This window comes from Camellia sinensis, chromosome 1, assembly GCF_055761805.1.
Source record: "Camellia sinensis isolate YWXY chromosome 1, ASM5576180v1, whole genome shotgun sequence".
Classification (NCBI taxonomy): Eukaryota; Viridiplantae; Streptophyta; class Magnoliopsida; order Ericales; family Theaceae; genus Camellia; species Camellia sinensis.
This window is the reverse complement of record NC_138961.1, coordinates 230687061-230759149: the sequence shown is the minus strand read 5'-3', so window position 1 is coordinate 230759149 and position 72089 is coordinate 230687061. Positions and strand designations below refer to the sequence as shown.

The window sequence follows — 72089 nt, the reverse complement described above, 5'->3', positions numbered from 1 at the left end:
TATTGTACAATTTTCCATCATATGTATTAAATTCCTGCATCAAAAACCTAAGTTTTGCAATGAACATATGTAACTAAAATGCTTCCGCTTTTGCTTTTCATAGTCTTTGCCATTACTTTTTTTCCTCTGTGGCAGCTCAGCTCAAAGCTTCTATTCCCTACACCGATAGAAACACATCATAAAAGCCAGAATGCCCTGTAAACAAATCACATAATGAAATTAAAAGCAGCATCTAAGAGACAAGAACTTGCTCAGTAGATGAAGTTATTATCCCCAGATACAATAATTGATTATAAGGATGGACTGGTAAATATATACCTTCTTTGCAAATTACAGATCACAGGCCCAAGCATATCGAGAGGAAAAAAAACTATCACCATTAAAATGCAATGCAATGAATAATTTAAGAACTCAATTGCCCTTTTCTTCATCAAATCTTTGAGAGAAAATTTTATATCCAGAGCAATTTTGGGCACCAACTGCCACAATTCAACTCCAAAACATTGAATACAGAGGAGAAAGAGATCAATCAAGGTGTTACACTGGGAGCAAATTCTTCATTATCACCCACACTAGCCTAAAATATTATACAGTCAGAGTGTTTTGATTGAACGCCTCACCCCCTTTCAAAAGAAAAAAAAAAATCATGCTCTCGTGACAAGTGTTTCATCATCGCATGGCTGGAAATATTCATGCATTCAATAGAACAACCTGAATAAAAGGCTGAAGGGCAACCCCCCATCAAGTGTGATTAACTTTATCCCATTGCTTTGGTGATTTCACCGAATTTCCTCTAAGAGTGTAATTTCAACTGCTGGATATATATTAAAATACTTTTCGAAATAAGGCCTCTTTCAACCACATGATCCCAAAAGACATCTAAGATGCTCTTGTCATCAGCATAAGAAGCACTGAAACTTCGGTAGAGCTTGAGAGTTATCATCAACCTCCTCCTATACATTTCATCTAACAGATCCGAAGCAACAGTTGGCTTCCCCAATTTCAAGTAAGCATATGCCAGACTAGTGAATACAACACTATCTCCTAATATTCCATTTCCTTGCATAAGAGTGAATATTCGTTGAGCACAATCAACCTTCTCTCTCTTGCATAGCCTTCGTATTAGTGCCCTATACAGTGAGATGTCGATGCAAACACCTTTTCTCACAAACTCATCCAGCAGTCTTATGATTGCCTCTTCGTTGTCTTGGTCACAATATCCATCCACAAGCCACGAATATGTGCAATAACTCGGAGAAAATCCAGCATCAAGCATGTCAAATAACAACTCTTTAGCACTGTCCATTTCCCGTGCTTTGCAGAACCCATGAATCAATGCCTTGTAAGTAAACGGATCAGGTTTCAATCCTGCCTCCAACATCTTATTTCTTACTCTCAAGGCAGACTTCAAATCTCCTATCTTGCAGTAAGCATTAATTAATGTGTTGCACGTTATATTGTCGGGTTCAATCTTCTTCTCATTCATCTCATTCAAGAGTTTATTTGCATCCTTTATCCTTCCTTCTTCACACAATTTGCGTAGAATTGAATTATAGGTGACAACACTAGGATATAACCCTTTAGCCTCCATTTCCTTACGCAATTGTAAAGCTTCATCAAGATCATTCACTCTGCAATACCCATCAATCAGAGTAGTGTATGTCACATGATTAGGAACAGCACCTTTAACTTCCTTAAAAAGCCTTAAAGCCTCTCTCATTCGACCTTCTCGACAATGCCCATAAATAAGTGAATTATATGTTACAATATCAGGACACACTCCCCCTTGTTCCATTCTATCTTGAATAGACAAAGCTTGATAGTGCATACCCTTCTTGCAATACAAAGACATCAATGTATTATAAGTGAAAAGATCCGGATAAATACACTTAAGCTCCATCTCACTCAACAACTGTTCAGCCTTTTCAGCATCTCCAGACTTGCAACAAGCATGCATCAACACATTGAATATGTGTACATTTGGAACAACCCCAACTTTTATCATTTTCTTATAAATTTTCCACACCATATCGGTCAACCTATCCTTCACCAACGAATTCAAAAGCACAGTACAAGCGTGCAAATGAGGTTTGAACCCATTAACTCTCATGTGCTCAAATACTTGAATCGCATCTTGGGTCATCTTCGAATTAGCATAAAATATCACCAACCAGCTCAAAACCTGCGAATTTGAATCCGGATCATCGTGGTTTCTCATGACGGCATTCAAAACCGTGGGAGACGACAGAAAATCCTTTAAAGCAATTTTTTCAAGCATGTTCTGTGCAGTTTTGTACTGTTTTTGCTTAGTGAGGATGTGAATCATAGTCCAAGAAGACTGTAAAGAATGCTTGTAATTGGGGATTGATTCAACCCATTTGAAAAAATACCAAGAAAGACAAGACCCATGTACTGAGAGGTATGGAAGTACCTGGTTGATGGTTGTTGAGGTGAGACAAGAATCAATCTTGGGCTTCAAAAGATTGTCCCAATGTCCCTTCACTACAATTGCACATACAGTTTTGACAAATTGGATTTCATTGCTTGAAGAAACTAAGCTAGCCATCAAGAATTAACAGTTCTAACACTAGTCAAAATGACTCAAATTTATATGTGGTTTGAAGGGTTTCTCACATGTGCTGTGTTGTATCATCTTTACCCGGTTTTAGAGTACTCTTTGTCTCTGGAAATCTCGAGTAATTCAATGGTGTACAGGGACGTAGATTCGTCAAATTCGAGCCAGAATCACCGATGCTAAAACCCTAATTCCTAAAATCAACCACTGAAAAATCTGGGTGGTTTTTGCTGGTATAGACATAATTACAAGTCGGGTCCATGGGCTGTGGCATGTTGGCCCGGTTCAAATTGATACTTGGTAGTACCCCAACCCGACCCTTACTACAATATTTATAAGAAAATGTTAAAAACAGCATTTAACGCTGTTATTAGTATTGAAAAAAAATATTCAAATGTGTTTTAAAATGCATTAAAATTATAAATATTTTAACATTTTATGATGTTTATTGACAATCCTAAAGACTGTCATTAGTAAGACTCATATTTATATACATTATAATAACAATACTTGGTGCATTATACATGTAGAAAAATGATGCAGACCACTAATTAGTGGTTGCACTAGGGATCCACTCCCACATGTGTTTTGTGTCTTAATTTTTTGTTTTTTTTTTTTTGGCTTGCCACATCATTAGTGGTGATGTTAATGGTGATGTTTTAGTGGTCTGTATCATTATTGTATACATGTATTAGAAATTCATAATAAATCAAAGATAAAACAAAATCTAATACAACTTAAAATGAGTTTGAAGCAACTCATAATATGGCTTAATTCACTTGCCTTGAGTTATTACTATTCTAAGCAACTCTTACAATTATTTTCTAATATATTAGTTAGAGGATATTAATAAGTATCTTGAAAATGTTAGAAGAAAATAAAAATAAAATACAAGACAGTCTTGCTAAATTTAGGCCAAGTTTGGCATATTACAAAAAAGTCAAAAAGTCAAAAAATTACTCAAAAAGTTAAAAAGTTAACACTATTCACCAAAAGTCAACAATTACGGCTGCACAATTCTCAATCCTAATTTTTCCCTACAAATCAATTTTTATAATTTTTTATTACACATTTTTTCATAAAAAGTCAAAAAGTTAACCCAAACATCCATATTTTCTTCCTCAAATTTTTAGTCTAAAAAGATAAAAAGTGCACTTATTTAGAACACCCCAAACAACCCCTTAATGTATTTTTTTTTTATAAAAATGAATATATTTTTTTATTTCAATTCTAATATTGACCAATGTTCTAGTTAAATATTGGGAACTTCACTAAACCAAATTAAATTTTATTTTAAAAAATAATTTTGAAGTTCTTTCCTATATCTAAGCCCTATCGGGCCAAAAATAAAACCAGAATCACCCATATATTAATACGGGTTGGAGTGGACTCATCAATCAGTTGTTTGACAATGAATCCAACCAATCTGATTAAAATGGCGTCCTAGGCTTAAACCTCTCTATTTCATCTACTCGCTCTCTTTCTCTTTAGGCATTCTTGATCGTATCACTCAATCATAAGAGAGAGAGAGAGAGAGAGAGAGAGAGAGAGAGAGAGAGAGAGAGAGAGAAACAGAGAAAGAGAGATGGGAACAGAGGACTCGCAGAAAAGCTTGAAGATAACAACTAGTGATGGATTAGCAAATGCACCACTCTTAAAGAAAAAAAACAAGAACAAGACCAAAAAATCCAAGATTGTCGAAACAGGTAGATGGATTTTATTCATGTTTTCCTGTTTAATTTTTTCTAATAAATACCCTATTGGCGGCTACTGGGTTTGTCTCAAATTTGTAAATTTTTACACCTTTTATTCAGAATTTGATTCTCTTTATCTTTATATGGAGGAACAGTTAATATGTATTGCAATTAATTTGCGTTTACATTTGGTATGCTATATGATAGAATGGGTTGGAGTGGAATGCTCATTATAGCTTTACATTCCCTTTTTCTTGTTTGATTCAAATCATGTATGATGGAATGGGTTGGAGTGGAATACCCATTATAGTTTTACATTCATTTTTCTTGTTTGATTCAACTCATGTATATATAAATCACCATTCAACAAAAAATGGGATTACTTTTTCTATCATACAAGCTAAGAAAATTAGAAATAAACAATTTCATTCTGATACTAATGGGCACCCGTGAGGGCCCAACCCACAGATCAGGGCCCAGTTCATTGCCCAGAGATTAAAGCCTAATAACTCTAAGAAATCAATGCTAGGCCAGGACCAATAATATTCAAACACTTGTCAAGCAGAGGCCTAGCCACGTAAGCAAATAAAGATCCTGCAAAGTTATTGCACCCACATATCAGCCATTAATGAGGCTCTCGTAGCATTAAATGCGACAACCCCTTCACGTCGGCGGACACAGACACACCATGAACGATGCGAGCTAGAATATAGACTTTCGGCCAACACGACAGTCTGGAATGGACAAAGAAATGATAAGCAAAGGATATAAGGAAGCTTCCAAGATACGTTAAAGGTTAAGTTCTTCGTCCCTCGCTTTTCTCTCTACACAATCAATCTACTCTATCCTAACTCGATCGTCGGGGATTACCTCATCCTTTGGACTTTTTTGCAAGCACACTCCGTAGACTTGAAGGCCAACAAACCCGTTAGAAGTGTGGATTAGCCCGACCCATCCTCCATTGGAACTGTTGTATTATCAGTTGGCGCCGTCTATGAGAATTCCATTTCTGAAAGACAATTGTGTTCATTGTCGCCGGAAGGAACCCCGTTATCACCCACCTCCTACGTCAGGGTAGATGGTCACGACTAGATCCATGTCTTTCCAACACAATGCTGGTAACCCTGAAGCTGAGCCCTCCAACCCAAATAATCCACTTCTGTATTTCGCAGAACTTACTAACAGTATCAACCCTTGGCCGAGCAAAACCAAACCTTGATCAATGCCTTGCTCTAACGAGATCTCCTTGTTACTCCTCCTCCACCACTTGACATCCCTCCAAACTGGGAACAAACCCCAAGCCACCCACTCCAACCACATGCTCCTCGGGGGCCTATTCTCCCGCCTCAGGACCTGCACCCCCCACCGCAAGGTTCGCATCCATCACGTCACATTCTCATCCCCGAAAGTGAGGCCAGCAGCGTTAAACCTCGTTTCCCTCCGATGGTGACAATGTTCCTATTTGGGACGCGGAACTGTGAGCTATGAAGCTCTAACTTCAGGGGGTCATGCAGAACATGAAGAACGAACCTTTCACAACAACCAACTCCTCAGGGGCCTCTTCCTCCGCCTCAGGACCTGTACCTCCCACCTCAGGGTTCGTATCCATCACGTCACACTCTCATTCCCGAAAGTGAGGCTAGCAGCGTTAAACCTCGTTTCCCTCCGATGGTGACAATGTTCCTATGTGGGACGCGGAACTGTGAGCTATGAGCTCCAACTTCAGGGGGTCATGCAAAACATGAAGAACGAACCTTTCACAACAACCAACTCCCCATTTGCCGTATCCATCAGGGACAAACCCTTACCCTCCAAGTTCAAGATGCCTTCAATTGACACCTTCGACGGCACAACCGATCCGGTCGACCATTTGAAAGCTTACAGGACCCTCATGATCCTACATGCTTTCCTTGACGAAATCATGTGTCGTGCTTTCCCCGTAACCCTCAAGGGGTTGGCGCGGCTATGGTTCGATCACTTACTGTCGGACTCTGTCACCACTTTCTAGTAGTTAAATGACTCCTTCCTGAGCCATTTCATTGGTGTTTAGCGTCAGCGACAACCGGCGAGCCAGTTGTTGAATATTCAGCAGACTGAAGAGGAATCGTTGAGCAGTTTTGTCACTCGCTTCAATGCAGAAGCTCTCCAGGTTGAGGAGAATGATGACAAGGTCATCTTAACAGTATTCATGACCAGTCTACGCCCGTCGGACTTCTTCTTTTCCCTCTCCAAAAATCCTCTGACGACCATGGCCACCCTCCTTACTAAAGCCCAGAAATACATGAATGTCAAAGACTCCTTGGCAGCTCGCCAAGACTCTACACCTAAACTCTCACAACCCAAAGACAAGAGAAAAGAGTCGGAGCCAAGACATCCCCAATATACTCATCCTGACCGACCTCTCCGCTCCGACCAAGCGGCACCTCCCCGACCGCCCGGCCGTTTCGAGCGGTATACCCCTCTCAACACGTCCATAGAGCACGTCCTAAACCAAATCCAGCAAGATTATAACTTGAAATGGCCCCAACCTTCTAAGTTTTCTTCCAACCGACGGGATCAGTCTAAATACTGTTACTTCTACTGCGACCATGGCCATAACACAGACGAATGTGTCAATCTTAAGGATCAGGTCGAGGACCTGGTCCGTCAGGACGCTTAACTCGGTTCATCGCGCCCCAACCTCACCAGAGGGCCAGGACCGATCCTCCGAAGGGGAACAATAGACGTACCTCCAGGCGTCTCTGACCATATTTCCAGGCATATTCAATTGTGGTCCTCACTAATCTTCCATTTAAGGAGAATTATACAACAACCAGAGTCATCAGGCAGACTCATGCAATGGTCTGTCGAATTGAGTCAATACGAGATCTCTTACCGACCTTGGACAACTATCAAAGGACAAGCCGTCACCGACTTCATCCTGGAATTCACCAACCTTACCCCGCACATACCCCCACTACAGCCACAAGCCATTCATGCGACAGTCGACCTCATTCTTGAAACCTTAACGTTGACGGTTCCTTATGCAAAGATGGTAGCGGAGCCGGTTTAATACTCACCATCCCAGAAAACGAATCCTTCAAGTATGCCCTCCGTTTTCTATTTCACGCAAGCAATAACGAGGCTGAACATAAAGCCCTCATAGCAAGTCTTCGACTAGACAAGGACATTGGGGTAGACCACATCTAAGTATTCAACGATTCTTAATTGGTTGTCAGATAGATAACTAGGGAGTTTAATGCAAAGGACGAAACAATACGTACATACAGGGACATCACTCTTCCCCTCACTAGCCTTTTTAGCAGTTTCCAGATCCAATACATCCCCAAGGAAGACAATTCTCAGGCCAATGAAATGGCTCAATTAGCTTCGGCCAACAGTCGAATCTCAGTCGCGACGTTCGAGTCAAATACTTAATCACTCTAGCCATTTCGCCAGATCCGCAAGAAGTCCACTTCCTCCAGAACAAGCCTATCCCTTAGGCCCAAGACATCATCCCATTCTTAGAACACGGGGTGTTACCAAATACTAAACAGGAGGTCAATAAAGTTAGGGCTCGGTCGTCTAATTATGTCATCATCAGCGATCTACTGTACAAACGTGGATTCTCACGTCTATACCTCTGGTGTCTCAGTCTTACTCAAGCGAACTATGTGATGAGAGAAATACATGAGGGCATTTGTGGCAACCATTCAGGCGGACAGTCTCTGGCCCATAAAGTTCTCCACACAGGCTACTTCTAGCCCACGATCAATCAAGACGCTAGTGACTTTGTGCTTAAGTGTGATAAATGTCAACACTTCGCTAACATCCCTCATGCACCGCCAACGGAACTAATCACACTCAGCAGCCCCTACTCTTATGCCAAGTGGGGCATTGACTTAATCAGTCCCTTACCCACTAGCAGGGGCCAAGTCAAGTTTGTTGTGGTCGCTATTGATTACTTCACCAAATGGGTGGAAGCAGAACCTCTTGCTATAATCACTGAACGAAACACCACCAAGTTCATCTGGCAATCAATCGTATGCCGATTTGGAATTCCCCATGCCATCGTTTCAGATAATGGCAAGCAATTCGACAATGCCAAATTCAGGAAATTCTACGAAGAGCTCTGCATCAGACTATGTTTTTCCTCTCCAGGCCATCCCCAAGCTAACGGGCAAGTCGAAGTCACTAATCGCTCCCTTTTGTAGATCATCAAGACTAAATTGAAAGCCACAAAAAGACTCTGGGCTGAGGAATTACCGAACATACTCTGGGCTTATTGAACAACAGCTCGCACCCCCATTGGAGAGACCCTTTTTCGCCTAACATACAACGCCGAGGCGATCATCCCAATGGAAAATGGTCTGCCGACCCCTCGAGTGCTACACCTGAACCCAGAACTAAACGAAGGGCTACAACAGGCCGATCTAGACCTAATCGAAGAACTCCAAGAGTCGGCTGCTGTCAGGTTGGCATCATATCAGTAGAAAATGACAACACATTATAACCGTAGAGTCAGATCCTGAGAATTCGCAGTAGACAACCTAGTCTTACGCGAAGCTACTCTTGTCACCAAAAACCCGACCGAGGGCAAGCTAGCGGCTAAGTGGAAGGGACCTTACATTGTCACAGCTAGACCCCGTCCAGGCACTTACCATCCAAGACATGACGGGTAGAGACCTCCCCCATCTGTGGAATGCAGAGCACGTAAAGCGATATTTTCAATAAAATGGCTTCTGTTGCTTTTTGTATGATTCAACCTGTTGTATGGTTCACTTTGTTATTCAGAATACTTGTTCATTTTTACTTTTGCCATACAATGTGTAGATCTATGATTGCAGAACTATGCTTTAATGTCAAAGATTTTCAATCTGCATTTTTCGGTGTTGTACCATTTTCCCTAAAGTATAAGCCTCAGCCAGATTGAGTTACACAAGCCTCGGCCAGACTGAGCACCATAAGCCTTAGCCAGACTGAGCCCGAAGAACTCAGCTAGACTGAGTTATAGCCAGACTGAGCATCATAAGCCTCAACCAGACCGAGCCTAAAGAGCTCAGCTGGACTGAGTTACACAAGCCTCAGCCAAACTAAGCCTGAAGAGCTCAGCCAGATTGAGTTATAGCCAAACTGAGCATCATAAGTCTCAGCTAGACTGAGCCTGTAACAACCCTCATACTGTTTACCGACTTATAACTGATTGATTACCGATAACCATCGATTACCGTTAAACTGAATTGATTACGACTGATAATCGAACTGATTAAAGTACTGAACTGACTGACTGAAATTGGAAACCGAATTGATTGAGTATATGTTAGTTAAATTGCATTCTATCTGTTTGACTGTATGATTATCTGTTCATGCTTATATGTTTAAACTGCTAATTGAAGGCCATATCGGCGGCCGAATTAGAAACCGATTGATGTTCCATGATCCTCAGAATTAATGTGATTTTATGGTATAATTATCTGAAAATTGATTAGGTATGATTAAATTAGATTAATATTGATCAATTGCATAGTTTGATTTATTTACCATTTTGCCACATGAGTGGTCCACTCAATACAATATACTTGAGCCTCAATATACACCTAGATCAAACATTGCATCAGCTCATTTCTTGTGCTTAACCGACCAAGAGAGGGAGAGGGAGAGAAATTGAGTTCTACCTTGTAAATTGCTTGGAAATTGAAGTGTATTTGCATATTTGAGCTCCCTCACTCCTAATTCTACAAGACTAAGGTAGGACATCCATCTTCTTGTTGTTGTCTTAGAATTAATTCTTGCATGATTCATGTTTCAATTATAGAGTTAAGTCTTGTTTTAGTTCATACATGAAGGATAGAACATAATTCATGCATGCATGTTTGAATTGATGAGTTTTGAGTTGAATTCATGGTAAAATTGTACATGCATGTTCATAATTAGGCTTGAGTCCACGAATTCATCATGTTCTTGAAAAAATGAGTCCAGCTAAACAAGCTTTGAAGGTTGAATTTGGTTTGAATTCATGCATGTTTGCATGTTCTTCATATTCTTGAAAATGGGTTTGAATATGGTTTTAATTGACTCACCTTTGGGGCTTGAATTCATAAATTGAGCTTTGAAACTTGTTATACATTGAATTTAGTTATGTTTTCCAGAATTTGGGCCCACGAGGTCGAGTTTGGAGTGGTAGAATGCTTGGTTTGAGCTTGGGAGGCAGATCTGGAAATTCCAGATTTGGCTTCCTCGCTCGAGCGAAGGATTCCCCGCTCGAGCGAGCACCTTTGTCCAGGGCTCCGCTCGAGCGACCATCGAGCGACCATCGCGCGCAAAATCGCAGCATCCAGTATTTTTACTGTTTTGCAGACCGCTCGAGCGAAGGATTCCTCGCTCGAGCGAAGCCTTTGATTTTGGACTTACGCTCGAGCGTAGAAAGTCCCGCTCGAGCGAGGCTCCTAGTTTCAGCAAACTTTGCGAAATGTTTTCTAAGTGTATTTTTGCATCCTCATCCCATCCTAGGCATTCTTAGGCCTAGTTTAAGACATTTAGATGAGGATATCGTTGTAGAACACACCAAGGCAAATTAGGGATTAAGTTATGATATTTCCCAACTGTGTAGCTTAGTGTGTGTTCAACCTGTGAACTGTGTAGGGTTGGCAACTGGGGAGACACGCTCTAGCATACTGTAGCCCGAACTCTGTGAGTAACAATTGTGTAAAGATATGTTCAACTGATATCTTTTGAATACTGAACTGAACTGTTTACTGAACTGGTATTACTGAATGAATGTATGTCCTTTATTTCTGAACTGTACTGTGGCATCCTTAGTACCTACTGTTTACTGTTACTGTTACAGAGATCTCTGCCGGTTCCCTCGTGGAGCCACCACTGTTTACTGACTGATGGCCATCATTACTGTTCGGTCTTTTAAGACCTACTGTTACTGTTATGCTAATAGATGTACCACATATGACTGTTTACTGTACTGAACAACTGAAATACTGATTGAATTGAACTGTTTTCATTACCGTAAGGACATTCATTCTAAACCTCTTTACGCATTATGTTATTCACTGGGCTTTAGCTCACTGTTTATATATATATGCAGGTGCTCAGCCACCAGATCGGAGCTAGGAGCGTGGGTTAGACTCCAGTTTTGTCAAGCCAGCCTTTGTGCCTCACTGCGAGGTTCCGAGTTGCCATGCTATGGCTTGGGGGTGTTTTGTTTGTTTTCCCCCGCCTGTCTTCTTACTGTCTAACTGTTCTGTATAGACTGAATGTTTACCGTACTGTTATCAAGGGATTAGGTCCCTGTACTGTGTGACTGTAAATTCTGTATAGACTGTACTGTTTGTGTATGTATGAATGCATGAAAAATCTTTTTGGCATACAGACTGTCACAGCTCATTGGACATTGTTTAATTACTGTATTGGCTTCCGCCAGGCCCTGTACTCTGTTTTACTGTATTACTGTTAAGCAGGCCTTCGGTAATCTCGGATTACTGGCCGGTTACGGTGCTAAACCCATAGGGCCGGGTTTGGGTCGTGACAGAGCCTAAAGAGCTCAGTCAGACTGAGTTACACAAGCCTCAGCCAGACTGAGCATCATAAGCCTCAGCTAGACTGAGACTAAAGAGCTCAGCCAGACTGAGTTACACAAGCCTTAGCTAGATTGAGCCTGAAGAGCTCAGCCAAACTGAGTTACACACGCCTCAGCCAAACTGAGTATCATAAGCCTCAACCAGACTGAACATCATAAGCCTTAACCAGACTAAGTCTAAAGAGCTCAGCCAGACTGAGTTACACAAGCCTCAGCCAAACTGAGCATCATAAACCTCAACCAGACTGAGTTTGAAGAGCTCAACTAGACTGAGTTACACAAGTCTAAGCCAGACTAAGCACCATAAGCCTCAGCTAGACTAAGCCTGAAGAGCACAGCCAGACTAAGTTACATAAGCCCCAGCCAGGCTAAGCACCATAAGCCTCAGCCAGATTGAGCCCTGAAGAGCTCATCCAGACTGACGTTTAACCAAACCAAGTCCAGTATCCTCCTCTCTAGTTACAAATTACTCACTTTGATTTTTATATAACCCCACATTTCCATCACATGATTGTGTTCAAGTTATCTACTTCATCTTTATGTTCCCTTACAAATGATATTCCTTCTCTCAAGCGTGGCATCCAACGCAAAAACATGCATTCAAACTCAACATCATTACAAGTCTTGAAAGACAAAATAAGGCCAAACAAATAAGCAGTTTTATAACTTAGCTTTCTTACAAACTATAAAATTCTTCACAAGCAGTTTCACACTTCCCATAAAAACTTCTTCCAAACTCCAACAATCTTTACACAAACCTAAGTTAAATCTTTACCACCACACACAAAAAATATCAATCAATAAATAAAAACAACAATACACCAATATATATATATATATATATATACACAAGTTTGTAATCCTGATGGTAGCGTAGCAACATCTTCAATCTTCTCCACCCCCGTCTCCTTCCTCCTCACTGGACGCCAGATCTTCTTCCTCAATACCTTCATCCAGGGGAGTCTACGCGACGTCTCCCTCTCCCGACCTTAGAAGCTTAGCATCGATTTCTGAGAAAAGCTTTGCCGCCCTCTGTTGGCTGCACATCCATCCGCTATCCCAATACAGGCACAACTGATGCTTGTAAAGGTCAGACTGTTGAAAGTTTTTTATTATCTCTACTTTTGTCTACCCCTCCACTCGCTCAGTCGTCGTCGCGTACGAAGGACCCGCTTCCTATCCTTTACCTCTAGCCAGACTAGCAGCTACCGCCGTATCTATGGCTATTTGGAATTCTGGCGTCTGTTTATACTGATCCAAAGCCGCTACATAGAAGTCCTGGTAGGCAGCTCTCTCCGACACTAACGCCTTATTCAACTCGGCTCACTTCCCTTTCTCTTCTTCCAAAGCTCTTTTTGTGGCTGCGAGGTCCCTCTCCAACTCCGCAATTCGGGCATCTACGTCCTCTTTCTCCTTCATAGTCTGTTCGCTCAGTTCTTTATTGTTGGCCAAGGCCTCCTCCAACCTCTCTTTGGCAATAGTGCATGCTTCTTGGACCTCACTAGTCCTCTTGTGCTCCGTTGCCAAGTTAAATTCAAGCATTACTACTTCACGGCACGTTGTCTCTAATTCGGACATGGCATGGTTCATATCAGCAGTCACGGTCAACAACGTTACGGCCGTCTCCGTTTCCCCCGCTGCAGCTCTCTTTGCCATGAAACGCTGCACCACTGCCAATACTTCCATATTTTTAGCCTATCTCGCGTATATCAGGCCTTTGGCACACGCACTTCATGCCATCTTTTGCCACCGCCCTATCTCTGCCTTCGCCACCTCCAACTGCGCTTTGAGGGCTCCAGATCGAGCCTTGCACTCACTTCTTTGCCAAGGAGAGCGGTTGCCAACATTAGAGACTCCATTTGTGATGAGTAGAAAGCCCTCATCAGCTCAGCCTCCACAAACCTAGACACACCCCTTACAGCCGCATTTTCTATGGCGCCCAAAAAATGCTCAGCAGCCGCTCGCGCTGTCAGTGGCACCTCTGACGACTCATCTCCTTTAGCCGACAGCCAACTGGTTACCGCACTCAAGTGGCGAAAAACGTTACCCTTGCCCCCCCACGCTTGGGCCTGCCTAAACACTACCTCCTTGCGTAACGGCGGGTGTCTCCCTTCCACATCGTACCTTTTCAGCCCCTCTCCTTCGGCTAAAAAAACGCCCACTGCTGGCTCAACACCATCTACTTTCTGCTCTAAGGGGTGATCCTCCTTCTCTAAGTCAACCATCTCCGCCACAAGGGGATCACCCTTCCCTCCCTTAGTCTCCGTTCTAAGCCTTGGCCCTACAATCTCCTCTACTAGTTGTTCTGCATCCTCCTTCCTCTTCTTTGCCTTCTTCACCTCCCCCTTCTCTTGGTGCCCTTCTTTTTTTCAACACTCGGCCCACTTCCGCTTCGCTCTTTGCCTTGGTCGGATCTACAGGTGCCTTCAGTAGCACGAATGTTTCCCAATCTCGCTCTTCTACACCCTTGGGACGCAGCAAGATAAACCTCCTTACGATCAGCTTCGGAGCGGGCCCTAACTCCTTCTCCTTATACCTTTAACCGCCACCAACACCGCCGTTCCTCCGCCTCTTGAGCTTTTCTCCTAGCCTCTACCTCCTTAGGCGCGAGATCTCCCTCGACGGGCTCTGGACCTAAGTTCCACGCGAACAATAATGACGGCTTCTCCAAATCATCCCACTTCAAGCCCTCCTTCTCTTTCCATGCCCTCACCTACTTCACCCTACTCTCCGCCACCACGTCCAGCTTCGGCTTCAGCGACTTTGTAGGAACTTTCCACATCCTCTGTATCCCTCTTCCACCATTCTCGACATAAAAAATCACTTCGTTCGCCAGCCCTTCACGAATGAGGGCAATTCGATGACCAACCTCCTACCTGTCACCGCTTGCAAGGTCACCCAGGTCTCTTGCAGACTTGAGGCTTTGTAACACGAGAAAAATTCCTCTACCGTCATTGCATTCCCATCGGTCAACCGTGGCCAAGAGACTGCGTATGCCAAGAAGATCTTCTATGCATTTGGCATCAACTAGCCAAGCACCACCTCTAGCTGGTTTAGCACTTTCACCACAATTTGAGGCATAGGCAATCCCAATCCCCTTCAGAACGCTTCTTCATAGACCGTAAACTCTAAAGCGCTCATATCCGATGCCCTCTCTTTCCCTGACGGCAGCCTCAACTCCACCTCTGCTAGAATTTAGTATTTCACCTGCAGCTCTTTCAGGTCCTGCAGCGTCAGCGTCGATTTATCTGTCTTCGTGTGCCAATGGTTGGGGGCCATCTGACTCACAGGTTGCGCGGCTAATATCATTGTCATAGACGTAAATGATGGTCGTCTCTCCCCTCTTGTCTCTCCCATCATTTTCTTTTTATATTCCTCCGCCAGGGCAATCTCATCATTATCCCCTAAAGCGTCAAGCGTCAATACCGGAGCCCTCTCTTATGCCATTCTGTTCACATTCCTATAAATCGCTTCGGTCACGGGGGTAAGAAACCTCGCAACGTGCAACAATGGTGAATCAAAAAAAACGAATGAAGTTAGCTCTGGGATCTCTCAGTTCCTTACGATTAGAGACGTAAATCACACCAGCCCAAACGTCCAAGGTTTGCCTATGTTCCATGGATCGTGATTGAACTTTGCCAGTTTAAACCCCACCACCCAAATAAATTTCCACTTTTTGAAATCCCCAGCTATAAACCACCTTTTCACTTTCTTTCAATAATATTGTATTTTGATCCAATGGTGTTGATGACCTCACACGCCCCCACGCACAGCGCCACTACTATTAACTATCATTTATTTTCCCAACTTTTCCACTACACATCGTCACATGCTGTCCTGGCCCTCAAGTCCCGTGCCCATCACTACCCTCTTGTCAGTCTGTATTCCTTACGTTTGGCCACCTTCGTGGTCGGCTAGCGAGACGGTCTTCTCTCATGCTCAACCCACCCCGCCATAGGCCAGCCTGACGATCTTCCCTCACGCTCGACCCACCTCATGGTCAACCAACCAGACGATTTTCTCTCACGCTTGGCTCACCTCACGCTCGGCCAGCCTAACGTTCTTCTCTCATGCTTAGCCCACTATGCGATCGGCCAGACTAACGGTCTTCTCTCATGGTCGGCCACCTTTACAGCCTGCCAGCCTGACAGTCAGCTGGCCTAATGGTCTTCTCTCACGCTCGACCCACCTCACGGTCAACCAAACCAATGTTCTTTCCTCACGCTTGGCCCACATCGTGATCAGCCAGCCTGATAGTCTTCCCTCACGCTTGACCACCTTCGCGGTTGGCTAGCTTGATGATCTTCCCTCCTGATCAGTCACCCTCGCAATCGGCTAACCTGACGATCGACCACTCTAACCCACACACCCTTGCCCCTACCAAGCCTTGGGGGACTCCCTCCCGTACTGTTATTCCTTTCGTTGGACTCAAGCCTTGGAGGATTTCCTCCCGCGTTGTTATTTCCTTCATTGGACTAAAGCTGTACTCCGAAATGAGGGACTACTGATACTAATAAGAACCCAAAAGGGCCCAACCCACTGATCAGGGCCTAGTTCATAGCCCAAAGATCAAAGCCCAATAACTCTGAGAAATCAATGCTAGGCCAGGACCAATAACATTCAAACACTTGTTAAGCAGAGGCCTAGCCACATAAGCAGACAAAAATCCTGCAAAGTTATTGCACCCACATATCAGCCATTAATTAGGCTCTTGTAGCATTAAATGTGACAACCCCTTCACATTGGAGGATACAGACTCTCCATGAACGATGCAAGCTAGAATATAGACTTTCAGCCAACACGACAATCTGGAATGGACAAGGAAATGATTAGCAAAGGATATAAAGAAGTTTCCAAGATGCGTTAAAGGTTAAGTTCTTCGTCCCTCTCTTCTCTCTCTACACAATCAATTTACTCTATCCTAACTCGGTCATCGGAGTGTCCGCTAGGAGATTACCTCCTCGATTAGACCTTTTTGCAGGCACACTCCGTGGATTTCAAGGCCAGCAAACCTGTTAGAAGTGTGGCTCAACCCGACCCATCCTCCGTTGGAACTATTGCATTATCACATTCTATCATGAAATCTTCCTGATGGTGTCTTTTTGTTTTTCCAGAGCCAAATTTGCGTCAAGTAATGGAAGTAAGGAAAACAAATAAATTGCCAGGGTATAAGAGAAGAGAAAGGGCAAAAGGGAAGCAAAATTGAAGCCACTAAAGTTAATAAGTACAATATTGAAGGTGAAGGTATCTTTGATTTATTAATTGTGTTTTTAATGGGGCTTTGTTATATTATTGTCTACTTATCTTCTTATGTTGGTCAAATAACTTTTGTGGGTTTCCAGCATACAAGTCAGATGAAGCAAAGGGAGAAAAGAAAAATGAAAATTATTGAGGAAGAAAAAAAAAGAATGACATGACAAATAAAGTTGAAACTAGCAAAGTTGATGACCTATATAATGAAGTGGAAGGTGGCTTTGATAAACAAAACAGTGCACATGCAGATAGAGAAAACAAAGAGAGAAAATTGAGGGAAAAGAGAAGAAAAAATGAGAAGACAATGAAATCTAAAGTTGACAAAATCGATGAACTCAATAAGGAAGTTGAAGATGGCTTTAAAGAATAGAACGATATAAAGCACACTAAAGAACTATACGATCGTTTGAAAATGAAATTGTTCACAAAAAGGATCATTCCAGCCTCCTTGTCGAATACCTCGTTCCTTTCACTAATTTCGTTTATCCTCTTTTAACTTCTATTATAGTGTTTTCTCTTTTGCTCTAATCTACCATGACTGTTATCTGTTAGAATGCAGTATAGGAAAGCCATGATAAGAAGTTAACATGTTGGCTATAAGATGGTATATTTGAAGTAGGGATTCCTTTGTTTATTTCGTTTCCATTCTCTATAATTATAATGTTTTTTCTGGTTGGACTGCAGCATTTGAGAACTCATTATTATTTGGGTAGAGAGATAAAATTTTACCTAATTAATGTTCTCTGTACAAGGGATTTGAGGTGATAGTCACTTCTATCAATTCATTCACTTCTCTCAAGTTATCAAAGATAACAAAGCATAAAAATTCATCCTCCAGTTGAGTTAAAATTATGGTCCATTCTCTTTTCTTTTTTGTAGCCCGTTGGATTATGCATATAATCTAGATCAATGATTGAGGTTCTCTGAGCACCTTGCATGGTGAACACAAATGTAGGAGAGTTAGGTTGATGAGAAGTGCCTTGCCTGCCAGTCCTTGTGGTGGTGTATCTGAAAAGGAGCACAATGAGGTAAAATTTTGATGGGGCGGAAGTGTCAACTACCCCACAGGCAATGCACAGTTTTCAACTACCTTTTCTAATGGAACCAGATGGAGGGTTAACATTATGACAAAAATGATTAACAAAGTGCTTGAAAAATTGTTATATGGGATTCTTACGTAACTACATGATATTAACTTTATGTTAATTTGATTTTTTATTCTGATTACCATTGAAGGATTTTAGTTTTTTGAACTCTAGATCTCAACAATGAAATTGTTAAATTTCAGAATATTCAATATTATGTTGCAATTGTAATATTTGTGGTATTATTATACAATTGTAATATTTGACTTTCTTTCCTGTTGGTAAGTCAAAAAAGGCTCGTAAGACTAAGAAGAACGACTACCTATCATCAAAGAAAGATGAGAAATTACTGCAGAAGAGAGTAGAATCTGAACAAAATGAAGTCTATGAGATATCTTCAGGTGATGAGGACTGCTCCACAGGAATGAAAAGTATGAATTATTACTTATTCGATTGCACTTGTTTTTTTACCTGTAAGACACAAATGTTTTGAACAGTCCTTGATTTATTGCCATTAATTAAATATGCTCAATAGCCAAACAAATGCTTTGAACAACTGTTAATTTATTGCTTCAATCTATACACAAATTCTATTTCTTCATTTTTTTCTCTAGGAGTACATATAATATACTCAAATCCTATTATTATGCTTCAGAATTTTTCCCAATTTTTTTTTATTATGCTTCAGAATCAATTTTGTCAATAGGGTTTAAGGCCTCTTCAAACTCTCCCTAATGTAAATAAAATCTTCTCATAACATGATGTTGGCAAAACTTGTTTTTTTCTATTTAAGAGAAAGAGATATGCTTTATAGCATGTTCTTCCTGAAGTTCTATAGTAGCATGCTTTTAACTTTTTTTTTTTGATTGCAAGCTAAATGTTTTAGCCTTCTTAACAAGAATTTCTTTTTCTTGATGAGAACTGCTTAACAAGGGTTGCTTGGATTGCAGAGTAGATTACAGAATACCATTAAAGTAGACCAGGCTTAAACATATTGCAAAAAAGGATTGATGATTTTATAATTGCTTACGAGGAACAAGAGGAGCAAGTATTTTTCCTCTCTTGGACCTCTTTATGCCTGCACCTTTTATTTTGGTGGAGGCCTGGGAAGTTTTGTTGAGCTGCTTTTACATGTGATGAAATTGTGATTTATAATCAATCATATTTGTTTTGTTCATTACTAAAATGAATCGAATCCTATCAAATATTTCTTTTATATTATATATATATATATCCTGTGAATATATAGTTTTGGAGAAACTTCACTTTAGCCCCTATGGTTTGGGCCGGGTACGATTACCCCATTGACATTTGAAAATCACTACATAATCTCCATATGGTTTGTGAATTGAAGTGCACACTAACTTCTATTAATAGAAGATGTAAATTAACAGTTATACCCTCATTTTCTTCTTCTATTTTTATTTTTTATAATGTTTCTCAATCTGAGCTGAGAAACACTGACAACCTCCATTTTCGGCAAAACCCACACCCTTCTTCTTCCCCTCAGGCAGTCCCTCACTTCACCTCATCTCTACCTCCATTTCTGGCAAAACCCACACCTTTCTTCTTCATTAAACATCACCAAAATTATATTTTACACAGATATATATACATATATATATATATATATATATATACCAAAGAGACAGAAGCAACACATAAATAAAACAAGTTAAATAAATTAAAATAAATAAACTAAAATAAAATAAATAGAATATTTTAAATAAGAGCAGATAAGCAAAAATAAAATAAACTTACAATTGCTTAAATTAACTTACAATTAGTTACTAGAAGTAATCGAAAAATACATAATTGTTTACTGGAAGTAACTGGAAAATACAGCTTCTACTTGCATCCTTAAAAACTAAATTTTAAACCAACAAACTAAAAATTTTACAGAAACTGAGAGAAACTGTGAAAAAAAATTGAACTCTTTCTCCCTTTGAATTGGCCTTGACTGAGGAGCGTCTCTTATAGGCAAAGTGGATAACTGTTAAGCTTGTGAACTTAGAGCTGTAAGGCTTGTGACTTCAAAAGTTGGAAAATACTGTGAAACTTGTGACTTCTGAAAAGCCTGAAAATAATAGGTATATGGGTGCTGAGAGCATCTTTCTGTGATCGATAACTTTTTTACTTTTTTTTTTTTATTTTAGTGAGGGAACGTGACTGCACAGTTGACTGGTGGGGAATCGATATATATATCAGCAGCTTTTCTCTAAGTAAGAGTAGTGACTGAAACTGATGTACATATATGGAATCCAATGACTTTTTTAGGCGTATGGGTCCTTAGCATCTTGGAATTGTGGACCATATGGATCATGACTGGTTGAGGCTTCAGAGGAGGCTGAATCATCCAAGGCTTCATCTTCGATTTGTGACTTTGCTTGGGCCATCAATAATTTGGCCATTTTGATCAATTCATCATTAGAGGTTGACTTGGGCTTTGCTTTGGGTTTGGCCTTGGATGACTTGGATTTGAAAGGTTCAATGCTAGTTGATGAGCTTCGAAGCCTGATTGTAGTGATAGGAAGTGGGCTTCCTTGTGTGACTGAAGCATTTGGGTTTTGCTGAGACTTGACCATTGCAGGAGATGGGGCATGAATGTTAACTGGAAATTCCTGCTGGACTTGTTCAATAATACGATGAGCTTTGAATGCATCCCATTATTTAACAAAATGTTGACGACTAACTATGTTATTGGATAGACTCTATTGCTATTTAAAAATCCAAAGGACTTTATATTTGGCCATGAAATGGAGAAACCAAGGAAATTGACTTTTATGCTGGCTGAGCTTGTAAATGGAAGAGAAGTAATTGACTTGTTCTATTAACTCAAAAGGGATGATTTCTAGGATAGCACCATGCTATGACCACCATCTCAAGAACCAAGAAAGGAATTCTGATTTGAATTTGTGGTCAAATGAGAAAAATCAAGAATGACTATATGACTCATTTTGATGTAGGAGGATTTTGAACCAAGCATCAATGTAATCATAGTAACTATATTGTATATCATGGTTGAGAAGGTCTCGAAGCAGAAAAGGGAGACCCTATTCTTCCATGGAAACAATATTATGAATGTACAAGGAATGATAAATGATTTTACTAGTCTGGACTCAATCATAAATAGGTTTAATGAAGATTGACTTATGGTGGAAAAGAATATCCTTATAAAAGGTAATTGACTTATCGGGATGGAAAGGAATGAAATTTCATCCATTAGGGAAATAGGATTTGACTAATTCAAGGACATTGTAGATATTTTTGTGGACTGGTTCTTTGTAGAAAAGATCTGTTTAAAAACATAATCTGTTCTTGGGGTAGACTTGTTAGGAGGTATTGGCGTAATTGATTAGCAGGCAAAAAGGTCTGAAACCAGAGCCAAAGTGTAATTAAGTTTAGGAATATTACCAAGAATTTGGTATCGATTGACTAGATCAATTCGAGGTACAACAATGGGTTGATTAGATGGCACAATGGCAAGAGGTTTTGTAGTAGGTTTGTGGCTTGACATCTGTAAGAAAAATGATAGAAGTAGATTAGCATCCATTGAGAACATCTAATCTATCCATATGAAAGTTAACTAGATTAGTGCAATGAGCAATGAAATTGCGATAACTTCTAATCTGATTGAACTGAATGTAGGGGTCTTGATGAAAGTAAGGATCATTTTGTAGTGACTTAAATAGGATATTTTAATCTTATAATATCGAATAGTTTTGTGATATCTTGTGACTTGTAATCTGTGTGTAGAACAATAAGGAGTAGGCATGATGCACTATCCTCCTTGTAAAAATTCTCGAGAAAGAAAATCAGGGATTGAATTTTGACTACCAGGAATATATTCAATATCAAAATCAAAAATACTTAAAATGGATTGCCATCGAGCAAAAATATGTTTACTAGCAATATTTTGAACATCTTTTTCCAAAACATATTTAGCACTTTTGCAATCAACACGTAATAGGAATTTTTGATTTAAAATGTCATCTTAATATTTACTAATACATAAAACAATAGATAAAATTTCTTTTTTAATAGTATTATCATTTTTCTGTGCTTTATTTCAAACACCAGAATGAAAATGAATAATTTGTTCAGATGACTAGAGAGTAATTTTCTGAAGGAGAATGCCACCATAACCAACATCAGAAGCATCAGTTTGAATAATTTTGAATGAATTTTCAGTAGGAATGCCAAGACATGGCAAGGTCTTGACATATTTTTTGACTTGTTAAACAATAGCAGTATGAGTAGAAGATTAAGGAGAAGGATTATCTTTCAACCTATCAAAAAGGGGTTGACAAGTTTTCCTAAGGTCTTTGTAAAATTCAGCAATGTAATTTAAAGAACCTAAAAACCGTTGTAACTGGGTTTTGTCTAAGATTTCATCAGGGAACTTAGAAGCAAACTCAATAGATCGATTGATAGGAAGAATAGTACTTTGGTGGATATCATAACCTAAGAATCTAACTTTAGTTTGGAATAGCTTAATCTTAGGAGCAGAAATGACTAGACCATTATATTTGATAATATGGAGAAATGAATTAAGATGTTTCCTATAACGCCCTCAAAATAAACCCATAACATCATACATTCACGATAAAGAAAAGAGATTTCGCATTACAATCATCAGAGTATTCTTACAAAAGGTGTTACATGTTGACAACAAAAGTAAATGCCCTATAGGCTTACAACTTTTCAAGTCAACACTTGGTTACAAAAAGGAGAGTACTAACTCTACACAAAATAAGCCCTTGACCTGATATACATGTAATACAACCAAAAAAAAAAAAAAAAAAGAGTCTAATAGCCACAAGCCTCCCAAGCTACGTCCTTGGAGGTGGCATAGCACCTGCACCTGAAAATGATGTCCCATATAGGGTGAGCCAACGCCCAGTAGAGATATGCTAAACATAATATGAGTAATAACTAAAACATGAACATTTGATAAATGTTTAACTCACATAAATCAATTCATAATTCATCTCAATTACATGACAATTATGTCCATGTTTCATTCCATTTTCCATTACTTATCCAATTCTCAATTTATGAATAAGGCTCAGAACCTGGCCAATAATTTAATGAGACTATAGCTCATAACAACAATACTTCCATACTTCACAATATATACAAATATTTGCTGTATCAATAACACATAAAACACTTCCATACTTCACAATAGATACACATATTTGCTGTATCAACACTTCAATAGATACACAGATTTGTTGTATCAATGGAGTTCATCCCCTATCTCCTCCCAAAGAATATCCGGTTTAAGAGCCCATCCTCTATCTTCCCCTAAACCATGGAGTATATCCCCTATCTCCTTACATACAACACAATGTATATAAACACATATCATATACATAAACAATCAATACATAAATTTAATGTATTATTCCAACCATCATATTCAATGACGTATTCCATTGATTAGTTTTAATTCGCCTAATCATCATGCATTGTCTACAACAATCAAGACTATTCGCCACCGATAGCCCAAAGCAATTATTTCTAAACAGACAATAATTATATCAACAGATAATTTGTCAACAATTTCCAATGTGAGTGATTAATAATTCCAACTCCACCATTCTATCTCATAATGAGCCAATTACATTATTTCCAACTCAATTTTATATTTCCATAATAAATGTCATTAATTACACTAATGACCCAAATATACCCAAACATGGCATTTTCTCCCTTTTTGTCAATATTGACCCAAAGGTCCAAATATTATCAACAACATCAATAAACCCCTTTTTAGACCCAAAACACAAATGTTTGAATCAAAAGAACAAAACCCCTCTTTCCAATATAACACATCTCAAACCCTAACTTCCCAAATCAAACCATTTATACAAAAGCTCAATATCTATGTTAAAGCTCATAAAGATGAGTAGGAATCCCTACCTCAAGAGATGAAACTCAAAGGAGATGATAAAGAAATCTCGAAATGCTCCAAAACCCAAGATTTTTGGATTGATAGGAAGCCCAAGCCAAGCTCTACACTCTTTGCAAAGACACTAAAGGAGTAGATCAGTCAATCTAGATCAATCCCTAGAGGGAAAGTATATTCTAGAGAGAGGAGCTCTCAAAAGAGGGTTTAGAAAAGTAAGAGAGAGAAAGGAAATGTGAAAAATGATTCAAAATCACCTAGCTGCCATCTGATATACGACTATCCCGCTCGAGCGAAGAATAGGACGCTCGAGCGTCAAACACAAAAAACTGGACCCGCTCGAGCGCAAAAAGACCCGCTCGAGCGCAAAAGGAAATCCGCTCGAGTGTAGATTACCCTCTTCCAGTATTTTTACAGATTTTGAAAACCCGCCGCTCGAGCGTAAGGAAATCCGCTCGAACGTGAAAAACGCACCTGCAGAAGTTTTGCAGAGGCACAAAATGCTGAAAGTGTGTAAACTCCGCTCGAGCGGACCACCAAAAATCTGAGCAACAAGGAATGGGACTAAAGCTCAACCAACCTGTTCGAAACACGCCCAATGCATCCTAAAACTCAAATATATGGAATTAAAGGATGACAACAAGACATAAACAACAACCAACTCCACGGAACCTAAGTCCGGATACAACAATCAAAGGAGGAAGAACTAGGATCGTTATATTTCCAATGTTCATCGAGTGACTTAGAGAAAATGAGGATATTATCTATGTAGACAGTAGAAAAATGACTAAAGGGATTAAAAATTTCATTCATAATGTTTTGGAATTCAGTAGGAGCATTTTTTAAGCCAAAGGGCGTGACATTCCATTCATAATAGGCAAAAGGTGTAGTAAAGGAGTTTTATAGCGATCATCAAGATGAATTTGTATTTGTCAAAATCCACTTTTGAGATCAAATTTACTATAGATGACAGCTTGACTAAGTCGTTTAATGAGGTCTTTTTTATTAGGAATTGGATAGCATATCCATTCTAAAACTTTATTTAATGGTTTATAATAAATGACTAATCGTGGAACACCACGTTCAAGTTCAGCATTTTTATTAACATAAAAATGGGGCAAGACCAAGGGGATTTGCTTTTACTAATGATTTGATTGGCGAGTAAATCATTAATTTCTTTTTTACACATTTCGACTAATTCATTATTCATTTAAATTGGGAGAGATTTAGTAGGGATTTGTCGTTCATTAAAATTTTTAATATAAGGTAAAGTGACCACATGTTTTTTTCTATGCCAGAAAGCACTAGGTAAAGTAGAGCAAACTGTGGTTTCTAACTATGTTTTAAATTTTTCAATTTTTGATATAAAAATCGGATTAGTTAATTGAGTTTCAATTCATTTATACTTGGCTTCTTCTTTAAGGAATTTAAGTTGTTTGGTTAATCGGTTAATAGATTGAGAAATGGAACATTCTTTTAATTGATTTAATTCTTTGATCTCGGGAGAAAACAGAAATTTAAAAGTTACATTGTGACCAAAAGCTTGCGTTGTTATTCCATTAGTAGTAGTAGTGAATGGATATAATAAAAAGATAAATGGAGAGCCTAAAATGATTTTATCTGTTAAGTTTCGAACTAAAACAAATGATGTTTTAAAACAAATATTATTTTGACAAATATGCACCTTTGGTAATTTATATTTAATATGCATTTGACTTCTATTAGCAGAACTTAATTGTTCAACAGATTTATGATAGTATTTGGTAGGGATTAAACTTTCTTGGATACAATTTAAATCAGCACTAGTATCAATTAATGCAATGACTTCTATTTCAAAATCATTAATAACTAATTTGACTTTCGAATGCCATTTTTGAATGTTAATTCGATTGATCATATTGAGGCGATTACTATCTTGATTATTATTGTCACTATTAGAGTGATTATCAAAGATGACACAGTTGGGATCCTGACTAGAACTAGATTCATTATTAGAACTAGATTCATTAGATTTGTGGAAATCATTAATACTTTTATTGATCTTTAATATGGCAATTTCTTCCCCTAAAGATTTGTCTTTAGTTTTTAATTCTTGAACAATTAATTTAATTTGGTTAATCTCATTTTGTAAATTTTGTAAGGTTACTTTTTTTATGTTTTTCCTTTTTAAATCGTTCTAAAGTTTATTTAAACTATTAATTGGTTTTTCAAGACGCTGTTCTTTTTTCTTTATTTATGAGTAAGAATTTTAACTTATTAGTATATTGTCTTTTTAATTCAGGATTTTCTAATTTACTAATTAATTCGATTAATGAATCTTTTTCTTGTTGTGATTTACTAAGAACATTGATTTGTTTACAGCAAGTATCATTACATCCTGATTCAATTTCATTGTTAGTATTATCAATAGGAAAATAATAGGTAGAAGTATCACTAGAGGGAATATCATCACTAGATGAATGACTAGTTTGAACAGGAGATTGATTTGGAGTAACGGTTAATTTAAATATGTCGAGTATTTGACTTTGATGTTCGTTAGTAATTTGTAGTTGATTAAGCTTAGCTTTAAGTTTTTCTTTTACCTTACATTTATTAGAATAATGACTTTTTTACCACAATTGTAACAAGCAACCTCTTGAGTAGATTTTGACTTATTAGATCTTTTATAATATTTTTTGTTGGGTTTAGTATAAAACTTATCAGGTGATTTGGTAGGTAAATATTTCTTTTTGGTATAATATTTACTTGAAGACTTCTTCTTATTATTTTTGCGTCGTGAATGAGCAACAGGAGGTAAACCATATTGTTCACAAAAATTTCCTAATTCATGTTTAGCTTTGTGTTTGTCTTTAGCAGCTTTTTGACTAAGTTTTAAATCGATATACATTCTTAATCCTTCTTTTTGAATTGTGCTAATTATATCACCATAAGTTAAATTATCATATTCGATTATACTAGTAGGTTGACTAAGGACGTCTCGAATTTTATGGGCAAAAAGACTAAGTAATCCATTAATAAATTTTTGTTTCCAAAATGACTTAGTTCAATCATCTCTAAGCATGACTCTAGAAGTAAAAACATCTTTATTCCATCCAAAATCACTAAAAGTATGACAGATTAAATTACTAAGTTGATCATGGATACAAGAATGTATATTAGTCGGTGTACCAATAAAATGTTTTACGATAGTATAGATTAAAGTATTAATACCATCAAGTTTACTAGATCCTATATCTTCATAAAATATGGAGAAATCATTTTCATCTAATTGAACAACATGTTGAATAGATTCGCGTTGGTTAGAAGTGAGATATTTATCCCACCAAGAAGCATACCAGTAAATCCATAAGTAATTAAAGTAACAATTTCAGGTTGAGTGTAATCAGAATAATTAGTAAGGTAACTATTTGCAACCATGGATAAATGATTTAGTTTTTGGAGAATTTGATGTTCACTAAGACCATCGATATTCCATTCATATAATTTTTTAGCAGAAACAAAAAATTGATTATTAATATTGGTTTCTTCAAATTGAAGATCTGGGGGTATAGGTTTAGGATACCAATTCTTTGTAAGAGTAGTGGGATTAACTTTAGGTTGTGTGATTCTATTAAGATTGGTGGTCTGGAATTGTTGGGTTAAGTGACTAATTTCATCATTTGATGTGTCGGAATCACTACTAGGTTGACCAGGTGGTTGTTGTGTTAATACGGTAATTCCTTTGTCTGTAGAAGAGGTAGACATTTTATTAAATAATTTTTCAATGGCTGCAACGGTAGTATTATCTTGAGTAACTAGGCTTAACATTTTCCGAGTACTAGGAAGATTAATAAGAGGTTTGTCTAAAGGTTTACTTGTAGAAGTATGACTCATTGAATATTCTTCAAAAGAAGTTTCAATTTTACCTAATTGTTTCCCAATAGTTTTTAAACATTGATTAGTATAATTATTTTGTTCAATAACTTTTTTAACTTCAGAATCGTCACTAGGAAGCTTAAAAGGATAAGCATGAACTATGGTACCTTTATGTTCAATAAGTATGGTTTCTAAAGGAGGGTGACTAAATGAAACAGAAGTATTAGGGGAAGTTTTCCATTTAGTTTTCATAATAGTATTTATTTTTTAATAATAATTTTCTAAATAATCAAATAAATTGATTTCAGTGTTGATTTCAGTCATAAATTTATACCATTTTCTGGTAATTTTTTATTGTTGTTTTCCATCATAATTATGTCTATAGGTGTGTCTTTTTGACTTATTTGCTTTAGATTTACTCAACATGAAGTTTATTAAGATCAGGAGTAAATGATTTACTCAGAGTTAATAATTATGGGTTGATAGGAGAAACAACTTCAAAATCAGTTTGAGTAGGTGAATCTTATGATGTAGTATCTTCGTCATGAAGATGTGTTTGGGTTGAATAAACTGGTTTACTAATTTGAGAAGTAGAGGAATTATCTATTCCTTTTAATTTACTATGTGTAGTGTGCAGGTTTTGTGAGGAAGGTTCACAAAGGTGAAGTTTCCTGTCTTTTCGAGTAAATAGAGGGGTAGTAAAGATTTCATCATCTTCAACATCAATAAGGATACTAGAAGTACTATGGCGAGAAGATTGACTATGAGGTCGATTAAATTTAATATGCACAGAACCATCGGTGAATTGTTGAATGTGTTAAATATCCTGACTAGTGGAAGATTGTCGATTTTGGGAATAATTTTCATTAACTGTAACCCAATCATCAGAAAGAGTAATATCTTTCCAACAAATCATTTTTGGGACTGAAATATTAGTTTCAGTAGTACTACCTTGGATGAGTAATATTTTATCCTTTGGACTTTTGGTTAAAACTTGAACATTCAGATTAGTTTTAATATATTTGTAATAAATTTGATAAATTAAAGCAATTTTATGAACATTTTCTAACATATTAGTAAATACACCAGATAATTGAATATTTAACGTTAAAGCTTTTAATATATGAGGATCTCTAAAACTTAAAGTAAAATCAGGGAAACAATTGAAATGAATAGGTCCTTTATGAAGGCTTGATTTCATCATACCCATTAAACTATCATAATAATTAAGAAAGTGAGCATCACATAAACATAAAATGACAGAAGTGTTTCATCCTTGCGGGGTTAATGGTTTGATTCCAACTTGAATTAATTCTAAATGAATAAAATTATGACCATCTGTGAGATGTTTTCTAATTGACTCTTTGGATAATAATTGGCCAGTTTCACGTATCTTAGTTAAAGCATAAACTTGTTCAACAGTTTTGACTTGTAAATCTACGTTAAAGGTGGATTGTAAAAAACTAGTTTTGTAGACTTCTTTAGTTTTGACTTTAGGAATATTTGAACTTAAATCCATTTTAACATCTTGAAATTCATGTTCTTCTTCATTAATCAGTACATCTGTACTAGGTATAGGAGTCAGAGATGTAGATCTAGAGCTAATTGAACAGTTACTTCGGAATAAACGACTCATTATGATTTTGTAAAATTAATTCAATTTTCTTAAATTCAATGATAATTTATCATGTTTTCGCATATTATATTTTCGCTCATACCCTCTCCCGGAAACCCCTGTGCCTATCAACTGCCTAACCAAAGGACTTACACTAGATGTGGGACGAAAGGTGGGTGGCTACTGGCAGAGTGGAAGACAAAGATAAGGTAACAAGAAATAAGAAGACTGGAATTAAGGTACAAAACTCAACATGAAAAGAATTAAACTGAAATAACCAAACAATAACTCAATATATCAACATACACACACACGCACACATATATATGTAACAACCCTTACTTTGCCTTAGTCATGTTCACATGCATTTATATGATTTTTGCCTTGTCAAATTGCATTCATAAGATCCTGTTTTGTTTTATCTAAGTGTTGTTGCATACTTTGTTCCTTATTTAGTGTGTGTTCAGCCAAGGTCATCTTAAGCCTAGGTCACACCTTTGAATCTCTTATACCTAGGACCATCTTGGAACCACTTTGGCTGACCTCCACCTTCACCCTGACATATTGGCCGAGATGTCATCATCTAGGTCGAGGTGTGCATCACCGAGGCCGAGATATGTATCATTTAAGCCGAGATGTTATCCTTTAGGTATTTTAGATCTTTGATCCCTGCACCTGGTGATCTTGTTCCTGGACTGGTATGACCTAGACTGAGGTGTGGCACATCTAGGCCGAGGTGTGGCACAGCTAGGCCAAGTGTTATCCTTCCTAGCTGAGATCATTGAGACTTTACTTGCCGAAGCCTTGTCCCAATCCAAGGTCATTACCCGGCGGAGTGCCATTGTTACCTTGCTTGTCATATACACTTTGTCATAGCCTTGTCTTTTCACTCAGTCACCTTTTTTAGGGGAGCCAACCGGCCGTTGCCACGTGTCCCAACAGAGGGTTAAGTCTGCTGGCAGTAGAGAAACCCACATCACTTTGTCATATCTTTGCCTTTGAAGAGAGAGAAGCTCTAGGAAGAGGAAGATGAGTTCTTGAGAGAGAAGTAAATTTCCAAGCTTGATCCTTAGAGTCTAAACCGTTTGATCCGAATGTTGAGGTTAGATTCTTGACTTACTCTTGTTAATCTTTATGTTTATTCGATCGCATTGCATGATCTAGCATGATTCATGAGCCATGCATTGGTTTAAAGTTGTTTTAGAAAGAGAAAATAGTGTTCTTGTATTCTTGAAGAAAAACCATGTTTTGATCCGAAAGTTTGTATCAAGATCCATGTTTTTGTGTTTGTTTTCTTAGTATCTTCAAGTATGGGTACCAAGGTCCATGTTTTTGAACTCATAGCATGAAATCTCAGATTTTGAATAAAGAAGTTATGATTTTAGCATTCTTGTTCTTTATGTTCTTCAAGTTCATGTTCTTCATGTACTTCAAGGAAGGAAATCCAGATTTCCAGACTTCACCTTTCCCTAGGTGTGGTCACCGAGACCACTCTTGCCTAGATCTCACACTTAGGCCAAGTATCGTATTTCACCTTGGCCTACCTTGCATGATCACTTGCACCATTAGTCTATCTTGCATGAACACCTCGGCAGGCAGCTGCACCCCGAAGCCTAGGTAACCACACCTCAGCCAAGACCCCCTGAGTTCACCCAGCTAGGTCATTTTTGCCTAGATCATTTTTGTGCATCCATTCCAAGACCTGGTTAGTACCCAGCATGTTTTCCCTAGATGAAAAGCAGTGATTTAACTCCCAGCATGTTTTCCCTAGATGAAAAACAGTGATTTAACTCCCAGCATGTTTTCCCTAGATGAAAAATAGTGTTTTAACTCCCAGCGCATGTTTTACTTTGTCTTGACTTGGTTTTGGAAAGAAATGTCGGGATCATTTGCACTCATGAAAAGCTTGTTTTAAGAATGCATTTCATATTCATCTTTCAGCATCTCTTCTTGTCTTCTTGAAGTGCATTCAGTAGACTTTATTATGTATTTGTAGGTCTTGGATCCTTGCCTTAATCCCTACACCCGAAGAGCTATGTGAGTGGTATTTTTAATAAAGCTATGTTATAAAGTTTTGATAAAGCTTTGCTTCGTTTTAGAACAGTATTTGATCAAGCATGAATGATTATCCCTAGTTTTTGTATCAAGTATTATATTTGTTTTGATAACATTCTGGGAAAGTCCTTAGTGTCAGGGGACTATAATGCAACTGCACCCTTGCAGGAGACTATAATGCAGCTGCACCCTTGTTTTGCCACTGACGGTTTTCCGCATGGGTCTGTTTGTCCGGAACGTCATCCTTTGGTATTATGTAGATGTTATTAACATCCAAGAAGCTTTGAAAGATTTGATAGATGAACTTGGTTCAGCCCTTTGATTTGTAAAGTTATGATATGTATTGTTTTGGAAAAGATCTCGGATATCATTCATTCAAACCTTTATTAATTATATTATTCACTGAGTATCCAAGCTCACCCTCCCCTTTATATATATGTAGGTGGCGAGCAAGAAGGCGGTGACGCCTAGATGTTTTTTGCAAGTTGTTTTAGATTCATTTTGCTAACATCTTGAAGATTATGTTTCTTAGTTTTAATTCACTTCTTTTGTATATATCGGCTTGAGAAGCCTTTTGATCAAGATGTAATATGTACTTTATTTTATTTGTATCCAAGTTGTAACACCATGTTAAGATGTATATCATTTCATTTGATCTATGCACAACTCTTATGGACTACTTAAATTTAAATTTATTGCTTCCGCACATGTAAGCCCTATATGTATACTCTGATTGTGTGTGAATTTTTGTAAGTTGGCCTTTGGTAATCTCGGATTACTGGTCATCACGGCACCATTCTACTAGGGGCAGAATGGGGTCATGACAATATATGTACATGCACAGTGAAGAAACTAAAATCAAAAAACATAATTTTGAATTTCCAATTCATCAAACACATCACACACACACACACACACACACACATATATATATATATAAATGTACAGTGAAGATTGAAAAAGAAAAAAACTTAGATTGAAAAAAAAACCTTTGTATGCTCATGTTTTATCCATATATATATCTGTGTTATTTTTATTTTTTTTTAAAAAAAATCTTTCATTTTTTTATTGGTTCTCTCTCTACACCTTTCTCTTTCTTCTTCTTTTCAACTTCATCCTCTCTTTTAACAGAACTTGCAACAATGGCCAATGAATGAGACAAACAATTGGGGGTAAGAAGGTAATCAAACCCACCAACCATAAACAAAAATTTAACAAAGAAATCAAACCCATCACCATAAAATTAAATATATAAACAGATCAAAAATCTCAACTCACTGTTTATATGAGATCTAAACAGACCAAAAATCCCTCGTTCTTATAAGAACCAAATATCTAAATACACCCCCCCCCCCAAAAAAAAAAAAAAAAGAAAGAAAAGTTACTATCTTTAGTATAGATACACAAATCCCAACTCACCCTTTATATGAGATCTAAATAGACCAAAAATCTCTCATTCTTATGAGAACCAAAGATCTAAATAGACCAACAAAAAAAAAAAAAAGATGAAAAGTTATAATCTTTAGTATAGATATACAAATCCCAACTCACTGTATATATGAGATCTAAACAGACCAAAAATCTCCTATTCTTATGAGAACCAAAGATCTAAATAGACCAACAAAAAAAAAAAAAAAGATGAAAAGTTACAATCTTTAGTATAGATACAAATCCCAACTCACTGTTTGCATATATACACACATATGGTGCACTCATTTTGGTTACAATCCCATCCTTCAATCATAAATATGTATATATATATATATATATATGCATATATGTTAAGAGATGAGCTGCCATTGACATTGAGATAGATTTTAATGGAAATTATTTAATTTCTATGTATATATATGAGTGCTATTATTTAGTTGCTAGAGTAGAGAGAGAAACAATAGAAATAAAGAGAGGGGAAAAATAATGGCATTTTTGGTAAATTTGAAGATGTAAAAAGGTATTTTCGTCTTGAAAATTAACTTACTCTCCACAGAGGCACGTGGCCCTCACATTCTGTTATCTTGAACAGAAATATTAACTGGGCGTGTTAGTTTATAAACTACATGAGATTATGTGGTGATTTTCAAATGTCATGAGATAATCCGTACCTGGCCCAAAACATTGGCCCAAAACATAAGAGGGTAAAGTAAAGTTTTCCCTATAGTTTTTTATTTGTACATGCATCAATGTTCTTTGGAGTTCCTTGTTGAGTCTTTGGCTTCTGTACATGGGTAGCATCCCTTGATGCTCTTTTAACACGATTGTTTTACATATAAAAAAACATATTTAAGTACTTAATGTATGCCAATCATCTCTGATCAGTGTTTTGAGCATATGTGAATGTCAGCATGTATAATGGTGAAAAACATCTTATGTGTTACTAAATTTTGAGTGATATACTGATGTATACATAAACCGATTTACCACATATAAACGCTCGCTCAACCATTATGGAAATCTGTTTGTCCAATTTCCATCTATAAATTTTGCAGTTTGGCCTAACTGTGATTTCATTCAATTTATTATTATGGCACTTGCAGGCAAGAAAAGAAAGAGAAGCCCCTGCTGCCGAAGGTGGATGGACTGTTGTTGTACATCACAAGGGTTGGAAAAAGACAACAGGTACTGAAAGTGGAATTACTGTGGGTTCTGTTGCCCATGCTGCTGTTCTGGAAAATATATGGCCAAGAAGAAAAGTAAAGATGTTTGGTTAGATTTCTACCGGTTCCAGAAAAGAGAGGCCCAGAGGAATGGCATGTTGATTCTCACAAACAAAATTCTATTCCCTGTTCCTTTTCTGGGTGCATATCTTGATAGTACATTTAAATGGATAATTTAAAAAGAAAAAAAAAAAAGTTTATTATATTGATATGGTTCAACCGTGCTCTCTAACAGCTGCCTTTCACCTTAAAATTGGCCCTAAGCGTGTGATACATTAAATTGCGTAACTTTATATGCTACATTCCATTTTCATTCCTCTTATTTCTGTTGACACTTCAAGTACATTTGAGCTCTGGGCCTAATTCAGATACATCATTCAATTTAAGTAATGGATTTGTCTAATTGAAGCCTACAAAATTTTGGATTTTGTTAGCTTAGACAGCAGGAAATATTGAGTTCTTTGTAATGCTTTGCCAATTGAGTTCTTTGTAATGCTTTGCCAATGAATTGACACTTATGTAGGACTCTATGGTTGACATTGTACATCTATGTGAAACTTATATGATTTCTAAAAAGTTTGAAGTAACACATTGTAAAGTTATAAACTTACATTCTGGCGTGTCCTTGCTATAATCTGATTCTATCTTTTTCAATAGAAAATTGCTAAACATTGAAGTATTTTTTTACTCAAAACTATCATTTTCAAGTTATTGGCGAGTATATAACCCAAGACAAATGCACTGTTATATATCTTTGTTTATTGTTCTTTTCGGCTGTTATCTTGGCACTTGATTTGCAGAGATTATGACGTTTCAAAGCAAATTCGAGCAGGATAAAAAGCGGATACAGCAATTGAAGGCTGCAAGAAAGTTCCGGCCTTACTGAATACTGCAGACAAGCTACAAAGAAAGATCAATGGCCCAAAACATCTCACCTGTTCTTTCGATTATTAGAATTTGATGTTTGGGGGAGGATCCATTGCCATAACAATTGAAAACCTTGCTTTCTTTTCCTCTCTTTTTTTGATTGTAGGAGAGATGAGAAAAACCAATTGCACTACGATTTATTGTGATACATGTGCCATGTACTGTTTGAGGTGAATTACAAAGATGCTTAAGTTTTTGAATTACTTATTATAGCCCAGCCCAGTGGTATGACGTTGTCAGTAATATGCAATGAAGCTACGGAATGCAGCAAGTTAGACAGGGATTTGTGGTGGCGATTATGCATTTGGATTCATGAAGCATATGATTAATCTGTATTTTTTAACTGAACAGCCCATAATAAAAATTAATTTGATAAATAAAATAAATGTGTAAAAAATTTATCAATTTTACATAACTTTATCTTTAGTATAAGTAATTTTTAAAAATTCAAAAATATTTTGTTTATATTTTATCAAATTAATAACTTTACCCTTGAAATTGAACAATGATATATTCAATTATCTTTATTTGAAACAAGATACAAAATTTAAGATCAAATGTGTCACAATTAAAAAGTCAGGAATCAAAGTGACACAAACCCTAAACTATAGAGACTTTTACGTCATGTTTGTTTAGGAGATTAGGGGTGGGATTGGAATAATAAGGAGGTGAGTCCCATTACAACTTGTTTGGTGGCTTTCTTGTGGAGATAGATTGCTATTCCAACTGGCTTGCTAATCGCCTCAGGGGGATTAGCTTGGGTGAATTTTAAATAGAATTAAAAAAATAATGAGGGGATCGAATCTATTTTACATAAAAAAATTATTATTATTATTATTATTTTTTGACCAAGTGCACCTATTTGTTGTAATATTTTTTTTAATTTTTTTTAATATAGAAATTATTTATTTATTTATTTTATATAAAAATAATTTAACAATTCCATCACTAACCATCTGCCACACTATCATCAAAACAAACACATTTTTACTTAATCCCCTCACTAATAATTCTTACATTAATAATCTCTTTACTAATAATTCTCTCACTAATAATTCCATTCAAATCTAATCCGCTAAACAAATATGACCTCAATGTAATTCGTCCTTCTTTATTTGAAAGTAGAAATCTAATCCGCTAAACAAATATGACCTTAATGTAATTCGCCCTTCTTTATTTGAAAGTAGAACTCTCAATCTCATACAGCTAATAGCCTTCTCTAATTCTTCACCAAGTTTTTCGTGAGATCTAATTTCATTCATCAAACTTGGATTAAATCAAGCTTTCATCAAATGAGTGATAGATAAATATTTTATTAAATTTCCAACAAATTTTTTTTTATAAATGTTAATGTTAAAAAATAAAAGAATATCAAATATTTTATTAAACTTTCAATAATTTTTTTCATTTAAATGTTAATTCATCTGAATTTGGAGATATATTAAGTATTTTCAAAAATAATTAATAAAAATTTTGATTCTCTAAAATGAATTATATATTTTGGTAATAAAAAAAATGAAAGGCTGAAGATTCTCCAACTTCTGTTTAAAGGCATTGTCATTGCCATTGTCATTGCCATGAAACTAATAGACCCCTTTACTTGTAATGAGGTCATTACAACTGTGCTGACAATGCTGTTTTGATCACCAATGTTAGAAGGAGAGAAGTACCAACAGAAAACATAAGACTCGACCCAAAAAATATTATATAGCACGCATTAAGAAAAACAAATTGATAGTTTAAAAACAACCAATTACAGGTCCAGGACCGCACCAGATTTAAAAAAAAAAAAAAAAAAATTCCAACTGACAATTGAATATAAATTTAGCAGCACCAAACAATACTGCTAACAACTGACTCATAAAGCGATGATATCATCGCGATTATTGCACTTAGATACTCTTTAAAAGAGACAAATTAAGAGACATACAAGCAAACATGGAACAAAAAACCAAATTATCTTGCCCAGAGTATTATAATCCTTCTCTACTTACTTCTTCTCGTCTTCGTCACTCTCACTCCAACAGCAATGCAGAATCGACCTAGGAGACCCACATCCACCGGCCTTCATGAAGTTGTGGTATACAACAGAACCTCCCTCCTTGCCGAGCACTTCAAAGCTCCTTTCTCCACAGTAGTATCCCTGCACATCCAGACTCATATCGGAACTAAGTTTGTTAGCGACAGCATCAGAATGCAACGCGATAGAGAACTCGCTTGGCTGGAAGCAAGCCAACACCCTCTCCAGCAGGTGGGTCAAGTTCATCGACTTAAAATCATATCCCACTGCTTCAAAACTAGCGTAACTGAACCCATCTTCTGGTGTCACATGAATAGTAGAAATTGCACTCCCTTCAATGGCATTCATGGAGTAACCACAAGGATCGAATTCAAAGTCACATATATCAGAATCCGGAAGAATCATCCTAATACCAGAGAGATCAGTCATCGCAGCAGCAGAGCTTGCAGAAGTCTTGTAAAACACAGATGCCTTCTTCCTGTCCAAACCGGTCATGCACATTTCTAGGGTGTAAACAGGGCGCAAATGATTTGTCGATTCAGCAGAAGCAGAGTAAATGTGCCATTTCCGTGATTCATCATCACTACCCATCACGTAAGCCTTGCTTCCAGAACCAAGCTTGCCAAAATAGCCATCAAGGACAGCTACTTCTTCAGAGAAGTCGCGATGGGGAAATGGCTGAGCACCAGGAAATATAAAGCTTCCGCGGGTGTACCTCACGGATCTCACAGAAAGAGATAGCATTTCAGCAAACTTGAGGATGGGTGGAATTGAGAGAAGCAATTTGGTAGTCCCACAAGTTTTGATGATAATTTTGTACGAGTACACAAAGAGGCTTGATTCAGAAAGAACATAAGAATCGACATCATCATTTGCCAATGAACTGACAATGGTGCATTCAGCTGGGTTTAAAATTTCATCCAATTGGGATTTGGATAGAGAGCGGAGGCCATTGCTTCTAGGGTCAGCAAAGATACTAGACTCAAAGAACGATATCTCGAGTCTCTTTTCATATCCTTCAAATCCAATAGGTGAAACTGGCAAAGCCATCTTGCTTTAAGGGGAAAAAAATGTTGTTGGCTGTTGTAAAGTGAGGTAAGTAGAAGACGAGACAAGGAGAAAAGAAATAAAAACAAGAGCAAAATATTGAAGTTATTGTCCACTGTTGGTGCTTATATCAAGTTTAGAAAATCTCAGGAAGGCTTCCGAGCGCACTGCAAAACAAGATCACATATTAGAATTTTACACAATAGGATTCAAGAACTATTTTGCATCAGCTATAGTCGAACTCACGTTGGAGTAAGCAGCAGATCTGAATTTCTTGATTCCACCGTGGGGTCGAAGGTCTTCAATGCTGTAACCTAGAGGAGCTTCATAAAATAAGGATTTACTACTGCTAGACTTCTTCTTCCCACCTTTAGTCTCCATTAGAACATCCAGTCCTCCTGCACAAGACATCAAAAAGAAAAATCAGGACCAAAACTTCAAAGTGTCAATGCACTCAAAATACTCATCAACAATAAGACAGCAAATAACCTAAATAATGAAATTAAAGGAATATGAAACAAATTTAATTAGTGCAAAGAAAGGTGCAAGGCAGGTTTTTGGGTTTATTATCACAGTAACATAACACATTAACCCTTCCATCAAAAGATGAAGAAAAACCAAACAGAACAAGGGGTCACTGAAAAAAGAAGATAAAAAAAAAAATGCATGATCTAAAGGTAAATGTGTAAGAAGAAACAACAACAACACACATTAACTATTCTTCTGCAATAGCAAGAAGTATTATAGAAATTTCATCAATTAATCTTGCATCACATACTATTTCGAAGAACAACCAATTAAACAAAACAAAAAAAGAACATGCACAATCAATCTTTTTCTGTTTTAAACAAAGATTTTTATTAAACCACCGCATATTCAAATCATCCAAAAGCAATTTGTTACCAAAAAATAAAATAAACTTGTTAAAAACAACGCAAGATCCAAGCCAAACTCCACACCTCAAAATTAAATGATAAACAAAAGTTGCACCCAATCTACAACAAATCTCCCAAAAACAAAAACATAAACATAAAACAAAAGAAAAACGCAAGAAAGTAACTTTCATAAACATATCTACATAACACTGAGCCATTGCTATATATATATATATAAACAAATAAATCAAATAACAAGAATATGCATACAGATTATAATTATGAAACTGAGAATCTAGGGATCTCAACATAAAAAGATGGTAGAAACGATCAAACTTACAGATATTTATGGTTACAAATCTAGCAACCTTCGAGCCTTCAATAAATCAATGAATCAACCCTACAAATCAAAACAACAACCATCATAAAAAACAAAAACAAACCCGGAAATCAAAACAACAAACAAGAACCGAGAAACCAAACATACAAGAATATATTGCTAATCGCGACAAAAGGAACAAACCGTAATTTCTTCTTTGCCTAATCCAAGCGAACCCTGGAGAGGGCAACAGAGAGAGAGAGAAAGAAAGAGGAGACAGATTGGAATTGGAAAATAGATTTCTGGTGTGGTGCGATTTTTGAAGGAAAGCGAAGAGGGGGTGGATTTAAAGGGATGGTGTACAAGGCATTGATGGTGAGGACTCTATATAGGGAAAGTAGAGCCCAGCGCCTTCCATGGATTGCCACATATTGTTTACATATTTACGGTGTTGCCCTCCCTTAGCTGTCTTGGACTTTTTCGAAATTTGCGAACAACTTTTTTGTGGCTCCGACTGCACCACGTGGCCTATGCTTGGTGAAGGTTTTTTTTAAATTAAAATTGACAATCAAAAATAAAATTTTCAAAAAATCAGTTTTTTTTTATATTATGTAAATTATTTTTGTCTAACAAATTATAAATAGTAATTGTATCAAATAATCTAATATAGACTCTTAAATTGAAATAAATTATAATCACCTTCAAAAGCGGTAACAAACTGTCCCTATATGCTCCATACCGTCGTTGAATGTCTCACATGAATGTGACATTCACATTTTTATAGACTTCACACCCATATAAACACATGTGATCGGTTTGTGTTTGTAGTGTAGTTTTTGAGATAAAAAATACGAAAACTTATTTGGTTTATCTTTTTTTAAAAATAATTTTGAAAAATTGTTTTGAAAAGATAATTTTAAAAAAAGTAATTGATTTAATGTACATGAGAAAGAGAGTGATTTTGAAAAGTAAATAACCAAACAAAATTTTGAAATTTTTTTTTGAAAAATTTGTTTAATTTAATTACTCTTAAAAATTTATTTGAAAAAAAAATATCTAAAATTTTTTCTAAAAAACAAACCAAACAAGACTTTAATATCTCTAACATTACCTTACATTGTTTTCTTTTGTTTTTTTTAATAATAAAGAGCCATCTACATTCACAAACATCCTCTCTGTCTCAAATGGTGTGGCCGATTGTGAGTCCGTAACATTTTTCATTCACAAATTCCTAAAAAAAATGCATAAAGACCCCCCTAAGAACAATGATAGAGACCATTAATTTTGGAGTTTTAAAAAGACCACTAATGACATAGCACTCAATAAATAAATAAAAAAAATACAACACCAAGGTCAAAACATCAAATCATTCCTGGTGGAGCCCACTGCCACATAATTAGTGATAGCACTAATTAGTGCTCTCACTCATTTTTCTTTAATTAATTTGTGACCATACAATTTTTTTTTTCCCCTCTCCCTTCTCCCTTTCTCTCACAAATGTGTGGGGGGTGTGGAAGTGCTGAGAGTCTATAACACAGCTGAATTCCCAGTTTGTGGATTAAATATTTTTAATACGGTAATAATATATCAATTAATATATTAATATATGTTATGAATTTATTTATTATATAAATTATAAATTTTTTAAAATTTTAAAATTATGTCATATCATCTATTAGTACATTAATTAATATGTCAATTAGTATATATAACATTATTCTTTCTAACAACGTGTTTACAAAATTATTTTCCAATAACAAATAAGTGATATTTTTAAAAAATAATTATAGATTCATAATAAATTTTATATATTTTGATAAATAAAGTTTTAAATTTTTTTGTGAAACAATAATTATATTTTAGAAAAATAACACTGATTTGTAAGGTTAAAAAAATAAAATTAATTGTAAGTAAATAAATAAAATGAAAAAAAAACTCAATAATTGAGATTTAAATTTTTTTAAATAAGTCGTATTTTTTTTATACTTTTTTATTTTTAATGTTTTTTTTTTCTTTTTACTTTTTCAGTTAGTTTTGTGTAGATGAATTCAAAAAATAATAATAATAAGTCCACTATTTTTTTTTTTGTTTATTTTTGCCTTTTTTAAACATTTTTTGAAAACAAAAAAACCAGTTCATCTCATTGAGTAAAATCTAAAAACTTTTATAAAAAATTCAATAAAAACGAAAATAAACCAACAAAGAATCACTCAAAAAAAATCAAATCTCAAAACACTCAAAATTATATTTGTGTGTGCACTAGTGCAGTAATTTTAATTAATTCAAATTAAATTTATGAAATTACGTAAAAACAATTCTATATAAATTATAACTTTGTTATTTTTGTAAAGTGATCGGCAATAAAAATAAATAAAAAATAAAAATTCATCTCTAGTCTTATATGATTTGATTAGCAAATTTAAATTTCCCATACGAGATTGTGTTGGAAATGGTAGAAAAATTTTGGGTAAAACCAGAATTTTTTCTCAAGTTTAGTCTATTTTTTAAGTGGGCCCCGAGCATCGATTTACTCGGGTCAAAGTGGTAACGCGTTCTATGCCGCGTTGTGATTCACGTGGTATATTTGGTTGCTCAAAACCATTACCGAGTGAATGGAAAATTGAAGCCAAAGTGTGCTCCATGGAAATGGAGTTATGGTGGAAATTCCTTAAGGTTGTAAATTGACTTGTCCCACATTGATTTGGTAGGAAGTTTTGAAAGGGTTTATAAGGCTTAGGGTGAGATACTTAGGGTGTGCCCCAAGGGGTACCCAAGTGTTTTAGAGGGAGAGGTTATGGGCAAAATGGGCTAGACCCATTGGACCCAAAAATCACCACACACGCGCCGCCGTCCGGCTGGGCTTGGGCGCGGGTGCGTGGTGTGTGGTTGGGTTGGGCTTCTAATCTTTTTGGGCCAAAAACATTTGAATTTAATTTTATTTTTTGGTAAAATAAAATTCATAATTCAAATTAAACTGATTTGGATTTTCTGTACATCCAAACAGGGCCCTTCCCGTTTTCAAACAGAATTAAACTGGTTTAGATTTATTGCTCATCCAAACAGAGCCCTTCCCGTTTTTTATCTGTTTGATTTATCAACCCAACAGATTCAAATCTGTTTAAATTTGAAACTAACAGCTTTCATACCTGTTCAATTCAAAACCAAGAGTCACCTTTACATCTATAAATAGACTAGCCTCCCATTTGGATTTCATTCCAATTTTCGTACTCCATCCTCTGCTAATTATATTCTTCATCTTGCTGCATTTTATTTCCGAAAGAAAGAGTGCAAACACTTAGTGTGTTCGTAAGGCAAACAATTTGTAGTGCTGCTATTGTTTGTGATAAGATCATTTCATCCTGGGAGATAGACGTCCAAATTCTGAAAGCACCGTGGAGAGGACGAATCTGTCTTAAGGACACAGTGTTAAACACTGGACTTGATCAGAAAAGTTATTCAAATAAATTAACCAAGTAAGTTGTTTAATTTTATTCTATTTTTTATTTGTTTATTTAATCAGATTTTATTTTTGTTTTTGTAACAAAATAAAATCTGTGGTTTTATTTATTTTTTTTTATTTCGAGTTTGATTTTTATAATCAAACAAATTCTCTCATTTTTTTTATTTCTTTGTATTCTTGTTGTTGTTTTGTACACAACAGAATTTAATCATTTTAAATACAGTGAAGATTGTCCAACAGATTGCTTATCAAATCCCATTGCACTTTCTAAAATTAACATGACATTTATGAATTTCACAGTCAAGAGAATCAACATTAAACTAGTTAAAATTTTGTAATATTCTAACTTAAATATTTCTTTTTCTATTTTGATTTTCTATCTTTTTAAATACATTCTTCAACAAATTCTCTGTTATTTTTCTATACTATTTAAATATTATTTTATTCATTTTAATTTAAAAATATTTTTTTATAAACTCAACCTAATTAATTCCAAAATATAAAAAGTAACATCTTCTTAGAGTAATGTTAGAAATCTCAAAAATTCTATCAAAATTTCTACCAAATATATCACATGGGGGTGGGACCCACATGGTCTCATATAGGTCTCACACTCAAGTGAGACATTTAATAGAAGTTTTGATAGAACTTTTGGGATCTCTAACATATTTTATATTTTTAATATTTAGCTAGAGTAAAATGATAGTTACATTTATTAAGTCAAAACCATCAAATTAAAGAGGAAATATCATTTTACACCCCAAACTATCACGCATTTTTCAATTTGACCCCCATACTTTGATTAATTTCAATTTAATACCTAAACTTTCAAAAAATTAATCAATTTAACCATTGCCGTCACATTCCATTTACAATTGGACGGAATGTGATGAGTTACCCCCCTAAACTATCTTTTGGAGAGAATATAAGAGTCTTTCCCGCCATATTCAACCTCTCCCTTTTGCTATTTAACACAGGCAAGTTCCCTAAAAAAAAAAAAAAAAACAGAGCATGATTTCGGTAGTGTTAGCACCATAAATCTGTAATTTTTATTATTATTTATTATTTATATAATTGCAGGACACGTGGTATCCTCTTATTCATTTGGAAGTTAAAAGAAGTTATAGAGATAATGGAGAATATGAAGGACAAAGTGGATGAGTGGAAGGACACATGGCAAGACAAGAATGAAGATGGAAGAAATGGGTAGTTACTAAGTAGTTATTGCTGTATTTTTTCTTCTATAAATAGCCATTAATGGCTACATTGTAAAGGATCCAGAACTTAAATCAAAGACAATTGATTTCAATATTTCTTGTCATTTTCCTTATCTTAGGAGTAGTTTAATATAGATTTATATTTCGAAGCATTTATTTTCAGTATTTCCATTTCGAAGCATTTCATGCAATTTCTTTTCGAAGCATAAGAGTAAAGGTAAGTAATTATTACTTTGATTGTTCACTCAATCGTCTTTCTCCGTCCCTCTTTCTTCTTTTACTTTTTCTTTTCTCTACACTTGGCAAATTTGAAGTCCTCTTCGTTGAGGCAAAAGAACCGTCAACACAATCGCTTGATAATTGGCTTGTATTTAATCTGTAAGGATTTTTCAATCCTTGTTGGCACGCTCGCATTTATGATATTTTCCTTCGTAGGAAAAATAAGCCAACAGGTAAGTGAGAGAGAATGAGGAATAGAAGGTCAAGAAATCATGGAAGATGGAGCTCAACTGAATGAAGATGGAGCTCAAGTGACATAAAAGACGTGAGATGCATCTACTGTGGAAAACGAAGGGTGATACAAACATCATGGACTGATACAAATCCTGGTAGGAGGTTCCTCAATTGTCCTAGTAATGGTTATAAGCAATTCACTTGAGTAGACCCACCTATGTGCTCACGGGTAGTACAAATCATCCTTGGGCTGTTGAAGAAGGGCAATAAGCTAGAAGCAAGATTACAGACAAGGAATCAAAGAGAGAGAAAGTTATAGATATGCTTGGCTGCCTCATGGTACATCATTTTATTAATGTGGTTTGTAATGTAGTGTAAGAAAGAATATAATGAAGGGACTATTATGAATGAATAAATGTAATGGGGGAAAATATTATGAATGAAACGTAATAAGGAAAGCATTTTGAATGAAAATTTCATATTTTATGTTAAGGTTGTACTTTGGAAAAAAATAGAGCATCACACCATTTGTTTGTCCCTTAAAAAACAATTTGTGTTTATCCTTACAAAAACAAAGCAGTATCATTTAATATATAAAAAAACAAAAAACAAAACAGTGTCGGCATTAAGTCAAAAAAATAATTGGTGGCCTCTTCGAATGGCCCCTTGAAATGGCATCCATCCATTAAATAGCAACCAATGAATAAAAAACCTATCATTGGCATTGTGTGTTACATTCATAATTGCTTATTGAAATCTTCAAAACACACAATTAGCATCATTGACAAATTGCATTCATCCAATACTTATTGAATTGGTATGAAATGGCATCCATCCATCAAATGGCAACCAAAACCAACACAAGCTAAATTTACATACAAATCAAGAGCAACATCTATAAAATAGAACATCATGCACAAAACCAACATTCATAAATTTGTCATTCAAGTTTTTAAAACACATAATTGTTTGTGACAACCAAAATACTACCTTTACATAGTTAAGAAGTTCAGGGCAACCATTCCAAACAAAAAAAACCATTAAATGTGCAAAAAGCGCCAATGACAAAGTGATGTGGATGCTTCCTTCTTTTATCCAAAAATAAATAAATAAATAAATAAATAATTTAATCTTTTGTGTAGTGGATGCTTCCTACTTCCATGCAGTGGATTCAATCTCCAAGTTCTCCCTTTTTTTTGTCCAATGAATGCTGTTTTAAGGCCACTAGCTTTGTACACTAGCTTACCTCTCCACATCATTTGACCCTTATTTGGTGTGCTAGTTGAACTCATTGGAGATGGAGTTGACTGACTTTTTTGACTATAAACAGTTGGTCGATTCCTTCTCTTGCCATCATTCTCTCTTCGAACCTAATCCATGATTTAATGCTAGTTCGTGCCTTTCGTTCAATGATGAATTTTGATTTTGATTTTGTACAAGGAATTTGAAAGCCTTTAAAGCGATTTTGATCCCAACAAAGCCCTAATTCAACTGTCCATCACACCAACTTATTTTGTAAACAAAGCCCTCTTATATTCCTTCCAAAAGATAGTTTAAGGGACGGCTCATCACATTTCGTCCAAGTGTAGACGGAATGTGACGGCAAGAGTTAAATTGATCAATTTTCTAAAAGTTCAAGTATTAAATTGAAATTAATCAAGTATGGAAGTCAAATTGAAAAACGCGTGATAGTTTAGAAGACAAAATGATATTTTCTTCAAATTAAAATAACTAACTTGATAATTGATTTGATAAAGATGAAATTTAGGGGTGGTTTGGTATCCCCTATTTTAGTTCATATTTTTATTTTTTTATTTTTTTAATCACAACAATTAATATGTTCCCTCTATTTTTCAAAAATTAAAAAGTGTACCTATTAATAACATCTTAAACCATTTCTTAATAATTAATCAATATTTTATTAAAAGAATAAAAATAACTAAAGTAATGTTGATGCTGTAATAATCGAATCTCCCTCCTCACGCTGAGCCAGACATGGACACAACAAAAAATAAAACATGTCAAAGTCACGTCACGCAATCTGACTTTAAAATCTTGGTATCGTAGAATCCGTTTCTGAAAAGTTTGTGGTGCGAATTGATTGGCATCCGGAAGACTCTTTAGGCCGCTCGTAATATACCGAACGATAAAGAGTTATGTTCAGAATTTTAAATGAATTATTACATTTTTTAGAGTATTCAGAATAGCTAAAAAATAATATTTTATATGATAAAAAGTGATAAAAATAAAATTTAAAAATATATGTTAAAATATATTAAGAATTTATTAATTTTAAAAAGTGAGTAATGGTATAATAAATATGTTAAGATGTATATTAAAAATATATATATATAAATAATAAATAAAATAAGTAATAATTAAAAAATACAGTAGATCCACCCACTGCACTCATCAATGCCCCCCCTCCCCCTCTCTCTCTCTCTCCCTCTCTCTCTTCTTGGCTGGCCAAACACTTGGCTAACTTGGTCAGTCATTTAGTGGCTGACACACTTAACAAAACACATAGGAGTAATTTGGAAAGGGTTTAAAAAAGTTAATTTTTTGATTTTTTAATTTTTTTAATTAAAAAAGTTAGTTTTTTTTATTTAAAATAATTCAATTTTTTGTCAAAAAAAGTCAAAAAATTAATTTTTTATCAACTTTTCAAAACACAGCTTCATTACAAGACAAAATCATACATTTAGCTGGCCAAAAATTAGGATTTGACACCAACGAACCCACTAACAGTTCTATTGCCAATGCCCTTGCATGGGTGTGAGAATCATTCATATCATGTGATTTGTGTTAAATCTCACGCTCATATGAAAAGTTTGATAAAAAATTTGATAATTTATTTAGAATTTCTAACATTTTTTGACGATAAATTATTTAGAGGTGATTTGGTACTAACAAAATAAATTATTTATTGACTTATTTATTATAATTTATCATATTATTTTTTATTTTTTAAGATCCTTTTATAATAAATAAAAAAAATCAAAAAAATAAGTTATTTGAGTCACATCATAAGGGGTTGTTTGGCTTGTAGTATTTTAGCACATATTTTTATATTTTTATTTTATTTAGATTACATTATCTTTTTACTACATTGCACATTTTTTCATAAAAAATTAAAAAAATATATTTATTGAGATTATCTCAAATAATCTCTAACATTATCTTAAATTTCATTTATAAGTTAATATTTAATATTTTGTTGTGAATTCAATAATTAAATCAATAATTACTAATTTACAATATCATCTAGATTAATAATTCTAAAAATATAGATGCTTTTCACAAAATAAAATAATATATAAGACAAATGTAAGATTTACATGTAAAATTCATCTTTTTCTCTCACATATATGTTTTGTTCTGTAGAATAATTTTATGTTCCTAACACTGCTCCATCTGAACTTACTTAAGGGGCATTCAATAATTTTTGGTAAAGCTGATATAAGGTTTAAATCCACTAATTACTAATCATAAACATGGTGGTGGGGGGTGGGGGGGGGGGGGGGGGGGGGGGGGGGGGGGGATGGTTTACCAATGCATGGCCAGTAAAGCCAAAGATCAGTGGGTGAAGTGGGCACCGGTGGGGATGATAACATAGGATGCTCTTACTAGGGCTGCAGTTTTGGGTGGGCTTTATCCGAGTAATTCGAATCTAGCTCAAATTTTTTTAGGATTTGAATAAGATATTTTTAAATTCGGTACGAGTTTGGATAAAAAATTAGAAACCTGAATTAAATTTGGGCGGATTTGGACAAAGACATCAAACAACCCAAGCAACATCAAACAACCCAAGCAACTCGAAACCCGAATTATACATATATAGATATATAAAAATATTAAATATATATATAAATTATTAATCATTACATGATATTAAAATAATTTAGATTATTAAATCATTTTGAATATATATTATATATACAAATAACATAAAATCTTACTTTTTTTTTTATATATATTTTCACTCATAAATTGTAAGGACTGTTATGCGGCATCTTTCTTACATTATATAAATTATTTGTTTTGATAGTATTAATGATTTCCTCTTAAAAAAAGTTGTAAATGGAATCAAATTTTAATAATTTAATAATGTAGCTGTAAAAAATAAATTAATTAATTAAATTCATTTACAATTCGGGCAATTCAATTTAACTCGGGTCGGGCCTGGGTAGACAATCTCGGGTTACAATTCGGATTTAGGCGGGCCTGGGTAGATCTTAGCAAAACTTAGGCTAAGCTTGGACAACTTTCCAACCCGACCGAACTAGCTCGAGTTGCACCCTTAGCTCTGAGGGCTAGGGGTTTAGTATTTTAGAATTTTAAAATTTTTATATAGAATTATTTAATTATATATCTATATATATATTTTTTATTTCAAGACAAAAAAAAAAAAAAAAAGCATGTTGTCGTGACATCATGACATGTTAGATATGAATAAAAAATTAAAAATTTTGAGACAAATATTACTTTATTCTATGAGATATAGAGCAAAGCTTTAAAACATAAAATTCTTAATGATTGATTAAATAAAATGTAACCATCATATTTTCCATCTAAATTAACAAAAAGTGCATTACAATGCATTGATATTTTTGAAGAAAAATTATTTAGATAACTTATTCAATGTGAAATTCTATAAATATTTTTTTAGAATTTGAAGTCCTATTTAAATAGAAATGTGTTCCATGAGGTCCTATAAATTGTAAATGAATTATATTAGTATACTATTATACTCCTAATTTGTTTTCATATTATACATTATTTTCTCATTCATCATATCACGTTTGGGAAGGCTTTTAGGAAAGACAAGCCTATAGACAACGACTGTGCGAGTTTTGTTCGCCTTGATCACGAGATTCCAGTGCATTTTTAAAATGTTGCTTAATTGGATGTGGATATGGTCAATGATATGATAAAGTTTGAGGGTTGTTTGTTAATTCCTTCGACATATTTCAACTCCAATCAGTTGAGGGGTTTTTTTTTTTTATTTTTTTTGGTTAGTGTGTTGCTGTTTGTTGAAGTGTGGATTGTTTATCTTTAATAGGTGTTGGCTTATTTTTCCTACGAATGAAAATATCATAAATGCGAGCGTGCCAGGAAGGATTGAAAAATCCTTACAGATTAAATTCAAGCCAATTATCAAGCGATTGTGTTGACGGTTCTTTTGCCTCAACGAAGAGGACTTCAAATTTGCCAAGTGTAGAGAAAAGAAAAAGTAAAAGAAGAAAGAGGGACGGAGAAAGACGATTGAGTGAACAATCAAAGTAATAATTACTTACCTCTACTCCTATGCTTCGAAAAGAAATTGCATGAAATGCTTCGAAATGGAAATACTGAAAATAAATGCTTCGAAATATAAATCTATATTAAACTACTCCTAAGATAAGGAAAATGACAAGAAATATTGAAATCAATTGTCTTTGATTTAAGTTCTGGATCCTTTACAATGTAGCCATTAATGGCTATTTATAGAAGAAAAAATACAGCAATAACTACTTAGTAACTACCCATTTCTTCCATCTTCATTCTTGTCTTGCCATGTGTCCTTCCACTCATCCACTTTGTCCTCCCACTCATCCACTTTGTCCTTCATATTCTCCATTATCTCTATAATTTCTTTTAACTTCCAAATGAATAAGAGGATGCCACGTGTCCTGCAATTATATAAATAATAAATAATAATAAAAATTACAGATTTATGGTGATAACATTACCCCCCGCGGCCCTTAAAAATGATGTTTATTTGAATTTTTGAAGGGCCGAATCAAGCACATGACTAACCTAAGAAGCAAAGTGCTTCGAATGATGTAACAACACCAATAAAGTGCTTCGAATGAGTATGAAATTATGACTAGATGACTCGAATTATTACTAGTAACAAGCTTCGAAAGTGATATAAAAGACCAAAATCATTCTTCGAAGGTCGATGGAACCGACAAAAGACGAATTACATCCTCAAAAATACTCGACAAAGCTTCGAAGGTTCACAACCACCATTATTATTTCTTCGAAGTTGTTGTTGATGCAAGATAGAGTGCTTCGAAGCTTACAAAATTATGGCAAAACGGCTTTCGAAGCTGTTTTTGGCCAACCATTGTGGTTTATTCAAAACTTATATGTTCTGGTTCACACATAATTAATGAAAATATTAATTTTGTGTTTCGAACCAATTATTAATTCTTCGAAGACACCAAAACTGTTGTTCTTCGAGCCAACTTATGATGCCAAAAACAGGCATTATTCGACAACTAATTAATTGTCATTTTACATATATTTGAAGAGATGTACACATTTCGAAAGTTTTCAAAGTTTTATACAGTTTCGAAGGTGAAGTAATCAACCTTCGAAACAACTCTTGATGTTTCGAATGTATCTTCAAAGCTTTATACAGCTTCGAATGTGAAGTAATCAACCTTCGAAACAACTCTTGATGCTTCGAATGTATCTTCGATGCTTTGATTGTGTACATACAAACAACTGGCCATCAATTTGAAAAGATAAGCCATTCTCAACCATTTATTTAAATGCACAGGCTTTTTCTAGCCAAGTTCATGCATTTTAAATGGTCATCCCTTGTTCTTAGTGCTTCGAACTCATAAGAACAATTTGTTAATTTTATTAGCCACATCATCATAATTATATTTTGATGTGAACCACAAATCCAAAAAGGATTTTGAACACCAAAAGTCATGGTATAGTGTGACCATGAAAATTTATACTTTTTGACATTTTGAAAAATATCAAAAATTTTGAATTCATGAACAGTGGCTTGTTCATTATTCTTGACCATGTTTGTTTTAAAAACATGACTTTTGCCGAATAGGTTTTCATAATTATTTGGCAAAGTGGGTTGTTTTTCCATGTTAGCCATTAATGGCTTATGAAAATCACCCATAGATATATTATTTTCATGACTTGACTCTCTAAAATTTGGTTTTTGGACCCCTCGAGTCATACATGGAACATCATTCTTAGCCAAATTTGGCTCAAGAACATGCTCTTTCGTTGTGTTAATTTCATAATTTGGCTCTTTTAAAACAAACTCTTGAACCCCCCGAGCCATTGATGAAATCAATTCTTTGCTTTTGCTATTTTTAACCATGGAAAAATTCAGAAAAAATTCAACAATTCCGACCATTAAAGCCTCAGTTAAAGACTTGGTAGTGAGAGTTGATAACTCATCATTCCATTGGAGAATTTCCATATCAAGTTGATGAATTTCTCCAATTAAATGGTGTCTTTTTTCTTCCACCAAATAATATTGTAAGGGATGAAAGTTTATTTCATCAAGAAAATGGATCTCTTCTTGAAGATCCAAATTTTCTCTTTCACGCCAATATATTTCATATTGACAAGTTCGAATGGCGAAATCCAAATCGTTTGTCATTTCTTACACTTAGTTGTCCCACTGGGCGTGCCAAAAAATGTTGGCTTATTTTTCCTACGAAGGAAAATATCATAAATGCGAGCGTGCCAGCAAGGATTGAAAAATCCTTACAGATTAAATTCAAGCCAATTATCAAGCGATTGTGTTGACGGTTCTTTTGCCTCAACGAAGAGGACTTCAAATTTGCCAAGTGTAGAGAAAAGAAAAAGTAAAAGAAGAAAGAGGGACGGAGAAAGACGATTTAGTGAACAATCAAAGTAATAATTACTTACCTCTACTCCTATGCTTTGAAAAGAAATTGCATGAAATGCTTCGAAATGGAAATACTGAAAATAAATGCTTCGAAATATAAATCTATATTAAACTACTCCTAAGATAAGGAAAATGACAAGAAATATTGAAATCAATTGTCTTTGATTTAAGTTCTGGATCCTTTACAATGTAGCCATTAATGGCTATTTATAGAAGAAAAAATACAGCAATAACTACTTAGTAACTACTCATTTCTTCCATCTTCATTCTTGTCTTGCTATCTGTCCTTCCACTCATCCACTTTGTCCTCCCACTCATCCACTTTGTCCTTCATATTCTCTATTATCTCTATAACTTCTTTTAACTTCCAAATGAATAAGAGGATGCCACGTGTCCTGCAATTATATAAATAATAAATAATAATAAAAATTACAGATTTATGGTGCTAACAATAGGGTATTAACAATCTATTACACTAATTGATAGACACACTTTGGCCAATGTTTTGATTGAATGTGTATTTGACATTGTGATGGTTGATGTGTTTTGATATGTTCGATGTGTGAGATGGTGTGTATAGGTTCAAGGGTTGGGTTGGTAGTATTCGATTTTGGCTGTTAATTGGATGTCGAATATGAACCATGTCGTAGGATGACAATTGTACATTGGGACCTAGATGATCGTGTTACGATGCATATTACATTTAGTGTACAACGTTAATCTACATACACCATGTAGTAGATGACATTTGTATGTATGTTTGGTTATATATGTGTTTGAATGTGTATCGTGTTTTTGTTGTAATCAGTGTTTCAATACATGTTACAGTATATTATGCAAAATTATTGAGGATTTGGATTTGTAATTAAATGTTGATTGAATCTTATCGCTCGATGTTGAAATTATGTTAGGCTGGGAGTAATAGTGGTTCAATGTATGGGTTGGGTTAGGATGTTACATGTTGCATTTAGAAGGTTACATTATTCATAATTCAATGGCGGAGTATTAGAATGTTACGTTGGGTTTAGGATGAGAAGCATATGAGAATGTTACGGTGAGTTTGGGATATTACATGTTACATTTACGTTGGTTTTGGGATGAGAAGGATATGAGAATGTCATGTTAGGTTTAAGAATGTCATATTGGGTTTGGGATGTTACATATTACATTTATGTTTTGAATTTTAAATTTATAACCATATAGATTTGATCACAATCTATGGTAAAATTGGATTTCCATATATGGTATTGTTATTAATCAAGTTATTTTAAATTTTAGAAGTATATGAGAATATCACGTTGAGTTTGGAAATATCACATTGGATTTGAGATGTTATATGTTACATTTATTCTTTAAATTTCAAAATTTTCAACCATATAGATATGATCACACTCTATCGTAACATTAGATTTCCTATATATAGTATTGTCATTAATTATGTTATTTTGAATTTCAAATTTCTAACTATATAGATATAATCATAATCTATCGTAACATTTATAAATAATTTATTCTATTTTTAAATGATAGGACTTTAGTACACATAATTTAATAAAAGGTTTAATTCGCAAAAGAGTTTTAAGTCAAGTAGTTACCGTGTCACAACAAAAATTAACAATATATTTTAATTTTAAAAGTAAAATAAATTTTTGAATATTTATTTGTTTGGATTTCAGCCTCTATTTTAAAAGTAGTTATAGTGTCACCATCTCATCTGTTTCGGTTTCAGCCTCTATTCATTTGTCATGCTCCATTGTCTGCATGGCTGACGTGGGGAACCCGCACACCTTTCATGATGAATTTGACCCCTTCTCTTTATTAAGTTCATGCGTATGCAAATATACTAGGGAAATGCCATATATGTCAAATAATCTATTAAATATTTTACCAATAAATTCACATGTGTATAGTGACGGAAGGAGTATGGGATCAGAGGGTCACGTGTCCTCTTAAATTTGGAGAATTTTTTTTTTTTAAATATAAAGAAAATATTTTTAATAAAAAATTATAAAAATATTATTATAGTGAAATGTTAATAATATTTTAAAAATTATAAAAACGATAATGATTGTTTTGATTAAAAATGAAGAGAGTATTATAAATAAATCATATTCACTATGAAATTTTTTGAATGTAACGACAATGTCATTGTTAGTGATATAAAAAAATAAATATCACTATAAAGATATGAAATTTATTAAATTGTTAATTACATTTGATATGTGAAGTTCATTCTCTATGTGTTTATTTACTATTAGTAGGTTATATCACATATTAATGATGACGTGGTATTACCATTATATTAAATTTTTAATCAAATTTTATATCAAAAAATAATTTATCATTATAAAATTTATTTTAAGGCTTATATCCATATTATTTTTTTGTATTGTCCATGATACACTAGTTACAAATAACTTTCAGCTTGTTTGTTTTCAGTTTTCAAAAAACAGTTTTCAGAAAATTCAACTTTTTTATTTTTCGTATTTTAATGTTTTCAATGAATTTTTTTAATATTTTAAGATATTTTTTTAAAAAAATTTAGACACACCGAACATAAATATACTTAAAAAGTAAATATTTGTGAATTTTTTTTTTAAAAAATACATTAAATACCAAAAAATACAATAAAAAAACAAAAATTCAATATATATTTTTTTATTTTTGTGTATTTATTAATTTTTTAAAATATTTTACTATTTAGATTCATTTAAGTAAGACGTATCTAAAAAAGTAAAAAAATTACTTAAAATTCAAAAAATATTCACTAAAAACAAAAAAAATACAAAAAATAAAAAAAACTTAGTTTTCAAAAAAATAAATTTAAAAAACTGAAACAAAACACACTAATTATTATTATTTTTGATGTTTCTTGAAGAAGAAGAAGAAGAAAAAAGGGACCGACCAAATAGAATGATGCCTTCAATTTTTTTTTTTTTTAATACCAAATTTCATCTTTCCATCAACATGGAGAACAACATGCATGTCGAATAAATGAAGTTGAAAAAGAACATGCTTCTCACAATAATATGCATTAAAAATAAAAACTTCATAATAGAATGCATCCACTTATCCTGATTAAGCATAATCTACTCAGAGTTAGCATCAAAATCCAACCTTGACCTTATATTAATCACCTGCTAATGTTTCGGAGGATAAGAATGTCATATCAACAGAGAATCATCATTAGACTCGTCGCATAAATAAAATTCAATAAATCCATCTTACAAACTTGTTTTAAAATATATAACAAATGATTGGCCGATCAACTCCACCATGCTTGCCATTCGATAACAATCAAGTTAGCGGTAATTAGGGCTCTCAATCATAAAAACGCCTAATGATCGGTGAGAAGCAGATCAGTAGGGTACAGTTGTTGAAAAGAATCCGATTCTTGGACAGATATGGTGTAGCAAAAGAGAACTTTCCTAGTATGTCATCCCACCTAAATAATTTTCCCGTGGTGGTCCATCCAAACGATTCCATCTTATCAGAAGATGCGTAGATGCCACATTGCCACCATCCTCACTTTGTCTCATAAAAAGATTTTAACATGTGATCTTTTAGACCTAAAGAATCAGTTCAAGCAAGCAACCAATTGAGCAATTTTTTACGCGTCATACCTATGCGTAGGTCAAAGACACGGCCAAAGTGTGATGCTATATACACACTGGCAGAGACAATATTGTTGACACAAGCAAAGAATAAAAGAATCAGTGTGTATGTACTGACTAGTTGTGGCTCGGGGTCCTCTCAAATGCAAAGCACCTTTAATGCATTTTAAGTAGCAGATGTTTCTGTTTCCCTTTGGGTTCTTCTGCTGGCTTCCCATTTTTCTTCTCGTACTCCAGCTTAAGTTCCTCCAAACGCTTGGATACCTGTTAATTAAACAAAAATTATCAAAGCAAGATGATAAACTAAAATATACATACTAAAATTACGAAAAGCTTCCATAATAAGCTACTGATGTGCTATTTTGTTGACCTAACATTAGTGTTTTCGTTCTCCATACCCATGAGATTCCAGGTTGAGCTCCAAGGACATGATGACAATATATATATATATATATATATAAACACATGAAAATAAAATAATTTCATCATCTTTTACGTTGGAAGTAAGTATATTCTTTGTTATACCAAATTAATAAGAAATCATTTTTCACATTCCACATATGGAAAAGAAGTAATGAACAAAAAGTAGTATATATTTTAGAAAACTCTATTAAAACACAAATTGAAATAGAACACCTAAAATTAAAAAGTCTAAAGGTTAAGAAAATAATAGCTATAAATCCATTGCTTTTATCTTATCATTAGATACCAAGTTATTTTTTTCAAACTAACAATGTATTTCATGTGTCTAAACAATGGACATATGTGAACATTTGTCCAACACGGACACAATACTTTCTTAGAAGTGTCCATACTTCTTAGACTACCAAACAAGCCATTAACTACTGTAGCAATTTCCCATTTGACATGGATAATATCCAAGCAATAAGTACATTTGACGCTACATCCCAACATAATGACAGGGAAGTCCAACAAGGAATAGTGATCAAACATTTGGAGTAAGATTACAAGACTGGAAAGTGGCACAATATACAAGAATTTTGGCACACAAAGATGATGACCAGCAATAGAAAACATAAGATCTTAAATGACTTCAAATCCGTTCAACATTTGCAATCTACCAATCAGGACACTATAAAAGTAGATCAACTTACGATGCAAGCTCCTCACTGGAAAAGACTTTCCACAGCAACAAGAAGTTGATGACATTAGGAAAAAATTGTATGCACCATAAAAAAACTACAAATAATTAGCATGTTGGGAATTCAGAACATGTAATGCCACATAATGCAAACATGCAAGAGAGAGAACCTTGATTGAGTAGGCCATTGGTAATAGGGTATCTGGGTTCATTGCGTCCTCAGGGAAGTTACGCAGAGCATGTATAAGCTTCTCAAATGGTAGCTTTATCTGATCAACATAATCAATTCTTGGTATGAGTCAGAATATTACAAGCTATTAGGATCTTACAGAGAGATGTAGTCATCAAAAACTTACTAAGTCATCCTGGCAGTATTTCAGCAGGGCCAGACCAACTTTAAAAACAATTTTGACACCCTGGCCCAAAAGAAAAATGTCAGCTTCCATACCCAAGGGCAGTACATATAAGGAACATGCAATAATAATTAAGATCACTAACCTGGTAGAGAAAGACATCCCAAATTCGAAGAGCCAAATGGAATGGGAAAGAGTATGAAAAAACAGTTATGAACCACTGGCTTGCATACATGCTAGGGTTTATCATTTCTTGCGTAAAATGCTCTCCGACTTTTGGCAAGTTCTCTCTTGCTAAACTTTCAAACTGAAAAAGGTATTGCTGTACCAGAGGCAACCCCACCTACACACCAGTAACAAAAGACAACATTTCTCAGATTTCTGGAATGCATTTAATAATGGTCACAAACAGGAAAGAAAAAAAAAGGGAAGAAAAAATAAATAAAAAAATAAGGCTTAGACATAATAAGGAGCCAAACCACTTTAACAGCCATAAAAGGACTCTCAAATGAGTAGACATCATTTAGCAAAGAAAGAAAAATGCTTGGGAGCACTAATTAGTGCTCCCACTAATTAGGTGGCAGTGAGTCCCGCCATTAATGATGTGATGTTTTGGTCTTGGAGTTGTATTTTTTTTTTTTTTTTTTTACTTTTTTAATGCATTAGTGCTATTAGTGGTGATGTTTTTAGTGGGATGAATCATTGTTGGCAAAGAAAATGAGACCAAAAAAAATTTTAAAAATTAAAAAAATATATATATATATATCATTAAATCTACCCTATCCCTCTCCTTCAGTGGCGAACCTAGGATTATTGTAAAGTGCGGGCTACATTATATACAATCAAAAATTATTTACAAAATTTATTTTATTACATTTATCAAAGTTTCGTATACTAAAATATTCATTTTTATAAGCATAAAAATTGAACATTATCATTAAATTTGCAAGTTAAATTTTCAACATAGATATTTAAAAAATAGAAAGTATCAAAATAGAATTATAAAATACTTTTTACTCATTGCACAAAATAAAAAATAACATACAAATACTTTTTTCACAATGATCATAGTCACTTGATAGTAACTAACACCAATTTCACCTATAACCAAAGACCATTTTGATAGTTACCAAAGTCAATACAATAACTCATAACCAACACCACTTTGAGATACAATTAAACATTATAATGGGACGTAACCAATTTTGATTTAATAATTTTCTAGCCCCACCAACACACTGGTTTGTAATATCAATTTAAATCATAACTTGTATATGATATACATGTGTAGCATCACCTTCACTAAAGCTTCAAACAATTTGGGACTTTAGAAGAATTTTTTTTTTTAAAAAGACGAAAGAAATTGAGGGGGCCAATTCTCTATGAATTAGAGACTTAAGAGTAAATATACCATAGTTCATTAACATTTTTGAGATGTTTGCAGGGGTGTGGCCCCCCTCGCCACCCCTTATGTCCACCTCTGGCTAGAATAGCATCTCCAGAAAAATTGCCTACTAGCCTCAGAAAAGAGTGATTTATGAGCACTTTCCATTATTTGTTATTGAATACATCATCCACAAGCAGGGGGTAAGATAAAAATATGAAGAAAATAAACCTTTTTCAAAACTTATCAACATATTTTCTCTACTTAGGACCAGCTTTAGAACTACAAATTTTCTCTATCAAAACATTTTCCAATAACTGTGCTTTCTTACGCTACTTGACATATTCAGGGCCTATTGTCATTTTATTGACCAAATAACGCAAGTTGTAACAACTAAATTTAAGCCAAGTTTGGCTATCCTAAATAAGTACACACTTTTTATCTTTTTATCTTTTTCCCATCACATCAGCTCTTTACTTTTCTGCACATCTTTTCGTAAAAAGACAAAAAGTGCACTTATTTAGGTCATCCCAAACAACCCCTTAATATGTTCTCAGACTAAAGAAATTACCAAATATAAACCCTCCATGGGGGCGTGGACAGCTCCTTTTAGCAATGCAACCAATAACCAAAATGCATCTTCTTCACTCATATAAAGAAGCAACAGACCAGCTACAAATCCCATTCCCTGGTAGTCAAGAAAATTTTGTATTATTCAGTATTCTACAAAAAGGTATATAGAAGAGTGATGGGATATAAAAGATACAAACCTGAACATAGCCAACATCTCTGTCAAATACAGAGTACGCCTTTAGAACATTATAGAGAGACCTTTGACCAGGTCCATGTCTCTGCTGGAAGAAAATATGTGAAGGGAAGGTACGAGATATATCCCGAATTATATCAAGTTCTGAAGCAGATGTCTCATATATCACTAGTTGCTGCAGCAAAGGAACAATTTTATTGGTATAGCAATAATAAAAGAGTGTGAAGAGGGATTTCAGCATTGAATGGGAAAGCAACATAATATAATTGTAACTGTATTAAATTGAAAGTTTGAAAGAGATGGGGGGCATTGATCACTGTCACATGTTGCCATAACCACCCATCATGTGAGTTGCTTCAAGGAGTCACACGCGCCACCTCCTTCCTCACTTATGATGACCTACCAATTATCAACCCACCACCAGAAGTCAAACGAAACCCCAAACTAGAGCTGTCAATTTATTGTAGACCACCCAGAAACCCCTTCTTGAAGCCAATGAGCGCAGTAGCCCAGTGAAGACCCCAACCTCTTTCTACCACTGACACTTGGCTCCTCCCATAACCACCAAATTCAAATGACTTGAGTACATTTACTTCCATAATTGACCAAGCACACAACTCTCTTTGTTTCATCTCCTTAAACATGAGGTGTCACGATAATTAAGCAATACCATGGCATATAAGTAAAGTAATATTTTAGATGAGAGAAAAATATATGATTACCTCATAAACCCCAGGGTTCATCAGCAAGAGGTCGCGGCTTCCTGAAATTAGCTGCCAAACAAGACCCCTCAGACAATCAGGAATTCCTTTTCTTATGCGTCTTTTTACAACATGAGGTTTCCTTCTAACATAATGCTTCCAATCACTCCCTCCAATGCCAATCATTTTCCTCCATTTTCTAATCCTTCTTTCCTCCCTAAAAAGTGCCTCATTCAGATAAACAGAAAAACACATAAAGCATATATAGAAAATTTATATGATAATTAATCCACCCAAACAAAATGCTCAAAGTCAAAACAATATATTTTTGCAAGAACAAAGACATCTAGAAGCTCAGTCACCTAATTCATTGCTAACAATAATACAGTTAAAATATTTTCCAGGCCAGAAAAACAAGAAGTCAGTGGGCAAGGGACATAGAAATAAAGCTGTGGCAGCTAAAAGAAAATAATACTCAAAATATGGTAAAAATAAGACTTGTCACTAGGAAAAATCATAACAATGCGGCCATTGTTCCAGTCAAATGCTTAAATTCACAGATTTAGCATCTATGCAAGCAAACACCAAAAATAAAAACAAAAAAGTATCAAATATGGAACCAAGTGCAGAGGATTTTGTTTGACAGCATACATAAGATTCCACAGAGAAATTTCATACCTCGCATACTGACAGGCTGACCTGTTCTTGGTTAAACCATCAGGAGAATCATTAAGTTCTTGAATTACAAATCCAAATCTGTCAACTCTCACATGTGGAATTGGTATTGGTTCATAGTCATCTATTTTCTTCTTTTCCATTCCACTACCTCAGACAAGATACTGCACCCCAAAAGGCCAAACACACCAATACGGTTCTCCGTATAATATCCATCCCTTGGCCAAATTCTAAATTACATAGCACACAAATCTGCAAGGGGAAAATGAAAATAAGTAATAGCGTTTGTTCATCATAATAACAGGCAATCGAACATAATCCGACGCAATGCTGAAAGAAGTCCAACCACTTGATAAAGTTATCGAATTGACACAATGTATATTAGCACAACGGTGACAAACACATTGGGAAAGCTGTATTGACAAGGAGGAGATACAAATAAACCCATGAATTTTTCATGTACATCAATGCAAGAACAATCCAAGATAATAGAACAAAACAGGGAGAAAACTAAGGTATCCTTGGAGAAATATATCTTCAGCATATGCTAGTAAAAGACAAAACAAAAAGCCCAATTCACCAAACACTGTTATTTTCAAAACTCAATCAGGAGATTACGAGGAGAAGGTCACCATCAACCAATTCGCTACAATCCAAATACCAATTCAATTCAATTCAATTTATTAAAAAAAAAGAGGGGGGGGGGGGGGTTTATTATATCATCAACATCAGGAAAAAGTATTGATACAAAGAGGGTGATGAAAAAAACTTGAAAATCTTAAGAAAATATTTAAAACCCACGAACAATTTCAATGAAATCGAAATGGGATAATTCTATAATTGTGAATTTCAAGAGGGAGAAGGAGAGAGATTTTTTTTTTGGGGGGGGGGGGGGGGGGGATTCAAATACCGTAAAAAAGGGATAAGAACAAAATAAAGATTGAAAGCTGAGAAGGGGACAAAAGAACGAACCTGGGAGTCTAGAAGATTTCTGGGACTGCAAGTGATGGCGGTAAAAAATTTCTTCCGCGCGAAGCTATGCCGTACGAGAAAATTTCGATTTTCCGACAAAAGAAAAGAAAAGAAAACATAAAAAAAAAAAAGGGAATGGGGATTTGTTTGACAAATGCAGTGACCCATTCACGGTACCGACCATCGTACCCAAATTGATTGCGGCTGCTTCACCCATGATTTTATTTTATTTTATTGTATGGTAAATTACATCATTAAAATTATTTCATTCTTTTGTGACTCAACTTTTTAAAACAAATTATTAAAAAAAAAATATTATGTGAGTTTTGCTTTCTATTTTTTTATCAATTTTTTTAAGAACTTATGCTTTAATGTTTTTTGGCTCATGGAGCAAACTTTGCCCTAATTTTTTTTTTAGTACATATAGTCTTGTTCCATATAAACAAATAATTATCAAGTTTGAGGGTGGATTTTTATGTTTTAAGCAAAAAGAGATGACTTCTCTCCAATTTGATGTTGTATTAGATTGTGTTGTTGGACTTTCGTGGGCTCGTTACAAAGCCCGCATCGATAATTCAAATTGTTTAATATATAAAACTCGTCAAGTATTTCATCACTGCAAAAATTTACGTTGATCAAATATCAATAACTATTTAAGCAGATAACATTTGTGTCAACGGTAAATATAATTTTAAAAATAAATTGTTGACACAAATATTATCTGCTCAAGTGACTATTAATATCTGATATTTTTTATAAAAATGAAATAGTAGACAAATTCTACATATTAAATAGTTTAAATTATCAAAATGGACCAAAAAAAAACCAAACTAGATTGTCCAATTCAGAGACAACCCAGTCCCTTTAGCAAAACTACAACTAAAAATTTGTAAAACAATAAAAAGAACGGATGAAAAAATAGAAAAATTAGTACAATATGCCCCCACATGTGTGACTTTTCAATTTGCGAGATTCCCATTTATAAGCCTATTAGATAAATTTCAATCTTTCATTACTTATTTTATCAAATTTAAATTTAATAATTTTTTTTTTGGTGATTAAATGCATATGTTTCAACTATTTTATCAAATCTATATCAAATTAATGAAGAAATGAATTGTTTACCAAATCTATAATGGATCAAATTCTTCATCAAAATTTCAAGGGCAAACTTTACTTTACCGTATTATGGTTTGGACCATGTGCGGATTACCTCCTGATGTTCGAATATCACCACATAATCTCTTGTGGTTGATGGATTAATGTACACAGTTAACTTTTCCATCTATTTTAATAGATTGTGCATGACACGCGCCTAGTATGCAAATAGGCATGAAAATATAATTTTTTTCTCCGAATTAAATGACGAAAATGCCCTCATCTTCATCATCAATTTCGAAAACCTACCCTCATCTTTATCATCAATATCCAGATGATAACGGACAACGGATAGAAGTGTGTAAACTCTAATCATCCAACAACTTTTCTTGTTTGCAAAACCATTACAACAAGGAAATCATCAATACATAGAATATATATATATATATATATATATATATATATATATATATATATATATATATAAAATTAAGAACAACCCAAAATAGGGAAGGTTGTTTCTCCAACCCTCCATTTTTCTTGATTCGACATCTCTTAAGAGAGATCATTTTTGTTGTAGACAAATCCAAACCCAGTTCACATATACAAATCCAAATCCATTTTTCTGATCAAATCCAAACCCATTTTGGTTACTATTGTTTGTCCCAATTGGATGATTCATTTCAGTTTCTTTACCCAAACTTGTAGCAAAAGTTCTTCCATGACTACCCGTCAACCTTTACCTTGTTGAGCAATCGAATCGAAATATATATACAAACCTGCAAATTGCATATATATATATATGTATATATTCCTAAAATCTGTTCAGATGCTTAAGATCAAACTATATTAAAAAATATATATATAATTTTTATGAAGTGTATATATATGTATATATTTATGAGGTTTGATCTTATTTTTTCTTGCAAGTATATATATGAAGTTTGATCTTCAGTGTAATTAAAATGAATAATAATAATAATAATAATAATAATAATAATAATAATAATAAATTGGACAAAATTGATACATTAATATAAATTGATAAATTGATGAAAAATAACAATTGTTATATTATTAATTGTAATAAAAAAATTTAATAAAAACAGAATCAGAAATGTCAAAAAAATTTAATATTGTATTTTTGTAATGAATTAATTATTAATTGATACTAATTAATAACAATTGTTGATTATTAATATTATTTGATACTAATAAAAATTAATTATTACTATTAATTGATACTAATTAATAATTTTAGTATTAATTCAGACTAATTAAGACATTAATTTATACTAATTAATAATTTTAGTATTAATTGATACTGATTAAGCAATTAATTGATACTAATTAATTTATAATGGAAAAAAATTATCACAATATTACTACTATTACATTTTTATCAAGTGTATCAATTTTTTTATATTAGTTGATATTAATTAATACTAATTATATTAACTTTTATTAATGAAATAATTTTTTTAAATTAAAATTGAAAAAAAAAATGACAAAATTATCATTTTTATATCATATAAGGGCAAAAAAGTCAATTATACAGAAAAAGCTATTTTACAGCTTATTTACCAAACACTATTCTGTAACTTAAATCTATAATCCCACAGCTACACCAAACAGGTTACCAGCTTATACTCACAGCTGTAAGTTATAATCTGTTAAGTTATAATTTATAATCACTTTCCCACAGTTCTACCAAACGGGACCATATACATATATATTCACTGTTAAAAAGTAAAAATGAAGTGCATATATATGTATATATATTCCTAAAATATATTTAATTTTTTCTTCTTCTTTTAACAGCTCTCTCTCCCTCTCTCTCTCTCTCACTCAGCTAACTACAATGATGTACAACCCAACCCAACCTCTCTCTCTCTCTTCGGACTTCATCTTCCCTGTCTAGTGTATATATACTTGCAAGTGTATATATACATATATATAAACTTCATATATATACAAGTACGGATCTCAAATAGGGCTTTAACATAACAAATTTTTTTTAACAAAATCCCAAACTCCATTATTTGAATGAACATCATTAAAAACCACAAATTAGAAAATAAATTTTTCGCCAACCGAATTCAAATTAGCAGGTAAGGTAGACTAGAGAGAGAGAGAGTATGAAAAAAAAAACTTAGATCTGTAATTTTTTTTTTCTTTCTTGAGCTCATTTTTAAATTGGGTCACAAGTGTTCAATCATACAGCCTAGTTCTTTCCCCTTTTCTCTTCTTAAATGCATGACTGTTGGGAGTGAAAATGATAGTTACGTCTGTCATTAACGGTATTAACTGTGTACTTTACTCCATCAATCACAGGGGGATTTTGTGGTGATATTCGAACGTCAGGGGGTAATCCGCATATGGCCTAAACCATAGGGAGGTAAAGTGAAATTTGCCCAAATTTCAATAGTTATATCTTACTCAAATCTAATGTATTTTAAAAGCAAAAATGCTTGGTGGCCCAAAAAGGAGCGGCTCAAATGGCCCAAATGGGTGTTGGCCAGTCATTCGTCCGATTGACCGGCCAGACGTCCACTCGGATGACCGGATGAAAGCTTGTTTACCGCGGTTCTCACCTTTGTCGACCGTGGCTATCAGCCTCCTCGCCAGATGACTGGCCGGACAGCCACCCGGATGACGGACAAGATGAAATTCGGGCCATTTGAGCCAACCTCATTTTCGATCCACCCAGTATTGCTCTAAAAGCAAAATGATTAAAATACATTTATAAGATAAGTTTATAAATTTTAAAAAATATTTGATAGAAAAAGAGACTAAGGATTTGAGTGTTTCACGTCAAATCAAGTTTTAAATTAAAATTTCACTTAAATTTAGATATTGCTTGTCAACTATGTATTTTAATCAAAAAAATCATTATAAGTTGTGATATTACTTTTTCTAATTTTTTGTATATTTTTTCATAAAAAATCAAAAATTTACTAAAATAATATGTTCCCAAATGGGATCTTAATAAATTAAAAAAATTAAATATTTGAAATACTCTGGTAATGTGCCTGATTGGTTAAAAAAAATTAACGTATTAGGTTTGAGAGATTTTTTATTGGTAATGTGCCTACTACTACGAGTCCGGATCCTCTCCAGCCAAAGACTCCCACCGGTCCTCCTGTCAACGGCCACGATTTGGCCACGTCGCTCAAATGAAGATCTACGGCTCAGATTAAAAAAAAAAATTGAATTTCTGTCATTCTTTCGTTCAACACAGAAGCAGCTTCCAATCAGTTTTTTTCCATTTCACTAAACATTTGGTGGTAGAGATTGGTCATCGTTTTGGGCAAAAGCAAAGATTTTGGTGGTAGAGATTTCTATAACCAGAACTTCTCACAATTTGCTTTCAACATTTCAAAAATTACTTTGATTTTTTTCAACTGAAATCAACCCAAAACCATCAATGGCAAATTACTTTGTTGCTCTACCTCCAAAACCAGACCTTCATCTTTATCACATTCCAAGTTGGATAAAAAAACAGAGCAATCCATGTATGTATCCTAAAATGGTGGTCTGTCCATCTCAGATTTCCTTCATCTCTGGTGAAGGACGGGAAAGGGCAAGAAATTATTTGGGGGGAACAACAATTTTTTTTTTTTTAAGACAGATTATTTGGTGGTCTCTCCGGCTCCAATCGCGGCTCAAATCGTAGTCTAAATCTTCGGAGTAAAACAGAGGGAGAGCCCACCGATGTTCGTCGCCGACTTGGATTTTCCGTCGTTGGTGTCACGAGATGCCGTCGCCGTTCACAAAGCTGAAGAGGGAGGGAAAAAAGTGAAGCGGAATGAAGCTTTGGAAGCTGCTGCTGCTGCTGTGTTGAAGAAGGAAAGAAATTCAATTTTTTTTTTATCTGAGCCGTAGATCTTCATTTGGCCACGTGGCCAAATCGTGGCCGTTGACAGGAGGACCGGTGGGAGTCTTTGGCTGGAGAGGATCCGGACTACTACTACAGGGGGATCTTACCTACTACTACAGTAAAAAAAAAATCAGAGCCAGTATCGTACCCAATCTTAATTGGTAATGTGCCTGGTTTTTTTCCATACCATTTTAATTAATGTATTAGGTTTGAGAGATTTTTTATTTTATGTATTTATTTTAATGTAGATAATTGACAAATTAATATCTGCCAATTTAATTTGGATATATTAATCTTGTAATAGTGGTGTAGCCCCTCTCCATCACTTTCCATTTAATAATTTATAAAAATTATTCAATATATAATCCAGACTATTGCGATGCACTTTAAAATTTTAATTATAGTTTCTTATTCTTTTGCTAATGAATTTTAAATTTAATATAAAAAAAATCAAAATATAAGGCCTAAATTAAGGCCAGATGGGCCAACCCAACCCCAACTCATAAAGTATAGGAATTTAGAATATGTAACCCAAACCAACTTGCTGATTAAATAAATTTCATGATTCCTAAGCCTTAAATTTTAGGGTCGAGCCAACCAATTGTCATGGCCTTGATAAATTTTAGGGTCGAGCCAACCAATTGTCATGGCCTTGATATATTGAGTTGGATTTAGTTTGTGTAAACATTGTTTGTGTGTGAGGTATAATCCGATGTCATTAGCAAGCATATCTTTGAAGAATGATATTATATGTATCAATTGATATATAAATTAATGTACTAATGGATGTTGTGATATAATTTTAAAAATTTTGAGTCTTTGTAATTTGTATAATGGGTGTGGTCATAATTTTAAAATGGTAATATCATAGTATATATTGATATACTAATTAATATACAATTGGTAGATGTAACACTACTGATCTTTGGGTGTCAACATAAGTAGAGACATTCAAAAGCCTTTTAACATTGAATAAAGAGAACTAAATACATCATTTACACCAGGATTGTGGAACTCTGAAAAAACTAGAAACAAGGTTCCAAGAGATTCCAAAGAATGAAATAAGACTAGATTGACATCCTAATACGACTAGAATAACAAGGCTTCAAGAATCTCTTGAAACACAAAATGAGACGGACTCACAAAGACTAAAAGCTTGTTCTTATTTATGTACACACAATTCTGATTAAGAAAATAATATATACTTCATCTTGATGAATTTCACCAGTTTTCTTTACTTTTTATGTGAATTCACACAACTAACACACACATGTACATGTAGAACTTGTACACATGTCATTTATTGTGCCAACCCACAAAAAAAAATGAAAAAAAAAACTGATAAAGAATTCAACCGGCGATGCATAGCAGCACTCTTCCGATTAAATTATAAGCTTGGTGTGGTTGCTTGAAGTTGATTGCCTTCTCAAGTTCACTCTACAGAACTGCAGCTTTTAGTCTCCTCTTCAACTCCTTCCTGTGCCAAGAACAAACATATAACGGATCAAAAATCAAAATACCACTTGAAAAAATTCAGATTTGCACAAATTTCTTGATGAATTAGTTTACCTTAACAGTTGTCTGTCAAGGGTTGTTGTAGATAAGAGACCTCTATTCTCTTCAGCTCTCCTCAGAAGGTAAGGCATAACCAGCTCCACAGGTCCAAAAGGCATGTACTTACTCACTTGAAACCCTGCATTTCTCAGACCAAAAGAAAGTGCATCTGCCATTCCATACAGCTGAGCAAATTGAAGCCTTTGGTTTCCATTCCCAATCCCTAAATCTCGCGCTTTCACCGCCACCTTTTTTCCTATAACCCATCACAATTTGCATATTAAACCAATAACTACAAAATGCCTCGCCATAGCTCTAAAAATGAATATTCAGAAGGAAAGAGATAATTTCAGCATTGTTTCTGTGCATGTAGAACTACTGTATTCAGAATTTACCTGATTCGATGTTATGTGTTGCAAGGACAACTGCCCCTGAGCCATTAGCAACCTTGTCAAGCATGAAAGAGGCACAATCATTGAAGCAAGCATGTGTTTGGTCAACAGTGTTGTGAATTGGGGACTCAACTCCTAGAGAGGAAGCTAGCTGTCTTTCACTTGACAAATATGCGCCTCTCACCAATTTAAACCCCACTGGCACTCCCAATCTCTCCGCTGCCTTTGTTGCCAGGAGCAATCTCTCTTTTGCATCTTTCAGATAAGCTTGAATTGTCCCAAAAATGATTGGGTTGTCATCTTTGTTGTGCATGAGTGCTGCAGAGTATGTGAAGTAATCAATGGCAGGTTGAATTGATGTGTCCTCAGCGTCGATTGCAAGAGGGACATTGGCTTCTAAGCATTTTTGACAAAGTTCTAGCAGCCTTTGATGGCCTAAGTAGAGGTCACTCTCTTCTTCCGGGGTTAGAGGGTCTGGTTTTCTCGGTGTGTGATAGAAAGGGCTGGAATTGGAGAAGATTGGGAGAGTGTTGAGCTTCCATGGAAGTCGGAAAGATTGATTGTTGTATTCCCATCTCAGCAGATCGCTTACTCGCTGTAGCAATCCGAGGGGGCAAATTGCAGTGATCTTCACTATAACAAAGCTAACCTGTTCATACACATTCCATTTTCTTTTCCTTGGTCACAAATCTGAAAGCAGACATTTATCATGAAATTTGTTTTGATTAGTCTAAAGATTAATGCTATACATGATCCTATTTCTTACCCCTTTTTTTTTTTTTTTACTCCTAGAGGCAAAGTAATGGGATCTACATTAATAAATGTATACAAAACCCATTTACTTGTCCTAGAAGTGAAAAGATGAAATAAAAAATAAGATTATGTAGCATTTTCATATCTAAAACTAAAATTAAGTGCACATCATTTTATAGGTCCAGCAACCTACCCCTCGAAAATGAGTGGTTTTACATGTTTCTCAATGCCAACCCACATGAAAACAGCAAGCAAAAGTCTAATAAACCAGAAATTTTGCCAAGAAAATTACCAGGAAAGGAGATGTGTAGTTGAGATTTAATTGATGTATTGTGTAGTTCATATTTAAAATAAATCTAATTTACATTAATATTTATAAGTAAAATTCAGAGTATATAGCATTATTGAAAGAACAATCATAGATCAAGTAAAAGATGCAAAGATGTGTTTTATTTGACAAAAGAAAGCATACAGAAGTTGGTCAGAATAATCTTAAAAAGTAAAATTTGTTGAATTAAAATTATGGACACAGAACAAGTCATAGATCATGCAAATGTGCAAATGCTTCTTTACTCAAATTTAAAAATAATAATATTATGACGACTATGTACTAGTATCATAATTTATTTATTATTTTATATGTTAATTTAAAAAAATTTAAACCATGTCGCTTTTCAATACAATTGTGATATATGACATATACAAATATGTGCTCATTGAAATATTAAATAAAAAGATTGTTGAATTGGAAATGAGCTGCCTAGATCTATATATAATTAATAAAATAAAATAAAAAACCAAAATAGAAATTTTTATTATTTTTTTGTTGTTGCTTACAGAGGAGGTGGGAAGTGACTTGGCGGATTCAACAGTCCGAAGAAACCCATCCAAATTTCGATCGCACGAGCCGTTATCCGTAGCATGCTCCAAGGCGTAAACCAGCATTCCACGGAGCCCCGATTCCCAAAGCTTGATAGCAGTCCGACCCGCCCCTTCGGGATCATGACCCGCACAAAACTGCTCATAAAAAGTATGCTTGGTAGCCCCCAACATCAACCCTCGCAACATCCCCGTATTCATGAGCCTCGAATTCATCACCCACAGCCCCACATCCACCATGGGCTCGATCCCCGCCGCGTGAAGATTCACCGCCGAACGCACTAGCTTCGATGTCGACACCGACGAGAAAAGCCCCTTCACGTCATCGAGATCAAGAATTGAAGAATCGGCGGCGGCGGAGGAGGAGGAGGAGGAGGAGGTGGTGGTGGTGATGATGGCGGAGAGGTCGGAGGGAACGGCGGAGTGGAGTGGTCGGAGGAAAAAGCGGCGGCAGAGGAGGAGGAATTTTGGAGAGAAGACAATGAGGCGGTTGGCCATCAATTGGTAGACCACGAATTAGCTATTTTTTCACGCAGGGAGTGGGATGGGATTTAGGGATGGGGGTTTATTTATAGAAATCGAAGCTATTTTTAGTGCGAGTAATGTGATGCCAACTGAAAGAACATCATTTGTTTCATGGCTAATTTACGGCTGCTGTGCTCTGCTTTGAATCTTGTTCGCTACGCATGCATGCTTTCGTCATTCAGCTATAAAAAATATATAAAAAAACACATCATATTTTTTTTTTGTGATTTTTTTTATTATAAATTTATGTTGAAATTTTCACTTTTTCTAAAAATAAAAATAAAAATAAAAATAAAAATAAAAATTTACTAAAAATAATAATTAAAAAACAAAAAAAATCATATAATTTTTATTTTCTTAAGAAGAATTACTGCCCAGTGGGGCAGAAGAAAAAGAATTATAAAAATATGAAGGGGTGCAAATTTTCACTTTCCACCATAAAATTATTTGTACTCCTATATGTTATAATTTTTTTCCAATAATTCTCTCTTTTTTATAATGAACTTTTTTATTTTTTATTTTTTATTTTTTTAGGAGTTGTTTGGAGTGTCCTAAATAAGTGCACTTTTTATCTTTTTGGACTAAAAAGTTGAGGGAAAAAATATGGATGTTTGGGTTAACTTTTTGACTTTTTATGAAAAAATGTGTAATAAAAAATTGTAAAAATTGATTTGTAGGGAAAAATTAAGATTGAGAGTTGTGCAACCGTAATTGTTGACTTTTGATGAATAATGTTAGCTTTTTAATTTTTTGAATAACTTTTTGACTTTTTGAATTTTTTCATACTACCCAAACTTGACCTTAGTCTGTTTAATTGAGAAGATCCTACAGGTGAAGTCACGTGCTCCCCACAATTTTTGAAAAATTATCCTTATGCCTCTAATAAAAAAAATATATATTTCAATTGAATTCTTTTAAGTAATGACTTGAAATTTTATATCACTATTTTAATTACCGTTTGTTCTAAATAAAAAAATAATCTGTTTAATTTGTCACTTTAAATATTTAATCATTCTAAAAAAAATTCTTATAAATTGTGTATCAGAGAAAGGTTATATGTCATTAATTTTTGTCACCATTTTATATCACATCTTATAAGAATATTTATAATTAATTCATTTATTTATAAACAATTATTACATAATTAATGACAACTAATAATATATTACCATTTAATTAAGTGATTCAAAATTACA

The 72089-nt window shown here is 34.6% G+C and overlaps 4 protein-coding genes across 16 annotated transcripts in view; all 4 read right to left on the bottom strand.

Annotated features, from left to right (window-relative positions):
• LOC114307837 (Tetratricopeptide repeat (TPR)-like superfamily protein) overlaps positions 1 to 2824 on the bottom strand; it is a 2886-nt gene extending 62 nt beyond the window's left edge. The window contains exons 1-4 of one of the 6 annotated variants that reach the window (XM_028253268.2): positions 2635 to 2822; positions 2432 to 2502; positions 319 to 2182; positions 1 to 195 (exon numbers count right to left, since the gene is read on the bottom strand). The exon at positions 1 to 195 is cut by the window's left edge and continues 62 nt beyond it. In XM_028253268.2, the coding sequence (XP_028109069.1) occupies positions 794 to 2182; positions 2432 to 2502; positions 2635 to 2653 (1479 nt within the window). In that variant the 5' untranslated portion in view covers positions 2654 to 2822 and the 3' untranslated portion in view covers positions 1 to 195; positions 319 to 793. Of the gene's footprint in view, positions 196 to 318 lie in introns of all 6 variants that reach the window. The other 5 variants (XM_028253265.2, XM_028253267.2, XM_028253266.2 and 2 more) reach the window with 5 other exon arrangements.
• Positions 2825 to 36980: 34156 nt separating this feature from the next.
• Positions 36981 to 39819, bottom strand: LOC114307836 (S-adenosylmethionine decarboxylase proenzyme). The gene is given in 5 exon segments (XM_028253262.2): positions 36981 to 38268; positions 38415 to 38431; positions 38511 to 38662; positions 39480 to 39539; positions 39627 to 39819. Coding segments are annotated over 3 exon segments (1320 nt in total). The 5' UTR covers positions 38646 to 38662; positions 39480 to 39539; positions 39627 to 39819; the 3' UTR covers positions 36981 to 37100.
• Positions 39820 to 55344: 15525 nt separating this feature from the next.
• On the bottom strand, positions 55345 to 62014 carry LOC114307835 (uncharacterized). 8 transcript variants are annotated; one of them, XR_014345658.1, is made up of 11 exons: positions 61813 to 62012; positions 60844 to 61092; positions 60187 to 60382; positions 59469 to 59639; positions 59270 to 59386; positions 57460 to 57657; positions 57318 to 57377; positions 57132 to 57230; positions 56975 to 56999; positions 55978 to 56123; positions 55345 to 55814 (listed from the first exon to the last, which is right to left on the bottom strand). XR_014345658.1 is itself a non-coding variant. In XM_082897597.1 (10 exons), the coding sequence occupies exons 2-9, from the start codon at positions 60981 to 60983 to the stop codon at positions 56016 to 56018; spliced, it is 1089 nt and encodes a 362-aa protein (XP_082753723.1). In that variant the 5' UTR covers positions 60984 to 61092; positions 61813 to 62014; the 3' UTR covers positions 55345 to 55814; positions 55978 to 56015. The 8 variants fall into 8 exon arrangements, 7 of the variants coding, with proteins under 7 accessions (XP_082753723.1, XP_082753740.1, XP_082753742.1 ...); XM_082897597.1 differs by lacking the exon at positions 56975 to 56999 and having other exon boundaries at positions 61813 to 62014; XM_082897614.1 differs by having other exon boundaries at positions 55345 to 56123.
• Positions 62015 to 67736: 5722 nt separating this feature from the next.
• On the bottom strand, positions 67737 to 71100 carry LOC114307834 (Methylenetetrahydrofolate reductase family protein). Its single transcript, XM_028253260.2, has 4 exons — positions 70327 to 71100; positions 68740 to 69385; positions 68360 to 68600; positions 67737 to 68267 (listed from the first exon to the last, which is right to left on the bottom strand). Exons 1-4 carry the CDS (start codon positions 70864 to 70866, stop codon positions 68228 to 68230), a joined length of 1467 nt encoding a protein of 488 aa, XP_028109061.2. The 5' UTR covers positions 70867 to 71100; the 3' UTR covers positions 67737 to 68227.
• Between the last annotated feature and the right edge of the window lie 989 nt (positions 71101 to 72089).

Bases quoted from the DNA above. Each gene is read 5' to 3' on its own strand.
- LOC114307835 (XM_082897581.1), bottom strand. From the start codon at position 60,983: ATGGAAAAGAAGAAAATAGATGACTATGAACCAATACCAATTCCACAT. The intron at 60,383-60,843 runs GTATGAAATTTC...GGCACTTTTTAG, and splicing joins TCAGCCTGTCAGTATGCGAG to GGAGGAAAGAAGGATTAGAA. The intron at 59,387-59,468 runs GTTTGTATCTTT...CTTGACTACCAG, and splicing joins GAGATGTTGGCTATGTTCAG to GGAATGGGATTTGTAGCTGG.
- LOC114307834 (XM_028253260.2), bottom strand. From the start codon at position 70,866: ATGGCCAACCGCCTCATTGTCTTCTCTCCAAAATTCCTCCTCCTCTGC. The intron at 68,601-68,739 runs GTAAATTCTGAA...GATGGGTTATAG, and splicing joins AACACATAACATCGAATCAG to GAAAAAAGGTGGCGGTGAAA. The intron at 68,268-68,359 runs GTAAACTAATTC...TTCTTGGCACAG, and splicing joins CTTGACAGACAACTGTTAAG to GAAGGAGTTGAAGAGGAGAC.